Source organism: Rhinatrema bivittatum, chromosome 12 (genome assembly GCF_901001135.1).
Source record: "Rhinatrema bivittatum chromosome 12, aRhiBiv1.1, whole genome shotgun sequence".
NCBI classification, from domain to species: domain Eukaryota; kingdom Metazoa; phylum Chordata; class Amphibia; order Gymnophiona; family Rhinatrematidae; genus Rhinatrema; species Rhinatrema bivittatum.
In genome coordinates this window covers 1,043,816-1,115,904 of record NC_042626.1, presented here as the reverse complement: position 1 = coordinate 1,115,904, position 72,089 = coordinate 1,043,816, and the positions used below count along the sequence as shown (strand labels likewise).

At 46.2% G+C, this 72,089-nt stretch overlaps 1 protein-coding gene across 2 annotated transcripts; it reads left to right on the top strand.

Moving 5' to 3' along the window:
* Positions 1-16,391: 16,391 nt before the first annotated feature.
* Positions 16,392-62,755, top strand: GPR61 (G protein-coupled receptor 61). 2 transcript variants are annotated; one of them, XM_029573421.1, is made up of 3 exons: positions 16,392-16,471; positions 17,546-17,705; positions 59,760-62,755. In XM_029573421.1, the coding sequence occupies exon 3, from the start codon at positions 60,100-60,102 to the stop codon at positions 61,450-61,452; it is 1,353 nt and encodes a 450-aa protein (XP_029429281.1). In that variant the 5' UTR covers positions 16,392-16,471; positions 17,546-17,705; positions 59,760-60,099; the 3' UTR covers positions 61,453-62,755. The 2 variants fall into 2 exon arrangements, with proteins under 2 accessions (XP_029429281.1, XP_029429280.1); XM_029573420.1 differs by lacking the exon at positions 17,546-17,705.
* The last annotated feature ends 9,334 nt before the right edge of the window (positions 62,756-72,089 follow it).

Genomic DNA, 72,089 nt, shown 5'->3' with positions numbered 1-72,089 from the left:
GATATGCGTGAAGTAGCGGTCTTTCTCCCCTGCCGTTGAAGCAGAGAGCTATGCTGGATATGTCTTCCTCCCCTTCCCTTACCCAATACAGAAATAAGGGACAAAACCAAAATAGAAATCTCTACAGAAAAGCTATACACTAGCAGCAATACTGCCCCTCAGTCACACACAGGCAGAACACAGACCGACCCTTACCTAATACTGAATAAGAGACTACAAATTAGAAACAGAAACATGCAAAGAAAACAAAATTAGCCTGAGAAACCAGACTCTGAACAGTGGCATATTGAAGAAAGAACAAAATACAAATATGTAATGCACATTCCCAAAGATAACATGCCAATCACTAAAATTTCAAAATTTATTTATTTATTTATTTAGAAACTTTTATATACCGGTATTAGTGGGGACATCATACCGGTTCACATATTAACAAAAGATTTAGAAGTACATTTCAACAGGGGAGGCGAACTGGGCAGGGGGTTAACCTAGAGCAGTAGGGAAAATAGATTAAACAACAAGAAATCAACAAGAGGTCATAACAAGAAGACGACAATGTACATTGTGATTAGATTCCTTAATATAAGGAAAAGGGCGGTCACCTAGGGGGTATGAGCAATAGAGGGAAGGGAGGGTCTATTCTGTGTAGGCTTGGTTGAACAGGAATGTTTTTAGTTTCTTTTTGAATTTGATGGCGCAGGGTTCAAGGCGCAAGTGGACGGGTAGGGAGTTCCAGAGGGCGGGGCCGGCAATGGATATGGAGCGGTCACGGGTGGATGAGAGATGAGCTGCCTTCAAGGACGGTACATGTAGATTACCTTTGTTGGCAGATCTGGTGGCTCGGGAGGACAGGGGCGCAGTGAAAGGGAGGTCAAGCCAGTTGGAGTGTGTGTGTGTGGATAGATTTGTGTACTATGGTCAGGGTCTTGTAGTGTATACGGAAAGGATGGGAAGCCAATGTAGATCCTTGAGGACAGGGGTAATATGTTCGTGTATGCGTGTGTGTTGGTAATGAGGCCTTGCAGTGGCGTTTTGCAAAAGTTTGAAGGGGTTTTATTGAAGATAAGGGGAGCCCTAGGAGGAGGGCATTACAATAGTCCAGTTTGGAGGTAAGGGTGGTTTGGATCACTGTGCGGAGATCTTGGGTGTACAGCAGGGGTCGGAGTTTCTTAAGAACGTTGAGTTTGAAGAAGCCTGCTTTGAGGATAGATTTGATTTGTGGTTTCATGCTAAGGTTGGGATCAAGGAGAACTCCGAGGTCCCTAACAGCTGGTTGACCTGAGAGGAGGTTAAGTTTAGGGTCATTAGGTATGAGGTCAGGCGGTTGCGAGGAGATGTGGAGGAGTTCCGTTTTGTTTGCGTTGAGGGCAAGCTGGAGGTTGGTGAGGAGGGAGTTGATGGCTGCAAGGCAATTTTCCCAGTGCTCCAGGGCGTCAGATATAGAGCTATGAATGGGAATGATGATCTGAACATCATCAGCATAGAGATAGAATTTGAGTTTAAGGTCAGTGAGGAGCTGGCAGAGGGGGGTGATATAAATATTGAAGAGGGTTGAGGAAAGAGATGAGCCTTGCGGGACTCCTTGTTGTAAAGGGTGTGAAGCAGAGAGGTTGTTTCCAATTTTGACAGAGAACTTTCTGTTTGAAAGATAGGATTTGAACCAGGCGAGAGCTATTCCTGAGATGCCGATGCTTTCTAGCCGTTTCAGGAGGCGGTAGTGGCTGATGGTATCAAAAGCCGCCGAAATGTCAAGGAGGGCAAGGAGGTAGCTGTGGCCTTGGCCCAGACCTCTGAGGAGGTAGTCTGCTAGGGAGAGGAGTAGGGATTCGGTATTAAAATGTTTTCTGAAGCCAAATTGGGAAACATGGAGGATAGCGTGATGTTCAAGGTAATCCATGAGTTGCGAATTAACAACTTTTTCCATTAGCTTGGAAATAAGAGGGAGGTTGGAGATGGGGCGGAAATTGGAAGGGTCTTTAGGGTCTAGGGAGGGTTTTTTAAGAAGGGGTTTGACGACAGCGTGCTTAAGTGAGTCTGGGACCATCCCATGGGTGAGGGAGCAGTTGATAATGTCTGCTATGGCTCTAGCTATGCTGTTTGGGATGGCTATTAGCGCTTTGGTGGGGATGGTGTCGCTAGGGTGAGAAGCTGGCTTAAGTTTACGAAGGAGGCTAATGATTTCCTTAGAGGAAGTGAAGTCAAGAATGGCCATTGTGGGTTGGGATGAGGCGGGGATAGGAGTAAGGGTGGTGGGGGCACAGAGATTGGAGAACGGAAATCTGGAGAGGAGGTTGGCGATTTTACTCTGGAAGTAGATGGCCAGTTCCTCACATTTGGCGGCTGCCTCAGAGTCTGGTATGGTAGGAGGGATGGGGGTGGTGAGGCTGGCGACATAGGAGAAAAGCACTTTGGGGTTGAATTTATAGTCATGGATTTTTTTTGAGTAGAAGTCACGTTTGTGTTTGAGTGTAGATAGTCTGTATTCGTGTAATGCTGTTTTGTAGCTAGAGGAGTGTTGCGGGGTAGGGTCCTTGCGCCATATTCTCTCTTTCTGTCTGAGATTATTTTTTAGGATTTTTAGCTCTTGGGTGTACCAGGGCTTGGAGGGTTTCGCAGAGGTGTTTATGACTCGTTTAGAGAGGGGGCATAGTTTATTGGCTATGTCTTCTGTAAGGCTATTCCAGGACGCTAAGGCTGTGTCGGGGTCAGAGCAGATTAGGTTTGGTAAGGACGAGGCTAATGCATCTGTAAGTTTGTCACTGGGGCAAGTTTTTCTGGAAATTATGGTAGTGTGATGTGTATGGTTACTAGGAAGAGGTCTCATGGCAGAGAGTCGGCTTTCAATGAGGCAGTGGTCGGACCAGGGCACTGGGGTGCAGGTGGGTGTGGTGGTGGTTTGGAAGCTAGAGTTGATAAACATCAGGTCTAGCGTATGGCCAGCTTTGTGGATTGGGGTTACTATGATTTGTCGGAAGCCTATGGCAAGGAGGGATTGAATGAAGGTGTCGCAGGATGCAGTGGGGGGGAGAGAGTCAAATATATATATTTTTACCTTTGTTTGACCTTATTTTTCTAATCAGTCAGTTCCAGGCTTTTTTCCCCATATTCCCTTTCTTGGTCTTTTCCCAATTTCTTTTACAGGATCTTGTTTTGTTTTGTTTTTTCTCTTTCTACCTGTCATCTTCCCTTCCTTCCTCAACCACACACTCAGGCTCTCATTCTCATACGCTGTCTCTCTCTCACACACATACATGCGCTCTCTCAATTCTCTCACATGCACACAGGCTCTCACTTTCACATGCTGTCTCACACACACACACACACACACACACACACACACCCACAACTCCCAGGCAAGTTCCAATTCACACACACACAACTTCCAGACAGGCTCCCATTCACCCCCGCCCACACAAATACCAGGCAGACTGTATGGGCCTTCTACTTCTTCTGCTGCTGGTGAAATAGGGTCCACCACTGGCCACACAGGCCTCTCTGTGCTCCTGATGCTGCTACCCCAGATGTGCCACACTGTGCAAGTGCACGGTTTGCACACCTGATGGCACCAGCCCTGCTTCAGGCCATAGTGGGATGAGCTCCACCAAAGCCCTGCTGGTCTTGTTCTGCTGTGTGGGGGGTGGGGTGGCCGTGTAGGTGCACAGCTTACAGGGAACAGTGGATGGAACTTCTCTCCTATGATGAGGATATGCAGCTTAGGGCTCTTCAGCCTGGACAAGAGAGAGCTGAGAGGGGTCATGAGAGAAGTTTATAAAATTATGATTAGGGCGGAACAGGTAACTAAAGGATGGTTATTTATCCTTTCAAATATTACTAAAACAAGGGGGCACTCCATGAAACTAACAACCAGCAAATTCAAAACAGATCGTAGAAAGAACTTTTTCAAGCAGTGCACAATGAAGCTGTGGAATCTGTTGCCAGAGGATGTGGTGAAGGTGACGAGCACAGTGGAGTTTAAAAGAGTTTTAGACAAGTTCCTGAAGGAAAAGTCCATAACAAATTATTAGCCAGACAGACTAAAGAAAGCCACTGCTATTTTTAGGGGTGAGTAACAGGAATTAGATCTACTTTATGGGACCTGCTGGGTACATGCGACCTGGATTGGCCACTGTTGGAGACAGGACGCTGGGCTCGATTGAGCTTCCTTGACCCAGCATGGAAATTCTTATGTTCTTCTGAGCTGGTGGTGGAGGAGAAAACTAAAGAAGAAAGAACAACTTGCTTGATGAATGGGCAGTTCAAAAGAGAGAAGATGTAGGGCGAAAAGAGAAGACAGTTAATGAGGAGCTGAAGAGTGAATGCATTTGTAGGTGACAAGAAGCTTGAATTGTATGCGGAAGGCAGGCAATATAGTGATGAGAAGAGGGTTTATGTGGTCCTATCAATGAAAGACAGTTACCTTTGAAAATATACCCAGCGTATTGAATCTTCCTGTAGCTGTGCTACAGGAGGCCTCTCACCTCTTTCCTGGAGGCCGCTCCGAAGCCGGGGTCTCACCTACAAACTATCCAGGATTTCCTCCAGGGCCTGGGAGGCCTTCGATGTCCTTGAGTTGTCCCTGAGGCTTGCTTGGGTCTGCATGGACTTCCTGGTTTAGGCCACGCCCTTCTCCCTAGGGGCTGGCCCGCAGCACTTCTCCTCAGTTATAGGGCCAGCTAGGTGTGGCCTGTCCAAACTCCTCCCAGGGAGTTGCCTGCCTTCAGACCTATAAAAGGACTTCAACTTCCAGTCAGCTTTTGCCTTCGCAATGAGCCAGTCATCTGAGGAGCTTCTCCTTCCCCTCGGATTCCATGTTCCTGCTCTTGCTTGGTGTTCCAGTATACCAAGGGATCCCTCTTTGTTTCGTCTCTGCTCTTCCTGATCCCGGTCTCTGATGTCCTGATGTTCCTGATGTCCTTTGTCTCTGTCCTCCTGATGTTCTTGAAGGCCTGACATCCTCGATGGCTAGAGGTCCTTATCTTCCTGATGTCTGTTCCTGCAATGTTCCAGCTCCCAGAGTCCTCCAGATGGCCACCCCGAGGGTAAATCCGTTCCGTCTGGTTCCTGTTTCCAGTCATTGGAGCCTCTGTCAGTTGGATTCCTTTCCTGAGCCTGCCCCGCTCCCGCGTGGTCCGTGACCAGCCTCCTTAGGCTGTGTAGGGTGCGTAGAGGACAGGGTGGTCCGTGACCAGCCCATTGGGTCCGCCCTGAGTAGTGGGCTGTGTCGAGTGCCCTGAGGAACAGTGCCCACTTGTCTTTGCCTAAGTCTTCCAAGTCCTTTTCATCTCGTCTGGATTTCCCAAGGTCCGTAAGAGTTATCCTTGACTCGGACGTTCCTGATGCACTGAGCCTCCATCTACTCTAGTTCCAGATGCCTTCCATGGGAGAGCTTCCACCCGCTTGCCCTTACAGAGGTCTTTCGTTCCTGTTCTTGATGCCTTGTGTTCTAGTCCTGAAGCCTTCGTCTCAGCCTTCAAGCTTCAGCCCTTGTCCGCCCTCATCTCTTGTCTGGCCTGCCGCCTGTGCTGCTCCCTGCAGCAGGTCCGAAAGGGCTGGGAGTAGTCTGAGGACCACTCAGAGACCAACCTTGCATGGTTGGCCTCATTCAGGCGTGCAGGTCGGCAGGGGCCTGGTCACTTCCAACCCTAGATGAGGTTCATCTTACAGCAAGGGGCACACATCTCACCCCTAGCGCTCCCAGCCATCGGAGTGCAACACCCAGGGTGCACAATGAAGGTGCAAGACCGCAGGTAGCTTATTTACTTCTCAGTTGTTAATTTCCAGTATCCTCCATTCTTTGGTCCAAAATATTTTACAAATTCAAGTCTCTTAAGTTTAAAAAAGATCCAGTATTCCGGGATCCAAAGCACATTTACGCGGCAAAAGATGATTTATCAAAGATTTAGAAAAACCACAAGACAGGGGAAGGACCGATTTTACATTTTGCAGGGATTTCAGCTGCGTGAGGGGACAGGGACAGGGGAGGGAGAGACACAGGTTCTGCAGGGAGCTCAGCTGTGTGAGGGGACAGGGACAGGGGAGGGAAAGACACAGGTTCTGCAGGGAGCTCAGCTGTGTGAGGGGACAGGGACAGGGGAGGGAGAGACACAGGTTCTGCAGGGATTGAGTTGCATGATGAGCTGGAGGCAGACATAAATTTTTATGTTTTATGTGAGCATGAAGCTCAGTGGATTTTGCTGCACTTTCAGAGCTCATCAGGGGGGAGGGCTTCAGATTTTCTGTTCCTGCTGGAACTTCCTACTTGTGCAGCTGAGCCCTCTAGGGGTAAGAGAGGGAATGAGATGTGGCAGAGTAAACCTGTGCCCTGGAAGTGACTTATATTGTGATGTTCAGGGTTACCTATCCAGCACTGACTGCCTGAAAGATGCTCTCCAGCTTTGACTTTAGTTTTCAGCTCTGAGAGAAGAAAGTAGATGCTGTTAAAGACCAATTGACACATCCAGCCCATCTATTTATTCCTGTCCACACTGCCAAAGATTGATTTATTTAAAACATTTCTAGCCCACCTACCTAAAATTGTAGGCTGGGAACAATTTAACATACATATACAATCAACATAAAGTTATTTCTCCCATTACTAACAGAACAAATAACTTCTAATGAATAAAACGTGCTAAGAACACACTCATGGAAATGAGGATTAAAATAATAAACAATTTGCATTATGCTAATCTATCACTTATCCGACTATGTCTTACACAATTAGCCCTCAAACGCCTGTGTCATAGAAACATGGAAGTGACGGCAGAAGAAGACCAAACGGCCCATCCAGTCTGCCCAGTAAGCTTTGCACTTTTTATTTTTTTTTCTCATACTTATCTGTTACTCTTGGCTCTTAGTAACCTTTTGGTTCTATTTCCCTTCCACCACCACCATTAATGTAGAGAGCAGTGTTGGAACTGCATCTAAGTGAATATCTAGCTTAATTAGTTAGGGGTAGTTACCGCCACAATAAGCAAGCTACACCCATTCTTATTTGTTTACCCAGACTATGTAATTCAGTCCTTGTTGGTTGTTGTCTATATATAGATCCACTTTTCTTCATTCCCCCTGCCGTTGAAGCAGAGAGCTATGCTGGGTATGCATGAAGTATCGGTCTTTCTCCCCTGCCGTTGAAGCTTAGAGCAATGTTGGAGTCACATTAACTGTGTGTATGTTTATTGAATAAGGTTATTATCTCTAGGCAGTAACCGCCATTCCCGCGAGCCACCCACTCTTCATTCACATCCTCTAGACTTTATGGATCCACAGTGTTTATCCCACGCTCCTTTGAAGTCCTTCACAGTTCTGGTCTTCACCACTTCCTCCGGAAGGGCGTTCCAGGCATCCACCACCATCTCCGTGAAGAAATACTTCCTGACGTTGGTTCTGAGTCGTCCTCCCTGGAGTTTCAAATCGTGACCCCTGGTTCTGCTGATTTTTTTCCTACGGAAAATGATTGTCATTGTCTTTGGATCATTAAAACCTTTCAAGTATCTGAAAGTCTGTATCATGTCAACCTCTGCTTCTCATGAAGTGGGGTAGTGAGCTTTTAGGCCCCAGTTAAGTTTATGCAACTGACCAGCCTCCTCCCCCTTGGGCTGATTCCACATGTTTTGTGGCCAGCAGGGCTTTCCAGGCCAGGTGCAAGGAAAGTAGCAGTACACAAGGTCTGTGGCCAGGCTGAAGTCAGGTGAGGCAGAGAGCGAAGCAGAGTCAAGGTCCAGGCTGATGTCAAGGTAATGAGAAATCAGGCCAGGGGGGAAACATGGCAAGGCTTGAACAAAGCAAGGCAGGAAAACACAGAAACAAAACCAGGAACAAGGCAGGAAAACACAGGAACATAACCAGGAACAAGGCAGGAAAACACAGGAACATAACCAGGAACAAGGCAGGAAAACACAGGAACATAACCAGGAACAAGGCAGGAAAACACAGGAACAAAACCAGGAACAAGGCAGGAAAACACAGGAACATAACCAGGAACAAGGCAGGAAAACACAGGAACAAGGAAGGAACAAGGCAGGAAAACACAGGAACAAAACCAGGAACAAGGAAGGAACAAGGCAGGAAAACACAGGAACAAAACCAGGAACAAGGCAGGAAAACACAGGAACAAGGCAGGAAAACATAGGAACAAGGAAGGAACAAGGCAGGAAAACATAGGAACATAACCAGGAACAAGGAAGGAACACGCTTAGCAACTAGGACAGCAGAAGAAACAGGACACCTGTGCAAAGGCACCGGATGGTGGCTCTGAGCTTCTCTTGATGTCACCTGTACATGTCACAGGAAGTCCAGCCAGCAGGCCCTATAAAAGGGGCACAGGAACTGCAGGAATTTTATCCATATTCCTGGGATGCAGCACTTTGCCGGAGGTGAGGGGCGTTACAGCCTACTGAAATAAGAAGCTGTTAACTCTTTTACTGAGAGTTTTTATTCATCTTTCAGACTGAAGAATTTCAGAGCACTGGACTCACAACAGTGAACATTCACTCTCCAGTTTCACACAGATGCAAATGATTGAAAGATGTTTTTTCTAAAAGATTCGTGTCCTAAGTCTGGACCAAACAGTAAGATTTTTAAAGCTGCTTTGATAGAAGAAGGAACTATGCCATGGACTACCTTAATTAGTAGTAAAAATTTAATATGCAGATAACAGGAAGCCGATGGAAAGATTTCAGAATTGGTGTCCCATGCTGATATCCTGAGGCTCCAAGTGTAACATGTGCAGCTGCATAGACCCTGGAAGGCCCGAACACACAGTTACAGTAATCCATGCTACTAACCCCCCAAGGCTAATAATGGTCACAGTCTTCGCAATATGCATAATTTATATAATTTGAATTCTATTGATTGCATGAGGTTGCAAAGAGAGCAGTGATTTCCTGCCCTGGAATTCAATGATCTTGGGCATGTTGTCTGATAGGACCCAAGTTAACAGCAGTACTTTAGTTTTGCTGCTATTCATAGATACTCTGTTTGCTTGGGACCACTGCATGATTTCAGTAATGACATATTTTAGTCTAAGAATAGCTCTCTCCATTGATGACCCAATAGGAAATGCAAACTGAATCTCATCAGCATAAATGTTATAATTGAGAGATTGAGTTTAAATAAATATTGAACAAAGTGGCTGATAATGCTGAGCCCTGGAGCACTCCAGTTGTCATGAGAGCAACCATGAGAAGCTACTGCCCTTCAAGGTAACGCAGTAGAAACATTCCTTCAAATAAGCCCGCAACCAGTTACTGATAGTACCTTGTATCCCCATTCAAATACTGTTGAGAGCTAAATTTCATGCTTCCGAGTATCAAATGGTGACAAAATATCCAGAAAATTTTGAAGCCCCTGCAAACTTTATCCATATTGGATAGCAGTATGGTTTCTGTATTATGTCCTGTATAAAACCCAAACTGAAATTGAATCAGTAACTCATGATCATTTAAATAATCTTGTAGCTAATTTAGAACAGATACTTTTGACTTTTAGTATAGAGTGGGTCTCTATAGTAGGATTATTTATTTATTTTTTAATTTTTATATACCGATGTTCCTGTATAATATACATATCACACCGGTTTACAAGGAAATAAAACCGTCGCCTCAGGGGCGGAATACATTGGAACAAAATAACTTGTGATATACTTTGTATATCACAAAGTAACCTTTGTGATATACAACTCCCCCATGTGGGCTGCTGAAATGAGTGTTCTTGCTTTTTGAAAACCAGGGCACCATTTTGTATTGTGGATTTTTAAATTCACCTTTGAGGAGGCAGGATGGAGTTTTATTATCATTCAGGGAGAGGTATTCTTGGGCCTTTGGGAATGAGGTGTGGCTCAGATGAAAGAAAGGGTAACTCATTGTCTCTTTGAGAAACTGCTTTTATTTCTTTCTGAATTTTGGACTTTGAAGGAAATCTTTTATCCACCCTTCCTTCATTTTGTTTTTGGAAGCCTGAGGTTTTTATATTTGTCCAGCAACTAAATTCTCCAAGTCCTAGGGAATTTAGTCACTGCCATAAAGAAATTAGTTTTGCAGGAGTGATCCAAGGTCAACATGAGGAGTAGATTCACATTCATTCCTGGGAGGGGACGAGAAATAGGAGTAAAGGAGAACTGTGGCATTTATTTGGTGCAAACTACTGAAGTATCATCAGGATAAACGGAAGGAGGCTGAATGCTAAAAGGGCACCATTAAAAAATGGAAAGCAGACCCAAATGAGGAAAACAAGGACAATCATAAGCACTGACAAATAAGATGTAAAAAAAAAAAAAAAAGTAATTAAGCAGGCTAAGAGAATTTGAAAAGAAACTAGCTAAAGAGGTAAAACAAGTAATACAAAGTTTCTCAATAATATTTGAAGCAAAAAGCCTGTCAGTTGAGGTACTTGATGCCAAGGGGTAAAAAAGGTACTTGATGCCAAGGGGTCAAAAAGTTATACAATATGTTACTCAAAAAAGTTCTTTGTTATATGTAATTGCCCACAAGCAAGCTTATTCAACTGTTCTCTGTAAACCGATTTGATTTACATATAATGTAAGAAGATCGGTATATAAAAACCATAAATAAATAAAATAAATAAAAGGGATGGCCAGGGAGGACAAGGATATAGCAGAAAATGAATTCTATGCCTCTGTCTTTTTAATAAGGAGGATATTGGGGGTCATACCCTTACTAGAAAATTTTTGTTGGTGATGACTCTGAGCGACTAGATAGAATCACTGTGAAACTAGAGGATATAATTATTCAGATTGACAGACTAAAGAATAACAAATCACCAGGACCAGATGGACCCTAGCATTCCATAGGAACTTAAAATGAAACTGCAGACCTGTTTCTGTTGATTACAACTTATAATTTTTTTTAACTTTGCTTCTTTCTGATTTATTTTATATGCATATTGATATACTTCCTCAATAAATTTTAACATGGAAGGCCTTTAAGAGCCTCTTGAAAGCCTTAAAACAAACTTCTTATGGAGAGCTAGTGGCAGCTGAATCTACCAGGAAGGGCTATCTCTAGATTCATCAATACCTAAGCAATGGCTAGCTATGTTGAGAAGGTACTGACTTGCTGACTTTAAATCTCTGGAGGGTGATGGAACTTGAAGAGTATAGTGATGGGAGTATCCTACCGTCCACCTAGCCAAAATGATGAGAGGGACTATGAAATGAAAAGAGAAATTAAGGAAGCTAACCAAATTTGTAATGAGTAATAATGGGAGATTTCAATTATCCTAATAATGACGGAGTCAATGTAACATTAAGACATGATAGAGAGAGAAAGTTCCTGAATGGAATAAATGATAGCTTTATGGAGCAATTGGTTCAGGAATCAATGAGAGAGGGAGCAATTTTAGATCTAATTCTTAGTGGAGAGCAGGATTTGGTGAGAGAGGTAACAGTGGTGGGGCAATAGTGATCATAATATGATCAAACTTAAATTAATGACTGGAAGGGGGACAGTAAGTGAGGTAGGATGCAGTGTAGTGTCCTTGAGATCACTGCATCCTATACCATACCAGCTCCCTGCCCCCCCAATAACCTACACCCCCTCACTTACCTCAACACATCACCACACAGTAGCTCCCCTCACGGAGAATACTAAACCTCACCTTACCCAAGTTTATCCCTCCGAAAACGGCCCAGTCCTCTCACCCAATTATATTATGACATTAATTATAATAGTCAAATTTAGATATTTATGTACATTACTGTATTTAGCAATCCCTATTTGACACATTATAAACCTGCTACCTCTGCTCTAAACAAATATAATCTGTTTAGCTGTTTCTGTTAAACTGTTAGTTACTCTGTAAAAGCTGTTAATTTGGTTACACTGTAAAGCTTTTTTGCTGAATCCTTTTTGCTTGTAAACCGATATGATGTCCAACAACGAATGTCGGTATAGAAAAACCTTAAGTAAATAAGTAAATCCATGGCTGTAGCACTAAACTTTCAAAAGGTCTACTTTGATAAAATGAGAAAAATAGAAAAAAACTGAAAGGTGCAGCTATGAAGGTGTTAAGAGTGTACAACAAGCGTGGACATTGTTAAAAAAATACCATCTTAGAAGCATAGTCCAGATGGTAAGAAAGGTGGAAGGAAGGCCAAACGATTGCCGCATGGTTAAAAGGCTAGGGGGAAATAGGATATTTCAGCCAAAAGATCTTCATTCAAACAATGGAGGAAATCTCCATCTGAAGAAAATAGGTTAAAGCATAAGCATTGGCAAGTTAAATGTAAGACATTGATAAGACAGGATAAGAGGGAATTTGAAAAGAAGTTGGCTGTAGAGGCAAAAACTCATAAAGTTTTAAAAAATATATCCAAAGCAGGAAGCCTGTGAGGGAGCTGGTTGGAACGTTAGATGATTGAAAGATTAAAGGGGCTCTTAGGGAAGATAAGGCCATCACAGAAAGGCTAAATGAATTCTTTGCTTTGGTGTTTACTGAGGAGGATGTTGGGGAGATAACCATATCTGGAATGGGTTTCAAGAGTGATGATTCAGACAAACTGACCTAAATCATGGTGAATCTGGAAGATGTGGTAGGCCAGATTGACAGACTGAACAGTAGCAAATCACCTGGACCAGATGTTATACATCCCAGGGTTCTGAAAGAACTAAAAAATGAAATTTCAGATCTATTACAAGTAATTTGTGACCTATCATTAAAATCTTCCATTGTACCTGAAGACTTTCTTCTTCTTATGACTGGAGGGTGGCCAGTGTAAGCCCGATATATAAAAAGAGATCCAGATGTGATCCGGGAAACTGTAAACCAGTGAGTCTGACTTCACTGCTGGAAAAAATCATGGAAACTATTATAAAGAATAAAATCACAGAACATATAGATAGACATGAATTTACCCAAGGGAAGTCTTGCCTCACAAATCTCCTACATTTTTTGAAGGGGTTAATAAACATGTGGATAAAGGTGAACCTGTAGGTGTGGTGTATTTGGATTTTCAGAAGGCATTTGACAAAATCCCTCATGAGAGGCTTCTAAGAAAACTAAAAAGTCATGGAATAGGAGGAAATGTCCTTTTGTGGATTATAAACTGGTTAAAAGACAGAAACCAGAGAGTAGGATAAATGGTCAGTTTTCACAGTGGAAAAGGGTAAACAGTGGAGTGCCTCAGGGATCTGTACTTGGACCAGTGCTTTTTAATGTATTCATAAATGATCTGGAAAGGAATACGACGAGTGAGGTGATCAAATTTGCAGATGGCAAAAAATAATTCAGTGTAGTTAACTCATAAGCGGATTGTGATAAATTGCAGGAGGACCTTGCGAGACTGGAAGATTGGGCATCCAAATGGCAGATGAAATTTAATGTGGATAAGTGCAAGGTGATGCATATAGGGAAAAATAATCCATGCTATAGTTACACAATGTTAGGTTCCATATTAGGAGTTACCACCCAGGAAAAAGATCTAGGCATCATAGTGGATAATACTTTAAAATCGTCGGCTCAGTGTGCTGCTGCAGTCAAAAAAGCAAACAGAATGCTAGGAATTATTATAAAGGGAATGGTGAATAAAACAGAAAATGTCATAATGCCTCTATTGCTCCATGGTGAGACCGCACCTTGAATACTGTGTGCATTTCTGTCGCTGCTTCTTAAAAAAAGATATAATTGCGATGGAGAAGGTACAGAGAAGGGCAACCAAAATGATAAAGGGCATTGAATGGCTCCCCTATGAGGAAAGACTAAAGATGTTAGGGCTGTTCAGCTTGGAGAAGAGACGGCTGAGGGGGGATATGATAGAGGTGTTTAAGATCATGAGAGGTCTACAAAATCATGAAAGGATTTGATCCATTAAATGTGAAATGGTTATTTACTCCTTCGGATAATACACTCCATGAAGTTAGCATGGGGCACATTTAAAACAAATTGGAGAATATTCTTTTATACTCTATGCACAATTAAGCTCTGGAATTTGTTGCCAGAGGATGTGGTTAAGGCAGTTAGTGTGGCTGGGTTTGAAAAGGTTTGGGTAAATTCCTGGAGGAGAAGTCCATAAACTGCTATTAATCAGTAGGGAACAGCCACTGCTTATTGCCAGCATCAGTAGCATGGGATCTATTTAATGTTTGGGTACGTGCTAGTCACTTGTGACTTGGATTGGCCACTGTTGGAGTCAGGATACTGGGCTTGATGGACGCTTGGTCTGACCCAGTGTGGCAAATCTTATGTTTTTATGTTCTTGTGAACATGGCACTGATGTTTGCAGGTCTATCCTTACTTACGACTTTGAATTGATTCCTCCATTCCACCAGCAGCCAGTGCAGAGAATACAAAACGGGAAAGATGTGATCAAGTCTTGATGAACCAATAAGCACCTTGGCTGCTGAATTCTGGGAAACCTGTAAAGCGTTTATCATGGAATGGGGTCGCCCGAGAGAAACTGAATTGCAATAGTCCAATTTAGATATTATTAGAGATTGCAAAACCATTCTAAAGTCATCCGGTTCCAAATATGGCTTCCGTTTATATCAAATTCTTAGTTCAGCAACTGTTATAGAAACTATTTTTCATAATATGAGATTTGATGAGATGTCAGGATTGAAAATAATCCCAAGGTTCCTGACTTAAAAGGGATATTACAGCCTTGGAATGTAAAGGATGGAGGATAAGTGACTTTTGGAAATCTTAAAATAATGATCTCAGTTTTAGAGAGATTACATGATAATCTATTGCACCTCAACCAGCTTTTAATAGCAGACATGTAAATACAAATTAAGAAGTAAAATTTAAGACCCGTGCATGTGCACGCGATTGCCGGCGCACACATGGATGCGCTGATTTTATAACATATGCACGTATGTGCGCATATATGTGTGTGTTATAAAATCGACTAATCGCACAAATAGGCATGCACCATTTTATATTGAAGCACATATGTGTGCGAATGCTGTCTTGAGCGTGTAAGCGGAGGGAATTTAGTAGGTATGCATAACGATGGAATTGGCCTTTTTCCCAGTTTGCACCAGTAAAGGAGAGGACTTCCTAAATCCCCTAGCTGACTTGCTTCCCTTTGACCCTATTACCCCCGACCCTTTAAACCGCACTACCTAGCGATTTTTTTGTTACACAACTTACACGCCGCCCATAGCAGAAGTAAAGTTATGTGATAGGGCAGCCCGGCGCGCGCTTGTGCGCTGGACCCGGCCCTCCCATGTGCTGTCCACACCCCGCCCCTGGGAGATATGCGCGTGGCTGAGGGCCTTTTAAAATCCACGCAACCTGTGCACGTCTGAGTCGTGCGTGCATAGGGCTTGTAATTAAACTTCACCTGTAAATGAAGAGTAGATATAACCTCAGCTGCAGCAGAGCAGAATATTATCTCATTGGTACAGAGACTATAATATAGTCCTAATCCGGAGAGTAGTTTACAGATTGGCCTCAGATGTGAGCCTTGTGGCATCCCATTAGGAAACTTGTGAGCCATCGTTCACTTGCTGGGAGCATCTTGATATATAGTTTGAAAAGTAATCTAAAACAGTACCAGCAATTCCTATTTGTAAATAAGGGTAGCAGACTTAATATTTCACATTATAATGAGATCGGTACATTCACAAACCTATTCCTTGTGCTCCACTTCCCAAAGCAACTTTGTCTCAAAGCTAAGTGCCAGAGAACTATCAGCCACGTGCTGCTGAAGTTTGTAAATATGAGGCTTGTGATGCTTTCTTTTTCTCACTTATATATTTTAACAAAATGTAGAAATTTCTACGCCAGTAAAGATGTTTTAAATCTGGATCTGCATTGAAAGAGAAGTGGAGAGGGAGGATGGAAGAGAATACAGGAAGGATGGTGAGAAAGGAGAGAGCAGATGGTTGTGGTGTGAGAAAATGCAATGACCGATCATCTCGGGGGAGCGTGAGCTGCTGAACTGAAGAGAACATCTGATTCTCGGGATGACATTTCCAATTCTGAGGCTTGTAATTTATCAAACACCAGCTGCTGGCAGAAAATTGCAGCTTCTATAGAACTGAAGCGGTTTCAGAGCCAAGCTGCTACTGACAGATTATCTCATAAAGGAAGAGCCCCTCCCTCACGCTTTTGGGGGGAATATGCGTATATAAAACAACCTGATATTTTGGGGAAAACAAGATTTTCATGTTTCTGTGAGGGTTCACATTTGACAATTGTATTGCAATCTGCTGAACTTGTTATATAATCTGTTACATTTAATAAAGATGTTGAAAGATAAAACAACCTGATTTCTAAACAGAGTAGGCACATGAGTTGAGTTTGCGTATTATGGTGATGTGATGCAAGCAGGTGGCATACTGCTCACAGGTTTAATGTCTGCACCTATACATCCGTAAGAATGTCCTCTCAGGCCATTTATTTATTCATTGTGTGCTTTTTTATACCAGCATTCATGATGCAATCGTATCACGTCGGTTTATGTCTTCTTAACACTGAGAACTTCCCAGCAACCCAAGTAATAAGAACTGTAAGTAACCTTTCCAAGAAGTCTGAATTATTTGTGGTGAGGGGGCCGAGCTGGGATTTACTGATCCTTTATTGGTGTGGGTTACTGCTCTTGTTGGTTTAAGTCTCCTTCAGCCATTATGCATCTTGGTTAGTTAAACCAAAAGGGGAAAAGCCCCTTTCCTAGTTACTGTAACTGCAGTTGGAAGCCTGGCTAATGCAAGTAATCCCATTCCCTTAGATCTTAAGGGTCTCTGCAGCTCATCTTATTGTAATTTATTAGTCCACAGAAGGATATATTCAAATGCTTGAATTCCATCTACAGACAAAAGTGTCTTAATGCAGAGAGCAATTTTATTCATGTTAATTCATTTAGCAGGCAGTGTTATCTGTGTGGCGATTAAAGGAATATAACTCAATCAGAATAACAGCAGTGTCGGTCCCCCGACATGGGCATCGGGAGGGACAGAGAATGACTGCGCACATCACTTCAGCTCTAAGATTTATTGCACTACTGGTTTGAAGATCCTTGTGGTCTCAATCTCTGTGAAACACGGCCCTTGTCTGGGGACCGACACTGAGTCATATTCCTTTAATCGCCACACAGATAACACTGCCTGCTAAATGAATTAACATGAATAAAATTGCTGTCTGCATTAAGACACTTTTGTCTGTAGATGGAATTCAAGCATTTGAATATATCCTTCTTCTGTTGATTGATCTTGTGTTTATGCCCTCCACAGTGTGTTGATTGTAACTTATTATCCAAAATGGATTTATTCTCCGAGTGGAGCCGTTTATGAAAAGGGATCACTGGGAGCCATTGCGGCTCCTTCAGCCCTGGGGTTATGTGCTCAGATCTGCCCTTGCCACTATGACCTTGGCAGCCACTTTTGAACCATCTGCAAGACTCTAATAACCTTATCAGGAAGCCCACAAGGAGGGCATTATATCACTCAAAGCAAGGGCGTGCACCACTGAACTGGCAACAGTGCTCTTAATGCTTTTCCCATCCTAGCTTTATAAAATCCAGTTTTCCAAATAAAGAATCCTTGAATGCTACCATAGAAGAGCTCTGACTCATTTCTGTTTCAAGGTAAGTGATTCTTCTGACAAATACCCATCAGATTATGGGCCCAGAGAATGCTATGAACTTAGAGAAAAAGGTTTGAATCCAGGCTGATCCAGTGAAAGACAGAACCCATAAAGCTTGAAGCAACCTGAAAACATCAGGCACCCTACTGTGACCACAAACAGTGAGTAGAACAAAATAAAGCAACGACTCAGAGCATGGCATCCAGCACAGATCTCAGAATTGCTGTCGCTAAGTTAAATGCAAGCAATGATCAGATATGGAAATGCTGCAGAATAAGGATAAATTATGGGATGTGATTTAAGACAGACCTACTGAAAATGCAGAACTTTGGGACCAGAAGGAAATTAAAACAAAATGTTTTTTGTCTTCTTGTTGAAGATAATTAATTAATATGCATTCTTGGCTATGCCTCCACAAGACAGATGTGTAAAGTTCAAAAAGATCAGATGAAATATGTAATTTAAAAGAAAACTGTTTCTGCTCTGCACATTATTTATTTATATTAAAGATTTTATATACCGACAACCGTTTGCACATCATATCGGTTTACAGATAACTTAGAACAATAAATATAAAATATTTATTGATATTATACAAAAAAATTATATTAAAAAAAACAATTATACAGTTTAAGGCTGAAAGACTCCCAAGAAATGGTTACCAAGCTAGAAATAGCAATGAAATTGAAATGCATAGGGGATGATTAGAAAATGGTCATATGATTGCAATATTATTCTGTAGCTTGTTGGATATATATGATGTACTTATAAATGCATTGGAGATTAAAGCAGAATCAGGCAGATACAAAAAGAGTGCGGGAAAATGGATGCTTAGTCTGAGCGCCTGCTCTCCCAACGAGCGCCCAGCCACCTCTCCTGTATTTAAATGAAGGGTCGCGCTAAAAAGGAGGCATAAGGGACAATGGCGTGTTCCTAGCACCTCCTTATTAGCAGAAACCCAGGACCGATGACTGTCAGTGGGTTCAGGAAACCGACACTCAATTTTACGAGCATCAGTTTTCTGAACCTGCTGACAGCCATGGGATAGGAATATGGACACCAATAAAATTGAGCATCTGTTTTCCTTACCTGACCAGCTGGCATATTTTTTTGGGCAGGCATTAATTTCTGAGCATAAAATGTGTGGCTTGGCCGCACATTTTTTTTTTCAGTATCCCGGGTTCACAACTAATAGCCTCATTAACATGCATTTGCATGTGATGAGCGCTGTTAGTTTTTTTTTTTGGGGGGGGGGGGGGGATTGGACATGTGTTTTTGATGTGAAACATAGAAATGACGGCAGAAGAAGACCAAACGGCCCATCCAGTCTGCCCAGCAAGCTTCACACGTTTTTTCTCTCATACTTATCTGTTTCTCTTAGCTAACCGCTTACAGTATAAGGGGTAGTGGACGCACATTAAATGCGCGTCCAACCGCGTGCTAAACAGTATGATCGGCTGAGCGCACTTTACAGGATCGGCCTGAATGTGAACTAAGACTGAATTATGTGAAAAGCAGACTCATAGATGAGTTTGTTTGCAGAAATGAAAAACTAAAGGTGACAAATGCAAGCATCACAAGCACATGAGGTAGCCCTGCATGGAGGAGGATCTTCAATCTGCAGGGGATGGGCTACACAAGCAGCCCAGAAGAGCAAACATTCTTTGCATATTAGGAAGTAAAGCCCCTTGGCAAGCACAGCCCAGGAATGGCAGAGATAGCTACACAGAGGGGAGAGGAGGAAATTGCAGCCCAAATAACATTATTACTGCAAAGAGATGGCTACTTCTGCAGGAAATGTCCGGCCTGAAAACCTGATAGCAATCAGTCATCAGCTAAGGCAACCGATGCAGCTAGGAGTGCAAGCAGCCATGGAAGTGCTGAATTGCTTTGGAGCTGTAGCTTCAAATTCCCTGAGGGAAGGGTGATTCCAAGATGACTGAACTAGCAGGACTTGCTTGAGTTTGCTCCCTTGTATCCTTGAAGTTACCTGATTTACCATGCCTCACTCTGGCGGAAATGAAGAGCCAGAGAGCAGGAGGCACAGTTTGTTTCTCCATCGACAGTTGTGTTGGGTCCGATAGACGCTCACATAAGTCGGTGAGGCTTTGTTCTGGGAGCTGGCTTGCTGGAGGATGGCCGGGAAGAAGTTGGATTCGGCCCCCTCCCTAAGCTTTCAATCTCTTTATTCCCAGAAGAACAGAGTGGAGGTGCGAGCGCTGGACCCGCTACAGGGATTGACGCCGGCAAAAGACAGTAACTTCATTGTGTGTCCCCTGGTACTTTTTGAAAACGTAAACGATTAGCATTTTCTCATTCCATTCCACTCATTATTTTATAGACCTCTATCATATCCCCCCTCAGCTGTCTCTTCTCCAAGCTGTCAACATATAACAGTGCATGACTGCAAGTATAACGCTATTAAAATAGTCCCTGAGGAAGCCTCAAGATAACAGAGGCGAAACGAAGATATCTTTTGTCGGACCTATTACAGATGAATTCTAAACTTGTTGAATTATGATACATGTGATTTTTGCATATTTGTATTTAAAATATTGAATGTATAATTACACAAACATGAAAGAAACATTTATGCATTAATTTTTCAAACTTCATGCAATGTTTTTATTGTGTTGTATGTGGATGAATGTGCTAGCTTAGTTTTAAGTTGTCTATGTAGGGTGTTAAAAAACGGGGGGTTTTTCTATATTAATAAAACATTAAATTGATGCTAAATGTCTCTCTATTTTTGTTATATGTTGACACAGTGATATAGGGAGTTGTACTTTAAATTGTCCTTAGTATTGTTATACCTAGTTTGTTCTTCTCCAAGCTGAACAGCCCTAACCTCTTCAGCCTTTCCTCATAGGGGAGCTGTTCCATCCCCTTTATCATCTTGGTCGCCCTTCTCTGTACCTTTTCTAATTCTGTTATATCTTTTCTGAGATGTGGTGACCAGAACTGCACACCATCCCTGAATGAAAAAATGCTTATTATGCATGCCTAAATTATTACAAAAAACAAATCAACTTTAATAAAAAGTCATTCTTTGCAAAATAAATATCAGCTGCTAATGGTAATAGTAATATACTGTTTAACATCGTGAAGTCACTGACCACAATAAAAAATGACCATCCAGCTCTTCTGTCTGATTCTGTTTGTAATGACATTGCAAACTACTTCAAAGATAAAATCCAAAATCTATCAACAAAATGTAACCATCTGCCTATCCCAAATAATAACCAAATCCTTCCTACCTAAGATAAAAATCTCTAATAGTCCCTTCAACCCTTGCTCTGGTAAACTCCTACGAGACATCCGTGAATCAATTTCTCCTTCTTTAACCCATTTAGTCAACTCATCCTTGACATCTGGTATCTTTCCAACATCTCTTAAAAAAAAAACTTCAATTCTGCCTATCCCCGAAAAAAAAAAACCCAGTAGATGCCGCTTTACTAAGTAACTATCGTCCCATGGCATCACTAACCACTCCAGCCAAAATAATTGAATCTGTCATCCTACATCAATTAAACGAATACATTGAGGACAATAATATTTGACACCCAAACAAACACAGTTTCCGTAAAGGTCACAGTACGAAAACTCTTCTCTCATTCTTTGATTCCATGATTTGCGGCTTCGATTCTAACACAGATTATATTCTCATCCTCCTTGATATCTCTGCTGCTTTCGACATCCTCTGTACCAACCAATGGCAAGGTTCAGATCTTTTTTGCACCACCGCCCACAACCGATTAAACTAAATAAATATTCAAGATGAGGTCGAAACATGCGGCAATGCAGAGGCATTATGACATTCTCTGTTTATTTCTCCATACAGGGGCATTATGATATTTTCTTGTAGATAAGCAGCATGAATTAGCCTTGCTGTCTGGGACGTCCTCCGTGCCACTAAGTGGAGGAGTGAGGCGCACCTGCTTGCATGATCTCGCGCTGCCTCAAGTCTCCTCAGTCTGTTTTTTTCCTGCGTGACTGAGTGCGCGGAGCTCTCTCTTTCTCCTCACGTTTTTCTGTTTAAAATACAAATAAAAGAAAAAAGAAGAAAAACAGAACAGATTCTTCGGACATAGAAGTATTAGCTGCCCTTAGGAGAACTGAATAAATCTTCTCTGGGCACCCCCCCCCCTCAGGGGCCTTCATATCGAGCCTCCTCAGTGAACCTTCCGGTTAGCCCGGGCCAGCGCCAAAAAGAGCTCCAGGGGTGGAGCAGCGTCTCGAGTCAGTGGACCCACCGACGCATGGGCATGTCAATGCGCCGACACATTCTTCAGATCGATGCAGCGTGGCGAGGCACCGATGCATTCACCGGTACAGATCTCTGAGCCACCGATGCATGCACCAAGGCATCGACGCATGTACTGGCAAGCCAGGGCACTGATGCATGCGCCGGCACACCAAGGCTCCAAAGCGGGCGCCCTGAACCACTGACACATGCGCATGGGTGTCAAAGCACTGAAGCAGGCACGTCGAAGCACCGACTCATGCACGGGGGCGCCAAGGCTCTGGCGCAGATGCACGCACCACGAAGCACCGACGTGGGTGCCAAAGCCCTGAAATGGGCACAGGCGCACCGAAGCCCCAACGCATGCATGGAGCACCGAGACACCAACCCCTCCGCCGGCGAGCTGAGGCACGATCTCGTCCGCAAGTTTGCCAGCACGTTCGCAGCGGCACAGACATGTCCGCAGACAATAGGATGTGTCCACCAGCCCGCCAGCACTCTGCCGGGTCCGCCGCCTACCTGGACAATCGGCGGCACACTGATGCAGAACTGCCCAGTGTCAACCGGTCAGCCCTACATTGCGATGCCAGCGTGCGTGCCGTTGGGCAACCGAGCGGCTCGCTGACGTTAAAGCATCGTGTGCGATGGCTCTGGACCGCCCAGGGATAATGGGTCAGGGCATGGGCGCACGCAAATCCTTCTTCCAGTGGGTTGGTAAAAAAAAAAAAAAGAGAGAAGGTTCTTTCTTCTTCTTCGGACACCGGCGAGGTTCAAGGCTCAAGGACCCTTCCATGAGGACTTGCATGGCCTTCGGGACACATCCTGAGCTAGAATACTACACAGCAACTTTCAGCTGGCATCATTGCACCCAATGGACACTGCAGCGCAGCCACAGTGTTACATTCAGCAGACAGGATCCCTCAAGATGTTTCCAACTACCAGGGCTCTTGCAGCTTGTAACGATTGTAGAGCGCCAACTTCAATAGCCACCTGACGGGACTTGATCAACCTGCGGTTGCCATCTGACAGCCTTCTGCGGCTGCTGGCTCCCCTTCACCTTCTTCCTATATAGGAATCTTCTCCGGGCACTCCTATCCATAGGGCTAGTTTTCCACAGTGTGTTTCTCACACCCTGCTGCACTGCGGTGTGACAGATTTCTCCTTTGATGGATCCGTCTCATCAACTTGCAGAAAAGAGAAGGACACAGCCTCAATGTGGGAACTCGTAGAGTCCGTGACCCGCACAGCAGATGTTTGGAATCCTACAGAGTATTCCCGACACCCGGGTGTTGCCTACTATAAGAACCAAGCCGGGAGCGTTGTGACATTCCCTGTTTTATTCTCCATTTGGGGAGGCATTGTGACATTCTCTGTTATATTCTCCATTTGGGGGAGGCATTGTGACATTCTCTGTTTTATTCTCCATTTGGGGGAGGCATTGTGACATTCTCTGTTTTATTCTCCATTTGGGGGAGGCATTGTGACATTCTCTGTTTTATTCTCCATTTGGGGGAGGCATTGTGACATTCTCTGTTTTATTCTCCATTTGGGGGAGGCATTGTGACATTCTCTGTTTTATTCTCCATTTGGGGGAGGCATTATGACATTCTCTGTTTTATTCTCCATTTGGGGGAGGCATAGTGATTCCTGTCTAAACTCTGTGGAATGGGTAGAATTTCTGGGTAATGTTACTGCAGTATTTTCTCCCTGCTTTTTATCTAAGGTAAGGTAGACTGGCTGTTTATGTTGCTGGCAATGCTGCCCCCTGTGGCTACACATAAGCACCTTCAGCCTGGATCTGCTGTGTCACTGCCTGATGCTAAGATCCAGACCAGCAGCACCTCACCGCTCTGGAATGTGCGGCTCCTCCTTTCTGAGCACATCTTATTCGTGTGTGCTTCTCCTTCCTGTAGCAGGAGCCCCAGAGTGCAGGGATTAAAGGGCAACATGCAGAGCCCAGAGAGCCCGGCGCACAGCTCCTCCTCCTTATTCCCAGGCTGAGTGAGATGGGTAGAGCATGCAGTGAGCACTGGTGTGATCAGGTGTTGGTAGCAGCAGCAGTGGAGGAGCTCTAGCACACTTGTCAGTCTGCTACATTTACCAGTTTCTTTACTGCCTTTCAAACCTTCATATTTTTTTCTTTCATGCCCTCTGAGAACAGGCTGGTACTTTGTCTCTGACACTGTGCTCTCGCCTGTCCTGATCAGGGACAGGCTGGTACTCTCTCTCTCTCTGACACTGTGCTCTCGCCTGTCCTGATCAGGGACAGGCTGGTACTCTCTCTCTCTCATGCTGAGCTCCTACTTGTCCTGTCTGGGAACAGGATACTCCGTAGGGGTGAGGAAACCTTTTGTTATTCTTCAGTGTTCCGTTGACAAGATCCTTTCACTTGTCCATATGCAATGCAGTGCCTTAGCATAAGATTTTGTATGCATATGCCTTGTATGGAAGTTGAAATAAGTAGATATTAAGTGGTGATATAGACACAAACATGTCACTGCAGGTGCTGCTACTAAATTTAGTCTTAGATTTTAGATATCATTACTCACCTTTTCCAAATCTGATCTCAAGATAAGTTACAAATGTAGGTACAGTTGCCAGAATGACATCACTAGAGGTGGCACTATAATTAATTGTTGCAACAGTCACTTGCGACGCATCGACTTTAGGAAGTTATGTGAGTCAGTCTCGTCATTTGAAAGTGTAAAGCATACACAGGTATTTCATAACATATAAGAAGCATTTCTCTGGGGTGTTTAGGTTTGGGGAGAAAACTATACACATATAATTGATTTTTCAAATGTATGTGTGTAATTTCATGTACAGAACTGGCACTAGGAATGCACTAGGGCCCATCTCACTATTAGTAATATTCAGATTTCCACGCTCACACTCTCCAGGACTCTGCTGCTGAGATTCTGGCCTGCCCCCCGTGCACGAGGATGCACTAGGGTCCATCTCACTATTAGTAATATTCAGATTTCCACGCTCACACTCTCCAGGACTCTGCTGCTGAGATTCTGGCCTGCCCCCCGTGCACGAGGATGCACTAGGGTCCATCTCACTATTAGTAATATTCAGATTTCCACGCTCACACTCTCCAGGACTCTGCTGCTGAGGTTCTGGCCTGCCCCCCGTGCACGAGGATGCACTAGGGTCCATCTCACTATTAGTAATATTCAGATTTCCACGCTCACACTCTCCAGGACTCTGCTGCTGAGATTCTGGCCTGCCCTCTGTGCACGGGGATGCACTAGTGCCCATCTCACCTTCTCACTATTAGTAATATTCAGATTTCCACGCTCACACTCTCCAGGACTCTGCTGCTGAGGTTCTGGCCTGCCCCCTGTGCACGGGGATGCACTAGGGCCCATCTCACCATTAGTAATATTCAGATTTCCACGCTCACACTCTCCAGGACTCTGCTGCTGAGATTCTGGCCTGCCCTCTGTGCACGGGGATGCACTAGTGCCCATCTCACCTTCTCACTATTAGTAATATTCAGATTTCCACGCTCACACTCTCCAGGACTCTGCTGCTGAGGTTCTGGCCTGCCCCCTGTGCACGAGGATACACTAGGGCCCATCTCACCATTAGTAATATTCAGATTTCCACGCTCACACTCTCCAGGACTCTGCTGCTGAGGTTCTGGCCTGCCCCCTGTGCACGGGGATGCACTAGGGCCCATCTCACCATTAGTAATATTCAGATTTCCACGCTCACACTCTCCAGGACTCTGCTGCTGAGATTCTGGCCTGCCCCCTGTGCACGGGGATGCACTAGGGCCCATCTCACCATTAGTAATATTCAGATTTCCACGCTCACACTCTCCAGGACTCTGCTGCTGAGGTTCTGGCCTGCCCCCCCGTGCACGAGGATGCACTAGGGCCCATCTCACCATTAGTAATATTCAGATTTCCACGCTCACACTCTCCAGGACTCTGCTGCTGAGATTCTGGCCTGCCCCCTGTGCACGGGGATGCACTAGGGCCCATCTCACCTTCTCACTATTAGTAATATTCAGATTTCCACGCTCACACTCTCATTACTATTAGTAATATTCAGATTTCCACGCTCACACTCTCCAGGACTCTGCTGCTGAGATTCTGGCCTGCCCCCTGTGCACAGGGATGCACTAGTGCCCATCTCACCTTCTCACCATTAGTAATATTCAGATTTCCACGCTCACACTCTCCAGGACTCTGCTGCTGAGGTTCTGGCCTGCCCCCCGTGCACGAGGATACACTAGGGCCCATCTCACCATTAGTAATATTCAGATTTCCACGCTCACACTCTCCAGGACTCTGCTGCTGAGGTTCTGGCCTGCCCCCCGTGCACGAGGATACACTAGGGCCCATCTCACCATTAGTAATATTCAGATTTCCACGCTCACACTCTCCAGGACTCTGCTGCTGAGATTCTGGCCTGCCCCCTGTGCACGGGGATGCACTAGGGCCCATCTCACCTTCTCACTATTAGTAATATTCAGATTTCCACGCTCACACTCTCATTACTATTAGTAATATTCAGATTTCCACGCTCACACTCTCCAGGACTCTGCTGCTGAGATTCTGGCCTGCCCCCGTGCACGGGGATGCACTAGGGCCCATCTCACCTTCTCACTATTAGTAATATTCAGATTTCCACGCTCACACTCTCCAGGACTCTGCTGCTGAGATTCTGGCCTTCCCCCTGTGCACGGGGATGCACTAGGGCCCATCTCTCCATTAGTAATATTCAGATTTCCACGCTCACACTCTCCAGGACTCTGCTGCTGAGGTTCTGGCCTGCCCCCCGTGCACGAGGATACACTAGGGCCCATCTCACCATTAGTAATATTCAGATTTCCACGCTCACACTCTCCAGGACTCTGCTGCTGAGATTCTGGCCTGCCCCCTGTGCACGGGGATGCACTAGGGCCCATCTCACCTTCTCACTATTAGTAATATTCAGATTTCCACGCTCACACTCTCATTACTATTAGTAATATTCAGATTTCCACGCTCACACTCTCCAGGACTCTGCTGCTGAGATTCTGGCCTGCCCCCGTGCACGGGGATGCACTAGGGCCCATCTCACCTTCTCACTATTAGTAATATTCAGATTTCCACGCTCACACTCTCCAGGACTCTGCTGCTGAGATTCTGGCCTGCCCCCTGTGCACGGGGATGCACTAGGGCCCATCTCTCCATTAGTAATATTCAGATTTCCACGCTCACACTCTCCAGGACTCTGCTGCTGAGGTTCTGGCCTGCCCCCCGTGCACGAGGATGCACTAGGGCCCATCTCACTATTAGTAATATTCAGATTTCCACGCTCACACTCTCCAGGACTCTGCTGCTGAGGTTCTGGCCTGCCCCCCGTGCACGAGGATGCACTAGGGCCCATCTCACTATTAGTAATATTCAGATTTCCACGCTCACACTCTCCAGGACTCTGCTGCTGAGGTTCTGGCCTGCCCCCTGTGCACGAGGATACACTAGGGCCCATCTCACCATTAGTAATATTCAGATTTCCACGCTCACACTCTCCAGGACTCTGCTGCTGAGATTCTGGCCTGCCCCCTGTGCACAGGGATGCACTAGTGCCCATCTCACCTTCTCACCATTAGTAATATTCAGATTTCCACGCTCACACTCTCCAGGACTCTGCTGCTGAGATTCTGGCCTGCCCCCTGTGCACGGGGATGCACTAGTGCCCATCTCACCTTCTCACCATTAGTAATATTCAGATTTCCACACTCACACTCTCCAGGACTCTGCTGCTGAGGTTCTGGCCTGCCCCCTGTGCACGGGGATGCACTAGGGCCCATCTCACCATTAGTAATATTCAGATTTCCACGCTCACACTCTCCAGGACTCTGCTGCTGAGATTCTGGCCTGCCCCCTGTGCACGGGGATGCACTAGTGCCCATCTCACCTTCTCACCATTAGTAATATTCAGATTTCCACACTCACACTCTCCAGGACTCTGCTGCTGAGGTTCTGGCCTGCCCCCTGTGCACGGGGATGCACTAGGGCCCATCTCACCATTAGTAATATTCAGATTTCCACGCTCACACTCTCCAGGACTCTGCTGCTGAGATTCTGGCCTGCCCCCTGTGCACAGGGATGCACTAGGGCCCATCTCACCTTCTCACTATTAGTAATATTCAGATTTCCACGCTCACACTCTCCAGGACTCTGCTGCTGAGATTCTGGCCTGCCCTCTGTGCACGGGGATGCACTAGTGCCCATCTCACCTTCTCACCATTAGTAATATTCAGATTTCCACGCTCACACTCTCCAGGACTCTGCTGCTGAGATTCTGGCCTGCCCCCTGTGCACGAGGATACACTAGGGCCCATCTCACCATTAGTAATATTCAGATTTCCACGCTCACACTCTCCAGGACTCTGCTGCTGAGATTCTGGCCTGCCCCCTGTGCACGAGGATACACTAGGGCCCATCTCACCATTAGTAATATTCAGATTTCCACGCTCACACTCTCCAGGACTCTGCTGCTGAGGTTCTGGCCTGCCCCCTGTGCACGGGGATGCACTAGGGCCCATCTCACCATTAGTAATATTCAGATTTCCACGCTCACACTCTCCAGGACTCTGCTGCTGAGATTCTGGCCTGCCCCCTGTGCACAGGGATGCACTAGTGCCCATCTCACCTTCTCACCATTAGTAATATTCAGATTTCCACGCTCACACTCTCCAGGACTCTGCTGCTGAGGTTCTGGCCTGCCCCCTGTGCACGAGGATGCACTAGGGCCCATCTCACCATTAGTAATATTCAGATTTCCACGCTCACACTCTCCAGGACTCTGCTGCTGAGGTTCTGGCCTGCCCCCTGTGCACGGGGATGCACTAGGGCCCATCTCACCATTAGTAATATTCAGATTTCCACGCTCACACTCTCCAGGACTCTGCTGCTGAGGTTCTGGCCTGCCCCCTGTGCACGGGGATGCACTAGGGCCCATCTCACCATTAGTAATATTCAGATTTCCACGCTCACACTCTCCAGGACTCTGCTGCTGAGATTCTGGCCTGCCCCCTGTGCACGAGGATGCACTAGTGCCCATCTCACCTTCTCACCATTGGTAATATTCAGATTTCCACGCTCACACTCTCCAGGACTCTGCTGCTGAGATTCTGGTTCATACAAGGTCTTTCATTTCTACTACACTTTTCATGGATTTATTTTTAGATTCTGTAGCCTAGCAACAGGATCACATGACCAGTGCTATCTCCAGCATGAATATGCATAACCTTTTCCTGCCAAACACTTAGAAATATCACAGAATGCAAAAGGATTGTGGGATATTTCTATCTCTTGCACCAGTGAGGCTTTGCGAAGCTCTGGCTGCAGGAGTTCTAGTTGGCATTTGACCTGTGACTGCTGTGAGGATATTCACGTGGGCGGGGCCCTGGCTGGTGCTGACCCTGCTGAAGGTTACTGCTTTCGGTCAGCTCACACTGCCAGGGTCCTAGCTGCCACTGATGTCAGAAAGATCACACAGCTGGGGCACTGTTGTGAAGGTGCTTACACTAACAAAGATGACCTGCTGCTACTGCACTCACCTTGCTGCAGAGAAGGTCGTACAGCTGGGGTATTTGACGTAGTTTGAGGGATACCTGCATCTGTATGTCTCCAGATTTCATACTTTAAAAATCACCATTTGATTCATTTTTCTTAAACTTAAAAGGATTCATAGAAAACTTGATTGTTAGTGGTTAGCAGAATATCTGTTGCTAGTAGTTGCTAATTTCCCACAGAGAAAGTATGAAAGAGCATTTTTCTGTTGTGAAAGAGTCATGACCTGGTCTCGCAGGCAGGAATGTCTGTGTGTGTACTTGTGGCAGTCACAGTCTGTTTGCAGGACTAGCCTTACATAGGGGTAACTTGCTGGCACGGCAGTTCCTACCCTTAACCAAGAAGCCTTCATACTGTTGCCGCAACACATCAGTGTGTCACTAAGCACATGCAGGTGTCGCCCCCTGCCCCAGTGAGATACGAACTCTTCCTCCCGCCAGGCGGAACACGGCAAGAGAGCTGGAGTCGGCGTCACTAGCAGCGTGCTCTCTTCTTCCCAACACCACGGCCCGGAACAGGATGTGGTAGGCGTGCGGGAAGAAGAGACCATGCTAAGGTGTAGTGCGGCCTGCAGCAATGTCAGCCCCCGCGTCGATGGGATTCCATTCTCGATGCCACAAGGGTTGTAAGAAGAGGAGGCTGCTGCTGTCACTAGTTGCTCTTCGGTGGGGGGAGAGAGAGAGTGTGTGATTGAGACCCTTTGTGTGTGTGTGTGTGTGTGTGTGTGTGTGTGAGATGCAACATGTATGTAAGTGTGTGAAAGAGAGCTTGTGTGTATGAGAGAGACAGCTCATGTGTGTATGTTTCTGATTGTGTGAGAGAGAGCGAGCACATGTGTGTAACTGTGTGATTGAGAACTAGTTTATTTGAAAGAGAGCATGTGTGTGTGTGTGTGATTGTGTTGCGCACATGGATCCTTGGACCGAGGAGGAGTTGACACTACCTGTTGGATGGAGCCCCACAGGTCCCCCCCATCAGTAGTCAAGGCTGGAGACGGGCAGAGACCCCTCTGGATCTTCACCAATACCAGCCCACGTTCCCCTTAGGTTGAGCCCTCGGGTACCGGGGTCGGCTGGACTTAGGGGTCTCTGATGATGGAGGTAGGCAACGTATCTCGTGGTTGGATTCCAGGCAAGGGTCAGAAGCAGGTAGCGTATCTCATGGTCAGTGTCCAGTCCGGGGTCAAAACCAAGGAGATCCAAGAATCAAGGAACAAGACAAGGAACTCAGGAACCCAGGAAGCAACCCACAGCTCACCAGAAGAGAGGAGACCTGTTGCCAAGGCGTCTGCTAGCAGCAGGGTGCAGCCTTATATAAGGCTGAGAGGCTGATGTCATCGAGGAAAGCCGGCAGCGTTTTCCCACTGGAGGCTCGTGCCTAGGGGGAAGTCCTCTGTGAGAGGAAGTTGGTGGCATCCCGGCCACAGATGAGGCAGGGGAGACACTTGGAGCACCGGAACAGAGAGGCTTGTGTCGACAGTGGCTCCCTGCTCCTGCTGCAGTGGGGTGGCAAACGGTGAGCGAAGCTGTTAGCAGGATGTAACAGTGATGCTTCTCTTTTTCCTTTGTTGCACTGCATACAGAGACTCTGGCTTGTTGTGGTTTCCAGTTCACTTTTGGTCTGCATGTTTCTATTTGTGCTTTATGGTCTCTTTATTCTTTGGTAGGTGAAGGTCTAGCACATGTGACTGAGGTGAGCTATTTCTGCTGGCGTGTAGTTTATCTGTTGGGCTGTATAGCAGCCTGGCTTGTTCCGTTTTCCTAATAGGAGGTGTATTGGTGTCTTAAGGCCTGGTATAATATTTTCACTGTTGCCTTTTCTTAGATAAGGTGGTCACTGTTGAGTGCTGGAAGCTGGTGCTATTCTGCTTTGGGAGGTTTACTATTTATGTAATTTCTATTCTTTCCCTTGTGTCATTCTTAACAATAAAACATAATAAGTTGCCATACTGGCTCAGACCAAGGGTCCATCAAGCCCAGCATCCTGTTTCCAACACTGGCCAAACCAGGCCACAAGTACCTGGCAAGTACCATAAATTAAATACATCTTAAGCTACTATTCCTTATTAATTAATGGCAATTTATGGATTTTTCCTCTAGGAACTTATCCAAACCTTTTTTAAACCCAGTTACACTAACTGCTGTAATCACATCCTCTGGCAGTGAATTCCAGAGCTTAACTATGCACTGAGTGAAAAAGAATGTTCTTCGATTTGTTTTAAATGAGCTACTTGCTAACTTCATGGAGTGCCCCCTTCCTTCTATTATCTGAGAGAGTAAATAACCAATTTACATTAACTTGTTCAAGTCCTTTCATGATTTTGTAGACCTCTATCATATCCCCCCTCAGCCGTCTCTTCTCCAAGCTGAACAGCCCTAACCTCTTTAGTCTTTCCTCATAGGGGAGCTGTTCCATCCCCTTTATCATTTTGGTCGCCCTTCTCTGTACCTTCTCCATCGCAATTATATCTTTTTTGAGATGCGGCGACCAGAATTGTACACAGTATTCCAGGTGCGGTCTCACCATGGAGCGATACAGAGGCATTATGACATTATATGGGGCCCCATGGATTGTAATGAGCAGTGTGATACACATGTGAATGTTGTCCATCAGGTGCGTCACCATGGGGGGAAAGGTTGAGAACCACTGGCCTGCAGGTTAGAGCAACAGACCATGAACAAGAGAAGCCTGGGTTCAAATCCTACTAATGCTTCTTGTTACCTTGGGCAAATGGCTTCACCCTGCATTGTTTCAGATATAAACAGTAGAGATGTGAATCAGAACCAGAATCGGTTCGGATTTCAGTTCCGATTCACATCTCTAATAAACAGAGCCAGTGCTACTAAGGCTTTTCTCCCATTCTAGTTTTACGGGGAAAGGAGCTTCATAAATCAGGCTTTAAGATTGTAAACCCTTTGGGGACTAGAAAATACTAGGGGTGTGCATTCGTTTTGAACTTATAGGAAAAAACGCAACTTTTTTTTTTTTTTAACTTAAAAAAGTGATGAGGCGAAAACGATCGGATTTCCAACTTATTCAACATAGCTATGTTGAATAAGTTGGAAATCGCGATTGTTGATCCTAAATAAAAATTTAAACCCCTCACCCTCCTTAATCCCCCCCCAAGACTTACCAAAACTCCCTGGTGGTCTAGCGGGGAGTCAGGACGCCATTTCTGAACTCCTTTGCGAGGAGCACGTGACGTCGGCGTCACGTCTGAGTGATGCAGCGTCACATGATTCCCCGCGGGTCAGGAGGCCCCCCAAGCTGGCCAAAAGTTCCTTTTGGGTCCAACGAGGGTCCCGGAGCGAACCCGCGGGGAATCACGTGACGCGGACGTCACGTGCTCCTCGCAAAGGAATAGAGGAATGGCTTCCTGACTCCCCGCTGGACCACCAGGGAGTTTTGGTAAGTCTTGGGGGGGGATTAAGGAGGGTGAGGGGTTTAAATTTTTATTTAGGGAACCGGTGCACGTATGGACATAGACTCAACTTATAGAATTCTACATATGTCCATATTGACCGAAATTGACCCCCCCTTTCGACTTATGGACTTATGAACTTAAACATTTGCTCTGCACATCCCTAGAAAATACCTACTGTACCTAAGCTACCATTGAAAAGTGTAAAAAAAATACCTTTTAAATATTAGTAAACAAGTGATAATCAGTAATCAAGCCCTCACTTTGTGGCTTTCCACGCTATGCAAATTCTGCAATGACAACTAGAACACATTTGTTTTTAACTTGGAGCCGAATTTTAAATCACCCCCGCCCGGGACGTGTGTAAGTCCCAGGGTTGGTGAAAGGGGCGGTCCGGGGGTGGGGCCATATGCCGCTGTGCCGGGGGGGGTGGGGGATCGTGTGCCGGCAGGTGCAGTGCAAAAGGTAGGTTAAGGATTTTGGGGGGATTTAGGATAGGGGAAGGGAGGTCAGGTTAGGGGGTTGGGAAGTTCACTCCCAGTCCTCTCCTTAATTGGAGTGGACTGGGAGGGAAGTGGGGAAGGCCCGACGTGTCGCCGCCCATAAATGCAAATATCTTCCCCCTTTGCGTGTGCTGACCTGGCAATTTATAACAAGTGCATGCCAGCGCACACGTGTTATACTCCCGCGTCCATGTCTGCGCAGGCGCAATGTTTTAAAATCTACCCCTTAATTTTTATGACCATAAATACAAGACATTCACAATTCTGCTTGACTTGTTATTTACAATCCAGGTCAAAATTCAATACACTATAAGGGAATTAGAAAGGAATTGTATTTCACTTACTCTCTTCAGGCTCCTTTTGATAATATATCTCCCATGATGTGTTTTAGGCCAGGAGCCCAGCATCACCAGCACCTCACAGAATTGTAGTCAGGCTTCAGGCTCTATGAACATAAACTAGGAGAAAACCTTTATAACATATGTGGCCCTATACATCAGAGGGAAGAACACTATGGAGATAATTTTAAAATGAGCTACAAATGTAAATGTAACATACTAATAGAACATAAGAACAAAGGAAATTGCCATACTGGGTCAGACCAAGGGTCCATCAAGCCCAGCATCCTGATTCCAACAGTGGCCAATCCAGGCCATAAGAACCTGGCAATTACCCAAACAGTAAGAAGATCCCATGCTACTGATGCCAGTGATAGCAGTGGCTATTCCCTAAGTAAACTTGATTAATAGTACTTATGACTATCCTGTGCATAATTCAATGGCATATATTGCAGCACTTTTCAAAAGCCCACTTACATGGATAAGATGCACTTACACACGTAAAGGAAGTCCTTTTCATATTTGCACCCTTAGTACATAGGCCCCTAAAGAAAGAAAGAAGGTTTCCAGATTTTCCTAACTTATGGGTAGGATGATGCCATTAGCCCGTAGGAGGTGTTCATAACTTATGGGTGGGATGATGCCATTAGCCCGTAGGAGGTGTTCATAACTTATGGGTGGGATGATGCCATTAGCCCGTAGGAGGTGTTCATAACTTATGGGTGGGATGATGCCATTAGCCCGTAGGAGGTGTTCATAACTTATGGGTGGGATGATGCCATTAGCCCGTAGGAGGTGTTCATAACTTATGGGTGGGATGATGCCATTAGCCCGTAGGAGGTGTTCATAACTTATGGGTGGGATGATGCCATTAGCCCGTAGGAGGTGTTCATAACTTATGGGTGGGATGATGCCATTAGCCCGTAGGAGATGTTCATAACTTATGGGTAGGATGATGCCATTAGCCCGTAGGCCTCTTCCAGATAGACACGGATAGGATTCCTCCATTTCCCTGTTCTGATACCTAACTGCTAGCACTAGAAATGTCATTCACTTATCTTTACACCTTTTAATGAGAATCCTGACAAAAAATATTTCAAGTAATCGAGGTATATCTTTAGATGTATTTCATTTAATTATGTTTTCTATTTACAATACTTACACCCTGCATCTGGAAGCACCCGGCTCTTGTAAACAATAAAATTTTAACTAAATATGATCAAACAGAGCATTCATTAATAAAATAAACAAATAACTCACATTAAGCAAAAGCCGGTTGAAAAAAGTGATATTGTAACTTCTTGAGAAAGGTCTTATAGTCTGAGGTCCTGCGAGTAGTGGTGAAGTATTGCACAGCATTGGGCTGATTAATGAAAAGGCTTATTGACATGATTCTTCTAAAAGAGCCCAGGTGTACTGATCATCTACACAAAATATCCTTCAGATACTGTGGACCATCCCCATTAAGTGCCTTAAAAATTGTCAAATGCTTGAAGGAAATTCTGTATGATACAATCACTCAGTGCACTTCATCTAAAATAGGGAAAGCTGATCCTTAAAGGCAGAAGGAGCACTGAGCAGCAGCACTTTAAGTATGATAAAGAGGAAGACCTTGATACAGTGAATTACAATAATCATCTGAAGATTTAACAACTGCCTGGACTATAGAACAGGAATCTTGTATGGGCAAAATGTATTTTAGCCTTCTCACTAATCAGATCTCAGGACCATATTGAGTTGTGGTTTAGAGTAAAGCTGTCATCAAAAAAACTCCCAGATTATGAACCACATGTCAGAATTTAAGTGAAATTCCCTCTAAGAACAAATTCAGGAGCATGGAAGTAGGAATCAGAAATAAAACTTCGGTTTTGGCTAAATTCAGAGGCAGCTTATTCTGCTTTACACAGAAAATTCCCAGCAGCAGTAACACAAACCTGCCAACGGCACAGATACCAATCCTGTTCTGCTTTACACAGAAAATTCCCAGCAGCAGTAACACAAACCTGCCAACGGCACAGATACCAATCCTGTTCTGCTTTAGCACAGAAAATTCCCAGCAGCAGTAACACAAACCTGCCAACGGCACAGATACCAATCCTGTTCTGCTTTAGCACAGAAAATTCCCAGCAGCAGTAACACAAACCTGCCAACGGCACAGATACCAATCCTGTTCTGCTTTAGCACAGAAAATTCCCAGCAGCAGTAACACAAACCTGCCAAAGGCACAGATACCAATCCTGTTCTGCTTTAGCACAGAAAATTCCCAGCAGCAGTAACACAAACCTGCCAACGGCACAGATACCAATCCTGTTCTGCTTTAGCACAGAAAATTCCCAGCAGCAGTAACACAAACCTGCCAACGGCACAGATACCAATCCTGTTCTGCTTTAGCACAGAAAATTCCCAGCAGCAGTAACACAAACCTGCCAACGGCACAGATACCAATCCTGTTCTGCTTTAGCACAGAAAATTCCCAGCAGCAGTAACACAAACCTGCCAACGGCACAGATACCAATCCCGTTCTGCTTTATACAGAAAATTCCCAGCAGCAGTAACACAAACCTGCCAACGGCACAGATACCAATCCCGTTCTGCTTTAGCACAGAAAATTCCCAGCAGCAGTAACACAAACCTGCCAACGGCACAGATACCAATCCTGTTCTGCTTTACACAGAAAATTCCCAGCAGCAGTAACACAAACCTGCCAACGGCACAGATACCAAACCTGTTCTGCTTTACACAGAAAATTCCCAGCAGCAGTAACACAAACCTGCCAAAGGCACAGATACCAATCCCGTTCTGCTTTAGCACAGAAAATTCCCAGCAGCAGTAACACAAACCTGCCAAAGGCACAGATACCAATCCCGTTCTGCTTTAGCACAGAAAATTCCCAGCAGCAGTAACACAAACCTGCCAACGGCACAGATACCAATCCCGTTCTGCTTTAGCACAGAAAATTCCCAGCAGCAGTAACACAAACCTGCCAACGGCACAGATACCAATCCCGTTCTGCTTTACACAGAAAATTCCCAGCAGCAGTAACACAAACCTGCCAACTGCACAGATACCAAACCTGTTCTGCTTTACACAGAAAATTCCCAGCAGCAGTAACACAAACCTGCCAACGGCACAGATACCAAACCTGTTCTGCTTTACACAGAAAATTCCCAGCAGCAGTAACACAAACCTGCCAACGGCACAGATACCAATCCTGTTCTGGTTTACACAGAAAATTCCCAGCAGCAGTAACACAAACCTGCCAACGGCACAGATACCAATCCTGTTCTGGTTTACACAGAAAATTCCCAGCAGCAGTAACACAAACCTGCCAAAGGCACAGATACCAATCCTGTTCTGGTTTACACAGAAAATTCCCAGCAGCAGTAACACAAACCTGCCAACGGCACAGATACCAATCCTGTTCTGCTTTAGCACAGAAAATTCCCAGCAGCAGTAACACAAACCTGCCAACGGCACAGATACCAATCCCGTTCTGCTTTAGCACAGAAAATTCCCAGCAGCAGTAACACAAACCTGCCAACGGCACAGATACCAATCCTGTTCTGGTTTACACAGAAAATTCCCAGCAGCAGTAACACAAACCTGCCAACGGCACAGATACCAATCCTGTTCTGCTTTACACCGAAAATTCCCAGCAGCAGTAACACAAACCTGCCAAAGGCACAGATACCAATCCTGTTCTGCTTTAGCACAGAAAATTCCCAGCAGCAGTAACACAAACCTGCCAACGGCACAGATACCAATCCTGTTCTACTTTACACAGAAAATTCCCAGCAGCAGCAGTAACACAAACCTGCCAACGGCACAGATACCAATCCTGTTCTGCTTTAGCACAGATACCTGTTACGGTTAGTAACTGCTGCTCTGTGCAGGTTGCACACATGTGCAGGTTGCACACACCCCCTTTCCCAGGTCCTTCCTCTGAAGAAAACCTTTTACCCCTTTGAATACCACCTACTTCAACTTTTCCATAATCCTACCTAGTTAAGCGATTCCATGTACATTAGCCATCTGTACATGGTATCCCTCTTTTCTGCCTTTCTCTCCCCTCATTTCTTCAAACAAGCCTTTCTCCCCCTCCCTTCCTTTTCCCACTTTCTCTCCCCTTTTTTTCCTCAATCTATACCTTTCTTTTCCCTTACTTATCCCCCTTTTCCTACCCTTCCTACCTTCTACCCCTTACCCTCTCCCCCCCCTCGCCCTACCCCCCCTGCCTACCCTTCTTTCAAACCTACACTCCTCGTTTTCCTTTAACATTATTTATTTTGTTGTATTTTGCTTTTGGTTTTTCTGTTTGTTGCTTCTCGTTTTAGTAACATCCTATTGTTTCAATGTTATACTGTTATATTGTTATATTGTTATACTGTATTTTCCCAATTGAGTTCTATGTAAACCGGCATGATGTGTTTCACGAATGTCGGTAAATAAAAGTTAATAAATAAATAAATAAATAAATAAATGTCTATTGTTAGGGTTAGTGACTGCCGTTTCGTGCAGGTTACTTTGTGCTTTCTATTAAAGGTGATAGTGACTACTGCTCCGTGCAGGTTACCCCAATGTGCTTTCTATTAAAGGTGGTAGTGACTACTGCTCCGTGCAGGTTACCCCACTGTGCTTTCTATTAAAGGTGGTAGTGACTGCCGCTCCGTGCAGGTTACCCCAATGTGCTTTCTATTAAAGGTGATAGTGACTACTGCTCCGTGCAGGTTACCCCAATGTGCTTTCTATTAAAGGTGGTAGTAACTGCCGCTCCGTGCAGGTTACCCCAATGTGCTTTCTATTAAAGGTGGTAGTGACTGCCGCTCCGTGCAGGTTACTCCAATGTGCTTTCTATTAAAGGTGATAGTGACTACTGCTCCGTGCAGTTACCCCACTGTGCTTTCTATTATAGAAACATAGAAATGACAGCAGAAGAAGACCAAACGGCCCATCCAGTCTGCCCAGCAAGTTTTGCACTTTTTTTTTCTCATACTTATCTGTTACTCTTGGCTCTTAAGAACATAAGAACATAAGAACATAAGAAAATGCCATACTGGGTCAGACCAAGGGTCCATCAAGCCCAGCATCCTGTTTCCAACAGTGGCCAATCCAGGCCATAAGAACCTGGCAAGTACCCAAAAACTAAGTCTATTCCATGTAACCATTGCTAATGGCAGTGGCTATTCTCTAAGTGAACTTAATAGCAGGTAATGGACTTCTCCTCCAAGAACTTATCCAATCCTTTTTTAAACACAGCTATACTAACTGCACGAACCACATTCTCTGGCAACAAATTCCAGAGTTTAATTGTGCGTTGAGTAAAAAAGAACTTTCTCCGATTAGTTTTAAATGTGCCCCATGCTAACTTCATGGAGTGTCCCCTAGTCCTTCTACTATCCGAAAGAGTAAATAACCGATTCACATCTACCCGTTCTAGACCTCTCATGATTTTAAACACCTCTATCATATCCCCCCTCAGTCGTCTCTTCTCCAAGCTGAAAAGTCCTAACCTCTTTAGTCTTTCCTCATAGGGGAGTTGTTCCATTCCCCTTATCATTTTGGTAGCCCTTCTCTGTACCTTCTCCATCGCAATTATATCTTTTTTGAGATGTGGCGACCAGAATTGGCGACCAGATGTGGCGACCAGAATTGGTTCTATTTCCCTTCTACCCCCACCATTAATGTAGAGAGCAGTGTTGGAACTGCATCTAAGTGAAATATCTAGCTTAATTAGTTAGGGGTAGTAACCGCCGCAATAAGCAAGCTACACCCATCCTTATTTGTTTACCCAGCCTATGTAATTCAGTCCTTGTTGGTTGTTGTCTGTATATAGATCCACTTTTCTTCATTCCCCCTGCCGTTGAAGCAGAGAGCTATGCTGGATATGCATTGAAAGTGAAGTATCAGGCTTATTTGGTTTGGGGTAGTAACTGCCGTAACAAGCAAGCTACTCCCCTCTTTTTTGTGAATGCAAATCCTTTTTCCCACATTTCCTCTTGCCGTTGAAGCATAGAGCAATGTTGGAGTTGCATTAACCGTGTGTATGCCTTTTGAATAAGGGTATTATCTCCAGGTAGTTGCCGTCATTCCCTGAGCCACCTACTTTTCATTCACGTCCTCTAGACTTTATGGATCCACAGTGTTTATCCCACGCCCCTTTGAAGTCCTTCACAGTTCTGGTTTTCACCCTCCGGAAGGGCATTCCAGGCATCCACCACCCTCTCCGTGAAGAAATACTTCCTGACATTGGTTCTGAATCTTCCTTCCTGGAGCTTCAAATTGTGACCCCTGATTCTGTTGATTTTTTTCCGACGGAAAAAATTTGTCGTTGTCTTTGGATCATTAAAACCTTTCAAGTATCTGAAAGTCTGTATCATATCACCTCTGCTCCTCCTTTCCTCCAGGGTGTACATATTTAGATTCTTCAATCTCTCCTCATATGTCATTCGATGAAGACCCTCCACCTTTTTGGTCGCCCTTCTCTGGACCGCCTCCATCTTGTCTCTGTCTCTTTGGAGATATGGTCTCCAGAACTGAACAGAGTACTCCAGGTGAGGCCTCACTAAGGACCTGTACAAGGGGATAATCACTTCCCTTTTCTTATTCGATATTCCTCTCTCTATGCAGCCCAGCATTCTTCTGGCTTTAGCTATCGCCTTGTCACATTGTTTCTCCGACTTCAGATCATTAGACACTATCACCCCAAGGTCTCTCTCCTGCTCCGTGCACATCAGCCCTTCACCCCCCATCAAATACAGTTCTTCCGGATTTCCACACCCCATATGCATGACTCTGCTCTTCTTGGCATTGAATCTCAGCTGCCATATCTTCGACCATTCTTCCAGCTTCCTTAAATCCCGTCTCGTTCTCTCCACTCCTTCCGGCGTGTCCACTCTGTTGCAGATCTTAGTGTCATCCGCAAAAAGACAAACCTTACCTTCTATCCCGTCCGCAATGTCACTCACAAATATATTGAACAGGACCGGTCCCAACACCGATCCTTGCGGCACTCCGCTCAATACCGCTCTCTCTTCAGAGAGAGTTCCATTTGCCATCACACATTGTCTTCTGTCCGTCAATCAGTTTGCAATCCAGGCCACCATCTCAGCACTCACTCCTAAGCTTCTCATTTTATTCACCAGTCTCCTGTGCAGGACTGTATCAAAAGCTTTGCTGAAATCCAAGTAGACTTAGTTTTTGGGTACTTGCCAGGTTCTTATGGCCTGGATTGGCCACTGTTGGAAACAGGATGCTGTTGGAAACAGGATGCTGGGCTTGATGGACCCTTGGTCTGACCCAGTATGGCATTTTCTTATGTTCTTATGTTCTTAGATGACATTGAGTGCTCTTCCTTGATCCAGTTCCTTGGTTACCCAGTCAAAAAAGTCAATCAGATTTGGCTGACAGGATCTTCCAATGGTGAATCCAAGCTGCCTCTGGTCCATCAATTCTCCCGACTGTAGATAGTTCACTATTCTCTCTTTCAACAGTGACTCCATTACTTTTCCCACCACCGAAGTGAGGCTAACCAGTCTGTAGTTGCCAGCCTCCTCTCTGTTCCCACTCTTGTGAAGCAGGACCACCACCGCTCTTCTCCAATCACTCGGCACCACTCCCGTTTCTAGGGATCTATTGAACAGGTCACACAGCGGGCCTGCCAGCTCATCTTTGAGCCCCCTCAGTATCCTGGGATGAACCTCATCAGGCCCCATGGCTTTGTCTACTTTCAGTTTCCCCAGCTCTTCCCATACATTCTCTACTGTAAACGGAGTTACATCTACTCCATTCCCCTCCAGTTTCTTGTTAACTAGCGACTGTCCTTCTCCAGAGTCCTCTTTAGTGAACACAGAAGGTGTTAGTGATATTAAAGGTGATAGTGACTACTGCTCCATGCAGGTTACCCTCATGTTTTCTGTTAAAGGTAGAACTGCTACTCTATGCAGATTCCCCCTGTGCCATCTATTTAAGATGGTAGGGACGTCACTCCGTGCAGGTTACTCCCATGCCTACTATTAAAAATGGTAGTGACTGCCACTCTGTGCAGATTACCCCCATGTCTTCTGTTTAAGGTGGTAGTGAGTGCCGCTCCGTGCAGGTTATTTCCCATGTCTTCTGTTTAAGGTGTTAGTAACAGCTGCTCCATTAAATGCTCCCATATTCTCTGATTGCTCACAAACTTTACGCCCATTACTCTATCTTCAAACTCCCAGCTTGGAATGTAGTGGTGTAGCTGTCCTTCATACTCAGGATATGTTCCAGTTCCCAGCATGCCCCCCATGCTTTTACGGTTCTGTCCTTCATACCCAGGATGTGCTCCATAATGTTAGGGGTGCTGTGCTGATGGATGGTTTTTTCCTTCAAAGCCTGGAAACTCTCCATATCCCAGCACACTCCCCCCATCATGGTGGTAGGAGTACTGTGCTGCTCGTGGTTTTTTCCTTCATACGCAGGACACGCTTCCTCTCCCAGCACCCTCCATGATGGTAGGAGCACTATGCTGTCCTTCAAAACTAGAGCATGCTCCATATGCAGCACATTTCATGGTGATAAGAGTGCTGACCTTCTGGATGTTTTGTTCTTCATATGCGTTCTCTGTAAACCGATACGATGTGCATACGGTTGTCAGTATATAAAAACACGTAAATATGCAGGACATGCTCTGAGCTTGTATTCCAGTTGCTGTGATGCTCTGTGCATTTTCTATACAAGACACTAAGAGATAAATGAGCTATTTGCAGGTCTTAAGCCTTTCTCTGGAGTAGATTTTCTGTCGGAAATAATATGTGTAATGTTGATTATAGAAACCTACATGTGGTGTTCCATCCTTCAACCTCTTCCTGCCCCCTGAACCATTTTTTTAGCAATGCGGGCAAAATCACTCAAAGAGAACAATGCGGGTGATTTTCCCGCATTCAGGAAGAGCAGAAATCTAAGCTCCTATTTTTGCCGCTTGAAATGGCTTTCACTATTACCCTGTACAGGTGGAGCGAACAGGCTGATCCAGTCCAGGTTTTGCCCTGTTGTACTTGTGATTCTCCCACTGATATCTCTTAGAGCATGAGTTCTACATCTCCTTGCATGCAATGGGAGAAAAGCAGGACTGAATCGGCCGAGCTGGTGACCCTGGGGTCAGGTGGTGTCCTGTAAGCATGACAGATGGCAGTAGCTGCAGCGCATGGCTTATGGAGGCTGCTGGAGGAAGCGGGTGGCGTTTAGGACCCTGCAGCCCGACGGCTCTCTCAGCTGCTGGCTGCCTCTCACCCTTCACTGCAGTGGCTTCCATTCAGCATCTTGTACAGTGGAGGACTGAGTGGTACCCAGCGCTCCCTTCTGAAAAGCTGCAGGGAAGAGGTAGGAATGAATTTTTGGGGAGGGCATCCCAGTTATCCCCTCCTAGGAACGGTGCTGGCATTCCCGGCTGCAAGGCTCTGTGTGCTGCTTCCATTCGCATTATGGTGGCATTGAGAGCTGGGGTAAAGGCCAGGATATGAGGGGACCAGAAACTCTGAGATAAGCAAATCTCGAAAGTCTTAAGGAAGGAGACAGGCTTTACTCACTCAATGCAGGAAATGTTTGTGTTTTGCGCAGAACCAGGGTTAGACAACACTTTACTGCTTCACATTTTCCTTTTAAAGAAATTGTCTTCTTTTTCAGCTTTCTTGGTTAGGGTGCACTGCATCTCGCTAGTGCGTCAGTGTGGATGGTGAGGTCCTGTGGCACACAGCAGGGAGATGGTCAGTGTGGGTGGTGAGGGCCTGTGGCACACAGCAGGGAGATGGTCAGTGTGGGTGGTGAGGGCCTGTGGCACACAGCAGGGAGATGGTCAGTGTGGATGGTGAGGTCCTGTGGCACACAGCAGGGAGATGGTCAGTGTGGGTGGTGAGGTCCTGTGGCACACAGCAGGGAACAGGTCAGTGTGGGTGGTGAGGTCCTGTGGCACACAGCAGGGAACAGGTCAGTGTGGGTGGTGAGGTCCTGTGGCACACAGCAGGGAGATGGTCAATGTGGGTGGTGAGGTCCTGTGGCACACAGCAGGGAACAGGTCAGTGTGGGTGGTGAGGGCCTGTGGCACACAGCAGGGAGATGGTCAGTGTGGATGGTGAGGGCCTGTGGCACACAGCAGGGAACAGGTCAGTGTGGATGGTGAGGTCCTGTGGCACACAGCAGGGAACAGGTCAGTGTGGTTGGTGAGGGCCTGTGGCACACAGCAGGGAGATGGTCAGTGTGGGTGGTGAGGGCCTGTGGCACACAGCAGGGAAATGGTCAGTGTGGATGGAGAGGGCCTGTGGCACACAGCAGGGAGATGGTCAGTGTGAGTGGTGAGGTCCTGTGGCACACAGCAGGGAGATGGTCAGTGTGGATGGTGAGGTCCTGTGGCACACAGCAGGGAAATGGTCAGTGTGGATGGTGAGGTCCTGTGGCACACAGCAGGGAAATGGTCAGTGTGGATGGTGAGGGCCTGTGGCACACAGCAGGGAGATGGTCAGTGTGGATGGTGAGGTCCTGTGGCACACAGCAGGGAGATGGTCAGTGTGGATGGTGAGGTCCTGTGGCACACAGCAGGGAAATGGTCAGTGTGGATGGTGAGGGCCTGTGGCACACAGCAGGGAGATGGTCAGTGTGGGTGGTGAGGTCCTGTGGCACACAGCAGGGAGATGGTCAGTGTGGGTGGTGAGGGCCTGTGGCACACAGCAGGGAGATGGTCAGTGTGGATGGTGAGGTCCTGTGGCACACAGCAGGGAACAGGTCAGTGTGGGTGGTGAGGTCCTGTGGCACACAGCAGGGAACAGGTCAGTGTGGATGGTGAGGTCCTGTGGCACACAGCAGGGAACAGGTCAGTGTGGGTGGTGAGGTCCTGTGGCACACAGCAGGGAACAGGTCAGTGTGGATGTTGAGGTCCTGTGGCACACAGCAGGGAACAGGTCAGTGTGGATGGTGAGGGCCTGTGGCACACAGCAGGGAGATGGTCAGTGTGGATGGTGAGGTCCTGTGGCACACAGCAGGGAACAGGTCAGTGTGGTTGGTGAGGGGCCTGTGGCACACAGCAGGGAGATGGTCAGTGTGGATGGTGAGGTCCTGTGGCACACAGCAGGGAACAGGTCAGTGTGGTTGGTGAGGGCCTGTGGCACACAGCAGGGAGATGGTCAGTGTGGGTGGTGAGGGCCTGTGGCACACAGCAGGGAAATGGTCAGTGTGGATGGTGAGGGCCTGTGGCACACAGCAGGGAGATGGTCAGTGTGGGTGGTGAGGTCCTGTGGCACACAGCAGGGAGATGGTCAGTGTGGGTGGTGAGGTCCTGTGGCACACAGCAGGGAGATGGTCAGTGTGGATGGTGAGGTCCTGTGGCACACAGCAGGGAAATGGTCAGTGTGGATGGTGAGGGCCTGTGGCACACAGCAGGGAGATGGTCAGTGTGGATGGTGAGGTCCTGTGGCACACAGCAGGGAGATGGTCAGTGTGGATGGTGAGGTCCTGTGGCACACAGCAGGGAAATGGTCAGTGTGGATGGTGAGGGCCTGTGGCACACAGCAGGGAGATGGTCAGTGTGGATGGTGAGGGCCTGTGGCACACAGCAGGGAGATGGTCAGTGTGGGTGGTGAGGTCCTGTGGCACACAGCAGGGAACAGGTCAGTGTGGGTGGTGAGGTCCTGTGGCACACAGCAGGGAGATGGTCAGTGTGGGTGGTGAGGGCCTGTGGCACACAGCAGGGAACAGGTCAGTGTGGATGGTGAGGTCCTGTGGCACACAGCAGGGAACAGGTCAGTGTGGGTGGTGAGGTCCTGTGGCACACAGCAGGGAACAGGTCAGTGTGGATGGTGAGGTCCTGTGGCACACAGCAGAGAACAGGTCAGTGTGGGTGGTGAGATCCTGTGGCACACAGCAGGGAACAGGTCAGTGTGGATGTTGAGGTCCTGTGGCACACAGCAGGGAACAGGTCAGTGTGGATGGTGAGGGCCTGTGGCACACAGCAGGGAGATGGTCAGTGTGGATGGTGAGGTCCTGTGGCACACAGCAGGGAACAGGTCAGTGTGGTTGGTGAGGGCCTGTGGCACACAGCAGGGAGATGGTCAGTGTGGATGGTGAGGTCCTGTGGCACACAGCAGGGAGATGGTCAGTGTGGATGGTGAGGTCCTGTGGCACACAGCAGGGAACAGGTCAGTGTGGGTGGTGAGGGCCTGTGGCACACAGCAGGGAACAGGTCAGTGAGGATGGTGAGGGCCTGTGGCACACAGCAGGGAGATGGTCAGTGTGGATGGTGAGGGCCTGTGGCACACAGCAGGGAGATGGTCAGTGTGGATGGTGAGGTCCTGTGGCACACAGCAGGGAGATGGTCAGTGTGGGTGGTGAGGTCCTGTGGCACACAGCAGGGAGATGGTCAGTGTGGGTGGTGAGGGCCTGTGGCACACAGCAGGGAACAGGTCAGTGTGGGTGGTGAGGTCCTGTGACACACAGCAGGGAACAGGTCAGTGTGAGTGGTGAGGGCCTGTGGCACACAGCAGGGAACAGGTTAGTGAGGATGGTGAGGTCCTGTGGCACACAGCAGGGAGATGGTCAGTGTGGGTGGTGAGGGCCTGTGGCACACAGCAGGGAACAGGTCAGTGTGGGTGGTGAGGTCCTGTGGCACACAGCAGGGAACAGGTCAGTGAGGATGGTGAGGTCCTGTGGCACACAGCAGGGAGATGGTCAGTGTGGGTGGTGAGGTCCTGTGGCACACAGCAGGGAACAGGTCAGTGTGGATGGTGAGGTCCAGTGGCACACAGCAGGGAACAGGTCAGTGAGGATGGTGAGGGCCTGTGGCACACAGCAGGGAGATGGTCAGTGTGGATGGTGAGGTCCTGTGGCACACAGCAGGGAACAGGTCAGTGTGGATGGTGAGGTCCTGTGGCACACAGCAGGGAACAGGTCAGTGAGGATGGTGAGGGCCTGTGGCACACAGCAGGGAACAGGTCAGTGTGGGTGGTGAGGGCCTGTGGCACACAGCAGGGAGATGGTCAGTGTGGGTGGTGAGGGCCTGTGCCAAACAGCAGGGAACAGGTCAGTGAGGATGGTGAGGTCCTGTGGCAAACAGCAGGGAACAGGTCAGTGAGGATGGTGAGGTCCTGTGGCACACAGCAGGGAGATGGTCAGTGTGGATGGTGAGGGCCTGTGGCACACAGCAGGGAGATGGTCAGTGTGGATGTTGAGGTCCTGTGGCACACAGCAGGGAACAGGTCAGTGAGGATGGTGAGGGCCTGTGGCACACAGCAGGGAGATGGTCAGTGTGGATGGTGAGGGCCTGTGGCACACAGCAGGGAGATGGTCAGTGTGGATGGTGAGGTCCTGTGGCACACAGCAGGGAACAGGTCAGTGAGGATGGTGAGGGCCTGTGGCACACAGCAGGGAGATGGTCAGTGTGGGTGGTGAGGGCCTGTGGCACACAGTAGGGAGATGGTCAGTGTGGATGGTGAGGTCCTGTGGCACACAGCAGGGAACAGGTCAGTGAGGATGGTGAGGGCCTGTGGCACACAGTAGGGAGATGGTCAGTGTGGATGGTGAGGTCCTGTGGCACACAGCAGGGAACAGGTCAGTGTGGGTGGTGAGGGCCTGTGGCACACAGCAGGGAACAGGTCAGTGAGGATGGTGAGGGCCTGTGGCACACAGCAGGGAGATGGTCAGTGTGGATGGTGAGGTCCTGTGGCACACAGCAGGGAACAGGTCAGTGAGGATGGTGAGGGCCTGTGGCACACAGCAGGGAGATGGTCAGTGTGGATGGTGAGGTCCTGTGGCACACAGTAGGGAGATGGTCAGTGTGGATGGTGAGGTCCTGTGGCACACAGCAGGGAACAGGTCAGTGAGGATGGTGAGGGCCTGTGGCACACAGTAGGGAGATGGTCAGTGTGGATGGTGAGGTCCTGTGGCACACAGCAGGGAACAGGTCAGTGTGGGTGGTGAGGGCCTGTGGCACACAGCAGGGAACAGGTCAGTGAGGATGGTGAGGGCCTGTGGCACACAGCAGGGAACAGGTCAGTGAGGATGGTGAGGGCCTGTGGCACACAGCAGGGAACAGGTCAGTGTGGGTGGTGAGGGCCTGTGGCACACAGCAGGGAACAGGTCAGTGAGGATGGTGAGGGCCTGTGGCACACAGCAGGGAACAGGTCAGTGTGGGTGGTGAGGGCCTGTGGTACGCAGCAAGGAACTGATCACTGTGGGTAGTCGGGTGCTGGACAGTGTGGTGGTGAGGACATTTATTTTATTTATTTATTCGTTTTTATATACCGTCATTCGGTTTAGCCATCACAACGGTTTACAGAATCAGAACAACAATCAGATAATTATACAAAGTTGCAAAAGAAGAAAACAATAACAATAGTGAAATGATAGGTAGAGGAGGATGGTGGGGTGAAAGAGGGGGAGAAGGGAAAGATATAAAAAGGAAAGTAACAAAATAGTATTAATTCATCTTAAAGGAGGGCTTCATATTAAATTTCTGAAATTGTAACACTTAAGGTTGATGCCAGTTGTAGTTACTGGTTTTTTTTCTTGTTTGCGTTTGAATGGTTGAATTGATTGTAGAAGGATTGTTGTTAAGGATGATCATTGATGTAGACTGTATGGAAGAGGAAAGTTTTTAGGTCCTTCTTGAACTTTTGATGTTAGATTGAGTTCTTAAATAAGGCGGTAGAGAGTTCCATTTTTTTGGGGAAGCAATGGAGAATGCTCTGTTTCTAGTAGTTGATAGTCGAGCATCTTTAATGGGAGGAATTTTTAGACAAGAAGTGTTGTTAGACTGAAGATTTGATCTGGTAATTTGTGGAGTGATTTTTAAACCAGTGTGTTTATGATGATCGGCATGTATTAATTTGTGAGTGATGATCAGGATCTTATAATCTACTCGAGATTTAATAGCAAGCCAATGAAGCGACATTAGTATTGGGGTGATGTGAACATATTTTTTTGTTCCTGTTAAAATTCTAGCTGCTGAATTCTGAAGAATCTGCAGAGGTTTGATGCTTGTTGATGGAAGGCCAATCAGAAGAGAATACAATAGTCTATTGTTGAGAAAATGATGAGTTGCAAGACGGTTCTGAAGTCCATTGAATTTAAAAAAGGTTTTAAACGTCTGAGAACTAGGAGCTTATGATATCCTTCTTTGATTTTAGTTGTTATGTGTATATTGTAGTATAGGTTCCTATCCATGATAATTCCAAGATTTCTGGCATGATCGACAGGGGAAATAAAGTTGATTTGATTGTTAGTGGTGAATTGAGGTGGTGGAATTAAGTTGGGTTTTTTGTTCATGATAATTAATTCAGTGTGGATGGTGAGGTCCTGTGGCACTCAGCAGGGAACTGGACTGAGTGGGTGGTGAGACCATGTGACAGGGAGCAGGAGACTGGTCAGTGTGGGTGGTGAGGTCCTGTGGCACACAGCAGGGTATTGGTCAGTGTGGATGTGAATTCCTGTTTCACATAAACAGCAAATCATTAGTAATGTGAACATGTCTGAGCGTACCCTGCTCTAGGTACGACAACAAAGTTTGTGTGATCCTTCAAAATGCACAGAATTTTGTTCATATTTAGAGGAGCCTTAGGATGGCCTGCCCTCGGTACGATTCATAAGAACATAAGAAATTGCCATGCTGGGTCAGACCAAGGGTCCATCAAGCCCAGCATCCTGTTTCCAACAGAGGCCAAAACCAGGCCACAAGAACCTGGCAATTACCCAAACACAAAGAAGATCCCATGCTACTGATGCAATTAATAGCAGTGGCTATTCCCTAAGTAAACTTGATTAATAGCTATTAATGGACTTCTCCTCCAAGAGCTTATCCAAACCTTTTTTAAACCCAAGTACACTAACTGCACTAACCACATCCTCTGGCAACAAATTCCAGAGCTTAATTGTGCGTTGAGTGAAAAAGAATTTTCTCCGATTAGTCTTAAATGTGCTACTTGCTAACTTCATGGAATGCCCCCTAGTCCTTCTATTATCCAAAAGTGTAAATAACCGATTCACATCTACCCGTTCTAGACCTCTCATGATTTTAAACACCTCTATCATATCCCCCTCAGCCGTCTCTTCTCCAAGCTGAACAGCCCTAATCTCTTCAGCCTTTCCTCATAGGGGAGCTGTTCCATCCCCTTATCATTTGGGTCGCCCTTCTCCATCGCAACTATATCTTTTTTGAGATGTGGCGACCAGAATTGTACACAGTATTCAAGGTGCGGTCTCACCATGGAGCGATACAGAGGCATTATGACATTTTCCGTTCTATTAACCATTCCCTTCCTAATAATTCCTAACATTCTGTTTGCTTTTTTGACTGCCGCAGCACACTGAGCCGACAATTTCAAAGTATTATCCACTATGATGGCTAGATCTCTTTCCTGGGTGGTAGCTCCTAATATGGAACCTAACATCATGTAACTACAGCAAGGGTTATTTTTCCCTATATGCAACACCTTGCACTTGTCCACATTAAATTTCATCTGCCATTTGGATGCCCAATCTTCCAGTCTTGCAAGGTCCTCCTGTAATGTATCACAATCCGCTTGTAATTTAACTACTCTGAATAATTTTGTATCATCCGCAAATTTGATATCCTCACTCGTCGTATTCCTTTCCAGATCATTTATATATATATTGAAAAGCACCGGTCCAAGTACAGATCCCTGAGGCACTCACTGTTTACCCTTTTCCACTGAGAGTTTCTGCATTGTTCCTTAATGCACAGAATTTTATTCATATTTAGGGTGAGTGTGAGCTCGGCCTGCCCTCGGTACGATTCGGAGTTTCTGCATTGTTCCTTAATGCACAGAATTTTATTCATATTTAGGGTAAGTGTGAGGATGGCCTGCCCTCGGTACGATTCAGAGTTTCTGCATTGTTCCTTAATGCAAAGAATTTTATTCATATTTAGGGTGAGTGTGAGCTCGGCCTGCCCTCGGTACGATTCAGAGTTTCTGCATTGTTCCTTAATGTACAGAATTTTGTTCATATTTAGGGTGAGTGTGAGCTCTGCCTGCCCTCAGTACGATTCAGAGTTTCTGCATTGTTCCTTAATGCACAGAATTTTATTCATATTTAGGGTGAGTGTGAGCTCGGCCTGCCCTTGGTACGATTCGGAGTTTCTGCATTGTTCCTTAATGTACAGAATTTTATTCCTATTTAGGGTGAGTGTGAGCTCGGCCTGCCCTCGGTACGATTCAGAGTTTCTGCATTGTTCCTTAATGCACAGAATTTTATTCATATTTAGGGTGAGTGTGAGCTCTGCCTGCCCTCAGTACGATTCAGAGTTTGTGCATTGTTCCTTAATGTACAGAATTTTATTCCTATTTAGGGTGAGTGTGAGCTTGGCCTGCCCTCAGTACGATTCAGAGTTTCTGCATTGTTCCTTAATGTACAGAATTTTGTTCATATTTAGGGTAAGTGTGAGCTCGGCCTGCCCTCGGTACGATTCAGAGTTTCTGCATTGTTCCTTAATGCAAAGAATTTTATTCATATTTAGGGTGAGTGTGAGCTCGGCCTGCCCTCGGTACGATTCAGAGTTTCTGCATTGTTCCTTAATGTACAGAATTTTGTTCATATTAGGGTGAGTGTGAGCTCTGCCTGCCCTCAGTACGATTCAGAGTTTCTGCATTGTTCCTTAATGCAAAGAATTTTATTCATATTTAGGGTGAGTGTGAGCTCGGCCTGCCCTCGGTACGATTCAGAGTTTCTGCATTGTTCCTTAATGTACAGAATTTTGTTCATATTTAGGGGAGTGTGAGGACGGCCTGCCCTCAGTACGATTCAGAGTTTCTGCATTATTCTTTAATGTACAGAATTTTATTCATATTTAGGGTGAGTGTGAGCTCGGCCTGCCCTCAGTACGATTCGGAGTTTCTGCATTGTTCCTTAATGTACAGAATTTTGTTCATATTTAGGGTGAGTGTGAGCTCTGCCTGCCCTCAGTACGATTCAGAGTTTCTGCATTGTTCCTTAATGTACAGAATTTTGTTCATATTTAGGGGAGTGTGAGGACGGCCTGCCCTCGGTACGATTCAGAGTTTCTGCATTATTCCTTAATGTACAGAATTTTGTTCATATTTAGGGGAGTGTGAGGACGGCCTGCCCTCAGTACGATTCAGAGTTTCTGCATTGTTCCTTAATGCACAGAATTTTATTCCTATTTAGGGTGAGTGTGAGCTCGGCCTGCCCTCGGTACGATTCGGAGTTTCTGCATTATTCCTTAATGTACAGAATTTTATTCCTATTTAGGGTGAGTGTGAGCTCGGCCTGCCCTCGGTACGATTCGGAGTTTCTGCATTATTCCTTAATGTACAGAATTTTGTTCATATTTAGGGTGAGTGTGAGCTCTGCCTGCCCTCAGTACGATTCAGAGTTTCTGCATTGTTCCTTAATGCACAGAATTTTATTCATATTTAGGGTGAGTGTGAACTCGGCCTGCCCTCGGTACGATTCGGAGTTTCTGCATTGTTCCTTAATGCACAGAATTTTATTCATATTTAGGGTGAGTGTGAGCTCGGCCTGCCCTCGGTACGATTCGGAGTTTCTGCATTGTTCCTTAATGTACAGAATTTTGTTCATATTTAGGGGAGTGTGAGGACGGCCTGCCCTCAGTACGATTCAGAGTTTGTGCATTGTTCCTTAATGTACAGAATTTTATTCATATTTAGGGTGAGTGTGAGCTCGGCCTGCCCTCGGTACGATTCGGAGTTTCTGCATTGTTCCTTAATGTACAGAATTTTATTCATATTTAGGGTGAGTGTGAGCTCGGCCTGCCCTCGGTACGATTCGGAGTTTCTGCATTGTTCCTTAATGTACAGAATTTTGTTCATATTTAGGGTGAGTGTGAGCTTGGCCTGCCCTCAGTACGATTCAGAGTTTCTGCATTGTTCCTTAATGTACAGAATTTTATTCATATTTAGGGTGAGTGTGAGCTCGGCCTGCCCTCGGTACGATTCGGAGTTTCTGCATTGTTCCTTAATGTACAGAATTTTATTCATATTTAGGGGAGTGTGAGCTCGGCCTGCCCTTGGTACGATTCGGAGTTTCTGCATTGTTCCTTAATGTACAGAATTTTATTCATATTTAGGGTGAGTGTGAGCTCTGCCTGCCCTCAGTACGATTCAGAGTTTCTGCATTGTTCCTTAATGTACAGAATTTTGTTCATATTTAGGGTGAGTGTGAGCTCTGCCTGCCCTCAGTACGATTCAGAGTTTGTGCATTGTTCCTTAATGTACAGAATTTTGTTCATATTTAGGGGAGTGTGAGGACGGCCTGCCCTCGGTACGATTCAGAGTTTCTGCATTGTTCCTTAATGCAAAGAATTTTATTCATATTTAGGGTGAGTGTGAGGACGGCCTGCCCTCGGTACGATTCGGAGTTTCTGCATTGTTCCTTAATGTACAGAATTTTGTTCATATTTAGGGGAGTGTGAGCTCGGCCTGCCCTTGGTACGATTCGGAGTTTCTGCATTGTTCCTTAATGTACAGAATTTTGTTCATATTTAGGGTAAGTGTGAGCTCTGCCTGCCCTCAGTACGATTCAGAGTTTGTGCATTGTTCCTTAATGCACAGAATTTTATTCATATTTAGGGTGAGTGTGAGCTCTGCCTGCCCTCAGTACGATTCAGAGTTTGTGCATTGTTCCTTAATGCACAGAATTTTATTCATATTTAGGGTGAGTGTGAGCTCGGCCTGCCCTCGGTACGATTCAGAGTTTCTGCATTGTTCCTTAATGTACAGAATTTTGTTCATATTTAGGGGAGTGTGAGGACGGCCTGCCCTCAGTACGATTCAGAGTTTCTGCATTATTCTTTAATGTACAGAATTTTATTCATATTTAGGGTGAGTGTGAGCTCGGCCTGCCCTCAGTACGATTCGGAGTTTCTGCATTGTTCCTTAATGTACAGAATTTTGTTCATATTTAGGGTGAGTGTGAGCTCTGCCTGCCCTCAGTACGATTCAGAGTTTCTGCATTGTTCCTTAATGCACAGAATTTTATTCATATTTAGGGTGAGTGTGAGCTCGGCCTGCCCTCGGTACGATTCAGAGTTTCTGCATTATTCCTTAATGTACAGAATTTTGTTCATATTTAGGGGAGTGTGAGGACGGCCTGCCCTCAGTACGATTCAGAGTTTCTGCATTGTTCCTTAATGCACAGAATTTTATTCCTATTTAGGGTGAGTGTGAGCTCGGCCTGCCCTCGGTACGATTCGGAGTTTCTACATTATTCCTTAATGTACAGAATTTTATTCCTATTTAGGGTGAGTGTGAGCTCGGCCTGCCCTCGGTACGATTCGGAGTTTCTGCATTATTCCTTAATGTACAGAATTTTGTTCATATTTAGGGTGAGTGTGAGCTCTGCCTGCCCTCAGTACGATTCAGAGTTTCTGCATTGTTCCTTAATGCACAGAATTTTATTCATATTTAGGGTGAGTGTGAACTCGGCCTGCCCTCGGTACGATTCGGAGTTTCTGCATTGTTCCTTAATGCACAGAATTTTATTCATATTTAGGGTGAGTGTGAGCTCGGCCTGCCCTCGGTACGATTCGGAGTTTCTGCATTGTTCCTTAATGTACAGAATTTTGTTCATATTTAGGGGAGTGTGAGGACGGCCTGCCCTCAGTACGATTCAGAGTTTGTGCATTGTTCCTTAATGTACAGAATTTTATTCATATTTAGGGTGAGTGTGAGCTCGGCCTGCCCTCGGTACGATTCGGAGTTTCTGCATTGTTCCTTAATGTACAGAATTTTATTCATATTTAGGGTGAGTGTGAGCTCGGCCTGCCCTCGGTACGATTCGGAGTTTCTGCATTGTTCCTTAATGTACAGAATTTTGTTCATATTTAGGGTGAGTGTGAGCTTGGCCTGCCCTCAGTACGATTCAGAGTTTCTGCATTGTTCCTTAATGTACAGAATTTTATTCATATTTAGGGTGAGTGTGAGCTCGGCCTGCCCTCGGTACGATTCGGAGTTTCTGCATTGTTCCTTAATGTACAGAATTTTATTCATATTTAGGGGAGTGTGAGCTCGGCCTGCCCTTGGTACGATTCGGAGTTTCTGCATTGTTCCTTAATGTACAGAATTTTATTCATATTTAGGGTGAGTGTGAGCTCTGCCTGCCCTCAGTACGATTCAGAGTTTCTGCATTGTTCCTTAATGTACAGAATTTTGTTCATATTTAGGGTGAGTGTGAGCTCTGCCTGCCCTCAGTACGATTCAGAGTTTGTGCATTGTTCCTTAATGTACAGAATTTTGTTCATATTTAGGGGAGTGTGAGGACGGCCTGCCCTCGGTACGATTCAGAGTTTCTGCATTGTTCCTTAATGTACAGAATTTTATTCATATTTAGGGTAAGTGTGAGCTCGGCCTGCCCTCGGTACGATTCAGAGTTTCTGCATTGTTCCTTAATGCAAAGAATTTTATTCATATTTAGGGTGAGTGTGAGCTCGGCCTGCCCTCGGTACGATTCAGAGTTTCTGCATTGTTCCTTAATGTACAGAATTTTATTCATATTTAGGGTGAGTGTGAGCTCGGCCTGCCCTCGGTACGATTCGGAGTTTCTGCATTGTTCCTTAATGCAAAGAATTTTATTCATATTTAGGGTGAGTGTGAGGACGGCCTGCCCTCGGTACGATTCGGAGTTTCTGCATTGTTCCTTAATGTACAGAATTTTGTTCATATTTAGGGGAGTGTGAGCTCGGCCTGCCCTTGGTACGATTCGGAGTTTCTGCATTGTTCCTTAATGTACAGAATTTTGTTCATATTTAGGGTAAGTGTGAGCTCTGCCTGCCCTCAGTACGATTCAGAGTTTGTGCATTGTTCCTTAATGCACAGAATTTTATTCATATTTAGGGTGAGTGTGAGCTCGGCCTGCCCTCAGTACGATTCAGAGTTTCTGCATTGTTCCTTAATGTACAGAATTTTGTTCATATTTAGGGTGAGTGTGAGCTCTGCCTGCCCTCAGTACGATTCAGAGTTTCTGCATTGTTCCTTAATGCACAGAATTTTATTCATATTTAGGGTGAGTGTGAGCTCGGCCTGCCCTCGGTACGATTCGGAGTTTCTGCATTGTTCCTTAATGTACAGAATTTTATTCATATTTAGGGTGAGTGTGAGCTCGGCCTGCCCTTGGTACGATTCGGAGTTTCTGCATTGTTCCTTAATGTACAGAATTTTGTTCATATTTAGGGTGAGTGTGAGCTCTGCCTGCCCTCAGTACGATTCAGAGTTTGTGCATTGTTCCTTAATGCACAGAATTTTATTCATATTTAGGGTGAGTGTGAGCTCGGCCTGCCCTCAGTACGATTCAGAGTTTCTGCATTGTTCCTTAATGTACAGAATTTTGTTCATATTTAGGGTGAGTGTGAGCTCTGCCTGCCCTCAGTACGATTCAGAGTTTCTGCATTGTTCCTTAATGCACAGAATTTTATTCATATTTAGGGTGAGTGTGAGCTCGGCCTGCCCTCGGTACGATTCGGAGTTTCTGCATTGTTCCTTAATGTACAGAATTTTATTCCTATTTAGGGTGAGTGTGAGCTTGGCCTGCCCTCGGTACGATTCGGAGTTTCTGCATTGTTCCTTAATGTACAGAATTTTGTTCATATTTAGGGTGAGTGTGAGCTCTGCCTGCCCTCAGTACGATTCAGAGTTTCTGCATTGTTCCTTAATGCACAGAATTTTATTCATATTTAGGGTGAGTGTGAACTCGGCCTGCCCTCGGTACGATTCGGAGTTTCTGCATTGTTCCTTAATGCACAGAATTTTATTCATATTTAGGGTGAGTGTGAGCTCGGCCTGCCCTCGGTACGATTCGGAGTTTCTGCATTGTTCCTTAATGTACAGAATTTTGTTCATATTTAGGGGAGTGTGAGGACGGCCTGCCCTCAGTACGATTCAGAGTTTGTGCATTGTTCCTTAATGTACAGAATTTTATTCATATTTAGGGTGAGTGTGAGCTCGGCCTGCCCTCGGTACGATTCGGAGTTTCTGCATTGTTCCTTAATGTACAGAATTTATTCATATTTAGGGTGAGTGTGAGCTCGGCCTGCCCTCGGTACGATTCGGAGTTTCTGCATTGTTCCTTAATGTACAGAATTTTGTTCATATTTAGGGTGAGTGTGAGCTTGGCCTGCCCTCAGTACGATTCAGAGTTTCTGCATTGTTCCTTAATGTACAGAATTTTATTCATATTTAGGGTGAGTGTGAGCTCGGCCTGCCCTCGGTACGATTCGGAGTTTCTGCATTGTTCCTTAATGTACAGAATTTTATTCATATTTAGGGGAGTGTGAGCTCGGCCTGCCCTTGGTACGATTCGGAGTTTCTGCATTGTTCCTTAATGTACAGAATTTTATTCATATTTAGGGTGAGTGTGAGCTCTGCCTGCCCTCAGTACGATTCAGAGTTTCTGCATTGTTCCTTAATGTACAGAATTTTGTTCATATTTAGGGTGAGTGTGAGCTCTGCCTGCCCTCAGTACGATTCAGAGTTTGTGCATTGTTCCTTAATGTACAGAATTTTGTTCATATTTAGGGGAGTGTGAGGACGGCCTGCCCTCGGTACGATTCAGAGTTTCTGCATTGTTCCTTAATGCAAAGAATTTTATTCATATTTAGGGTGAGTGTGAGGACGGCCTGCCCTCGGTACGATTCGGAGTTTCTGCATTGTTCCTTAATGTACAGAATTTTGTTCATATTTAGGGGAGTGTGAGCTCGGCCTGCCCTTGGTACGATTCGGAGTTTCTGCATTGTTCCTTAATGTACAGAATTTTGTTCATATTTAGGGTAAGTGTGAGCTCTGCCTGCCCTCAGTACGATTCAGAGTTTGTGCATTGTTCCTTAATGCACAGAATTTTATTCATATTTAGGGTGAGTGTGAGCTCGGCCTGCCCTCAGTACGATTCAGAGTTTCTGCATTGTTCCTTAATGTACAGAATTTTGTTCATATTTAGGGTGAGTGTGAGCTCTGCCTGCCCTCAGTACGATTCAGAGTTTCTGCATTGTTCCTTAATGCACAGAATTTTATTCATATTTAGGGTGAGTGTGAGCTCGGCCTGCCCTCGGTACGATTCGGAGTTTCTGCATTGTTCCTTAATGTACAGAATTTTATTCATATTTAGGGTGAGTGTGAGCTCGGCCTGCCCTTGGTACGATTCGGAGTTTCTGCATTGTTCCTTAATGTACAGAATTTTGTTCATATTTAGGGTGAGTGTGAGCTCTGCCTGCCCTCAGTACGATTCAGAGTTTGTGCATTGTTCCTAATGCACAGAATTTTATTCATATTTAGGGTGAGTGTGAGCTCGGCCTGCCCTCAGTACGATTCAGAGTTTCTGCATTGTTCCTTAATGTACAGAATTTTGTTCATATTTAGGGTGAGTGTGAGCTCTGCCTGCCCTCAGTACGATTCAGAGTTTCTGCATTGTTCCTTAATGCACAGAATTTTATTCATATTTAGGGTGAGTGTGAGCTCGGCCTGCCCTCGGTACGATTCGGAGTTTCTGCATTGTTCCTTAATGTACAGAATTTTATTCCTATTTAGGGTGAGTGTGAGCTTGGCCTGCCCTCGGTACGATTCGGAGTTTCTGCATTGTTCCTTAATGTACAGAATTTTGTTCATATTTAGGGGAGTGTGAGGACGGCCTGCCCTCAGTACGATTCAGAGTTTCTGCATTGTTCCTTAATGCACAGAATTTTATTCATATTTAGGGTGAGTGTGAGCTCTGCCTGCCCTCAGTACGATTCAGAGTTTGTGCATTGTTCCTTAATGTACAGAATTTTATTCCTATTTAGGGTGAGTGTGAGCTCGGCCTGCCCTCGGTACGATTCGGAGTTTCTGCATTGTTCCTTAATGTACAGAATTTTGTTCATATTTAGGGTGAGTGTGAGCTCTGCCTGCCCTCAGTACGATTCAGAGTTTCTGCATTGTTCCTTAATGCACAGAATTTTATTCATATTTAGGGTGAGTGTGAGCTCGGCCTGCCCTCGGTACGATTCGGAGTTTCTGCATTGTTCCTTAATGTACAGAATTTTGTTCATATTTAGGGGAGTGTGAGGACGGCCTGCCCTCAGTACGATTCAGAGTTTCTGCATTGTTCCTTAATGCACAGAATTTTGTTCATATTTAGGGGAGTGTGAGCTCGGCCTGCCCTCGGTACGATTCGGAGTTTCTGCATTGTTCCTTAATGCACAGAATTTTATTCATATTTAGGGTGAGTGTGAGCTCGGCCTGCCCTCGGTACGATTCGGAGTTTGTGCGTTCTTCCGCAATGCTCAGGTTTATTCATATTTAAGTGACTCATTGCTGGGGAGTGCAGAGATTGGAAGATAATGCACAGAGATTTGAAAGCAGAAAGAAAACGTGCATATACCCTTAGCAAATGTAATGTTTGTGGGCACTTTTGTACCCATGGCAAGATTCAGGAAAAAAGGACATGAAAATCAGTGCAAAGTCTCTGAGTAAAAACTATGCACAAACTTTGTGTCCCTGAATACAGACTGAAAATTGCTTTCTAGATGTGAACCTGGGTGTACTTTACACTCAGACTTTCCCAGGTGTGGGTTGAAATCAGGGGAGTCAACAATGCAAAACTGGTTAGAATGTTTCCCTTTGAAAATGAGTGCAAAACTGTAGATAAAGCAGCCTCAGAAATGTATTTATACACACTTGATTCCCCATCTTATCATTTTAAATTATAAGGTGGGTTACAATCAACAAACAAATTATAAAACAATAATTACAAATCAGTACCTTAATATTTCCGTAATAAATAGCTTTCAAGTCACATCTCATCCTGCAGTATCTGGAGCAGACCCTGTAGTCATTAATCTTACCTGTGCTGAGTCACTACATAAAGCATCCAACAAGTCCTCTTTGCACCAGGTAAAGTTACACACAGATAACAAGCTGCTATTCAAATGTCATTTCTCTAGGGAGCTTGTGTTTGAAAGTCGAGTTGACTGTGTTTGCAGTTGCACACAGAGTTTTGCAGTAGGCTCATTAATGACAAGATAGGAACTGGGTGTGTTCTTAGACATGAGGCAGTTGTCATGGAGAGGCAGAAGGAAAGAGCTGTGATGGTGATAACTTAGATGTCTCACTTGTAATTTTGGCAATGTAATTAATTTTGCTGTATTTCACATTTTAGGTTTGAAAGTAATCTGAAGACAAATTAAGATCTGATGATGCTACAAATAAAGCATGCAGCATTGTCTTTCCTGAGCACAGAGCCTTAATCACGTAAACACAACCCATGGGATTAGGATAATGAGAAAATCTGCCAAGAAGCCCCATGAAGGAAGAGGAACCTCAAGACAGAGTGGAAAATGCCTTGAGAAGCTTTTAGGAATGTAGCAGGAGAATAAATCCATCCAGGAGCCTTGGCTGCATCTCAGTTTCCTATTCTCTGCATAACTTCTTTTTGCTTTGGAATAGGATGGATTATGGGCCGGTAAAGAGACGCTCTGTGGGGTTCTCTTTGAATATCCATGGAGCCTTCACTTCCCACTCAAAGGACCTGGAATTCCTCCAGACCCGAAAGGTTCTATCAGACATCTGCAAGTTCTGTAAGGCCCACATCCACTGTGGCACCTAGGAGCAGAGATGTGGCCTCGGAGTCAGTGGGGCTGCTCTTCATGCTCCTGGTTGACCTGGCTGCCATTGCTGGAAATGTTGCCGTCATGGTAGTAATCATCAAGACGCCAGCACTGAGGAAGTTTCTCTTTGTTTTTCACCTCTGCTTAGTGGATCTCCTTGCAGCCTTGACTTTAATGCCATTAGCTATGCTATCCAGTTCTTCCCTTTTTGATGGAAGCATCTTTGGGGAAGCCATGTGCCGAGTCTATCTCTTCCTCAGTGTCTGTTTCATAAGTATGTCTATCCTCTCCATCTCTGCCATCAACATAGAACGCTACTACTATGTAGTCCACCCCATGAGGTATGAGGTGAAGATGACTATTAGCTTGGTTATATCCGTTTTGGTTGGTGTTTGGATCAAAGCAGTAATCATGTCTGTCATCCCAGTTCTGGGCTGGAGCTCCCAACAGCTCAGAAGTTCCCCTGGCCGTAGTAGTGACCATTGCTCTCTACAGTGGACCACTGGCTCCTACAAGAAGATTTTCTTTGTTAGCTTTGCAATCTTCTATTTTATGTTGCCTGTCTTGATCATATTTGTGGTCTACTGCAGCATGTTCAAAGTTGCTAGGGTAGCTGCCATGCACCACGGACCACTCCCCACATGGATGGACACACCACGTCGGAGATCAGAGTCTCTTAGTAGCAGGTCCACTATGGTCAGCAGTTCTGGGGCCCCAAGGAGCACCCCTCAGAGGATATTTGGAGGTGGTAAAGCTGCTGTTATCCTCATAGCTGTGGGAGGACAATTTCTCTTCTGCTGGCTGCCATATTTTTCCTTTCACCTTTACTGTGCGCTGAGTTCTCAGTCATTCCCTGGTGGGCAGGTAGAGAAGATAGTCACCTGGATTGCCTACTTTTGCTTCACTTCCAATCCTTTCTTTTATGGGTACCTGAATCGTCAGATTCGAGGGGAGCTCAGCAAACATCTCAGTTGCTTCTTCAAGCAGTCCCTGCAGGAGGAGATGAATCTGCCTAGCCGGGACGGCTCCATTGAAGAAAACTTCTTACAATTCCTTCAGGGCACTGAGCCAGGAACCATTCACCTCAGTTCTAGTCCCAAGCTGGAACAACCCAGCATTGATTTTCGGATCCCAGGACAGATAGCTGAGGAAACCTCTGAATTTCTGGACCAGCATTTCCACAGTGACATTACAGCATCTGACAATTACATAAGAACGATACAATTGCCAAAAAATGAGCCCTAGTAATCCTTGCACTTGACAATCTCATTAGACTGATGTGTGAAAGAATGCAGACTCCAGCAGACCTCATTCCTGCACAGAGTCTCCCGGTGACACTGCTCAGAATGCAGACTCCAGCACACCTCGTTCCTGCACAGAGGCTCCCGGTGACACTGCTCAGAATGCAGACTCCAGCACACCTCGTTCCTGCACAGAGGCTCCCGGTGACACTGCTCAGAATGCAGACTCCAGCACACCTCGTTCCTGCACAGAGGCTCCCGGTGACACTGCTCAGAATGCAGACTCCAGCACACCTCGTTCCTGCACAGAGGCTCCCGGTGACACTGCTCAGAATGCAGACTCCAGCACACCTCGTTCCTGCACAGAGGCTCCCGGTGACACTGCTCAGAATGCAGACTCCAGCACACCTCGTTCCTGCACAGAGGCTCCCGGTGACACTGCTCAGAATGCAGACTCCAGCACACCTCGTTCCTGCACAGAGGCTCCCGGTGACACTGCTGAAAGCATCTCTCTTGGACATAGAAGTAAAGATTCTCAGTTGCCTAAAATGGTTTTATTTTATTCATTTGTTTAATATTTCTCTTCTGTTTTGGTTTATGAGCTCCAGAAATGTTCACTAGATCTGGGAAAAAGGGAAAAATGTAGGCATCATTTGCTCAAATGTCTGCTTATTTCTGACTGTATTTTTCTTCATATTGTATGTCGAGATGGATGAGTGACAGTGGAGACTGAAGATGCAAGTCACAGAAACCCCCAGATGTTTTCTATGCCCTATCTCTGCTATCTCGCTGCTTGTTCTCTGATGATGATACCTCAGCCAATTACATTCTCTTTCTCACATCTCCTTGCAGACCCTCCTAATCTCTCTCTTGAATTGTTAGGTCCTGTACCTATTTCTGACAACAAATGAGGGAGATGTAACTAACCTGAACAAGTTCTGAAAATATCCTTAGAGAGCTCCTGTCAGATCTGTGTTCTCACTCCACCTATCCACCCCTTCCTCTGACCACTCACTCCACCTATCCACCCCTTCCTCTGTCCACTACAAATGTCCCTGTCACTCTCCCTCTATTGCTCTCTCCCCAGTGCCCCTGTCACTCTCCCTCTACTGCTCTCTCACCACTTCCTGTCACTCTCCCTCTATTGCTCTCTCCCCAGTGTCCCTATCACTCTCCCTCTATTGCTCTCTCTCCAGTGCTTCAGTGTTTACTGAAGAGGATGTTGGGGAGGTACCCGTAATGGAGAAGTTTTTCATGGGTAATGATTCAGTTGGACTGAATCAAATCACGGTGAACCTGGAAGATGTGGTAGGCCTGTTTGACAAACTGAAGAGTAGTAAATCACCTGGACCGGATGGTATACACCCCAGAGTTCTGAAGGAACTAAAAAATGAAATTTCAGACCTATTAGTAAAAATTTGTAACTTATCATTAAAATCATCCATTGTACCTGAAGACTGGAGGATAGCTAATGTAACCCCAATATTTAAAAAGGGCTCCAGGGGCGATCAGGGAAACTACAGACCGGTTAGCCTGACTTCAGTGCCAGGAAAAATAGTGGAAAGTGTTCTAAATATCAAAATCACAGAACATATAGAAAGACATGGTTTAATGGAACAAAGTCAGCATGGCTTTACCCAGGGCAAGTCTTGCCTCACAAATCTGCTTCACTTTTTTGAAGGAGTTAATAAACATGTGGATAAAGGTGAACCGGTAGATGTAGTATACTTGGATTTTCAGAAAGCATTTGACAAAGTTCCTCATGAGAGGCTTCTAGGAAAAGTAAAAAGTCATGGGATAGGTGGCGATGTACTTTCGTGGATTGCAAACTGGCTAAAAGACAGGAAACAGAGAGTAGGATTAAATGGACAATTTTCTCAGTGGAAGGGAGTGGACAGTGGAGTGCCTCAGGGATCTGTATTGGGACCTGTGCTTTTCAATATATTTATAAATGATCTGGAAAGAAATACGACAAGTGAGGTAATCAAATTTGCAGATGATACAAAATTGTTCAGAGTAGTTCAATCACAAGCAGATTGTGATAAATTGCAGGAAGATCTTGTGAGACTGGAAAATTGGGCATCGAAATGGCAGATGAAATTTAATATGGATAAGTGCAAGGTGATGCATATAGGGAAAAATAACCCATGCTATAGTTACACAATGTTAGGTTCCATATTAGGTGCTACAACCCAAGAAAGAGATCTAGGTGTCATAGTGGATAACACATTGAAATCGTCGGCTCAGTGTGCTGCGGCAGTCAAAAAAGCAAACAGAATGTTGGGAATTATTAGGAAGGGAATGGTTAATAAAACAGAAAATGTCATAATGCTTCTGTATCGCTCCATGGTGAGACCGCACCTTGAATACTGTGTACAATTCTGGTCGCCGCATCTCAAAAAAGATATAATTGCGATGGAGAAGGTACAGAGAAGGGCGACCAGAATGATAAAGGGATTGGAACAGCTCCCCTATGAGGAAAGACTAAAGAGGTTAGGACTTTTCAGCTTGGAGAAGAGACAGCTGAGGGGGGGGGGGGGGGGGGTATGATAGAGATGTTTAAAATCATGAGAGGTCTAGAACGGGTAGATGTGAATCGGTTATTTACTCTTTCGGATAATAGAAGGACTAGGGGGCACTCCATGAAGTTAACATGGGGCACATTTAAAACTAATCGGAGAAAGTTCTTTTTTACTCAACGCACAATTAAACTCTGGAATTTGTTGCCAGAGGATGTGGTTAGTGCAGTTAGTGTAGCTGTGTTTAAAAAAGGATTGGATAAGTTCTTGGAGGAGAAGTCCATTACTGCTATTAAGTTCACTTAGAGAATAGCCACTGCCATTAGCAATGGTAACATGGCAGTGTCCCTGTCACTCTCCCTCTACTGCTCTCCGCCCCAGTGTCCCTGTCACTCTCCCTCTACTGCTCTCCTCCCCAATGTTCCTGTCACTCTCCCTCTACTGCTCTCTCCCCTATTGTCCCTGTTACTCTCCCTCTACTGCTCTCTCCCCTATTGTCCCTGTTACTCTCCCTCTACTGCTCTCCTCCCCAGTGTCCCTGTTACTCTCCCTCTACTGCTCTCCTCACCAGTGTCCCTGTCACTCTCCCTCTACTGCTCTCCTCACCAGTGTCCTTGTCACTCTCCCTCTACTGCTCTCTCCCCTATTGTCCCTGTCACTCTCCCTCTACTGCTGTCCTCCCCAGTGTCCCTGTCACTCTCCCTCTACTGCTCTCCTCCCCAATGTCCCTGTCACTCTCCCTCTACTGCTCTCTCCCCTATTGTCCCTGTCACTCTCCCTCTACTGCTCTCCTCCCCAGTGTCCCTGTTACTCTCCCTCTACTGCTTTCTTCCCCAGTGTCCCTGTCACTCTCCCTCTACTGCTCTCCTCACCAGTGTCCCTGTCACTCTCCCTCTACTGCTTTCCTCCCCAGTGTCCCTGTCACTCTCCCTCTACTGCTCTCCTCCCCAATGTCCCTGTCACTCTCCCTCTACTGCTCTCTCCCCTATTGTCCCTGTCACTCTCCCTCTACTGCTTTCCTCCCCAGTGTCCCTGTTACTCTCCCTCTACTGCTCTCTCCCCTATTGTCCCTGTCACTCTCCCTCTACTGCTCTCTCCCCTATTGTCCCTGTCACTCTCCCTCTACTGCTTTCCTCCCCAGTGTCCCTGTTACTCTCCCTCTACTGCTCTCTCCCCTATTGTCCCTGTCACTCTCCCTCTACTTCTCTCTTCCCCAGTGTCCCTGTCACTCTCCCTCTACTGCTCTCCGCCCCAGTGTCCCTGTCACTCTCCCTCTACTGCTCTCCGCCCCAGTGTCCCTGTCACTCTCCCTCTACTGCTCTCCTCCCCAGTGTCTCTGTCATTCTCCCTCTACTGCTCTCTCCCCTATTGTTCCTGTCACTCTCCCTCTACTGCTCTCCGCCCCAGTGTCCCTGTCACTCTCCCTCTACTGCTCTCCGCCCCAGTGTCCCTGTCACTCTCCCTCTACTGCTCTCCGCCCCAGTGTCCCTGTCACTCTCCCTCTACTGCTCTCCGCCCCAGTGTCCCTGTCTCTCTCCCTCTACTGCTCTCCTCCCAGTGTCCCTGTCACTCTCCCTCTACTGCTCTCTCCCCAGTTCCTGTCACTCTCCCTCTACTGCTCTCCTCCCCAGTGTCCCTGTCACTCTCCCTCTACTGCTCTCCTCCCCAGTGTCTCTGTCACTCTCCCTCTACTACTCTTCTCCCAGTATCTCTGCCACTGACCTGTTCTCACCCAGGGTCCCCATCACTCTCCCTCTGCTGCTCTCTGCCCTCCCCACCAGTGTCCTAATCATGTTTCCTCTGCTGCTCCCCTGTCCCTCAGCTGATGCCTTTCTGCTCCCTCCTCCCTAGATGGGTCTGCCTTGGACCTACGTCTCCCACTTCAATACATACCAGGATTTCCTAAAAATGACCTATTTTGAGATCTGCACATTACTTGATATCACTTTGTTCCTCTTTGACTGCCATTCAAGAATGATTTTTCTTTCCTTCTGTATTGGTTATAACAGTTTCAATTGAAAGCACAATTCTAAGTAAAGCTCATGAATTCCTGAATTTATAAGGAATGGCCTTTCAGTCTAACCATGCATGCCCACGTTCCCATGGACCCGTTTCCAGTAAGCAGGCACCAAGGTCTAAAATCTCATGTGAGGCTCTCACTGCCAAAAAGGCTGACTTTGAGCAGGAGGCAATAAGTAATTCTCATCCCTCTATTTTTGTGGAATATTTATGTGTAGATGACTTCATATAATCCACCAAACCAAATTGATTCAGAGGAAAGAGCACCAGATTATATATTTTCCTGTCTGAAGCATTCAAATTTGCAGGAGAGGCAGGTTATAAAAATCTGTACAAATCAGAGGCAGATTTCCTGATTACTGTAAAGAACAGATTTCAGACTCTCAGCTGCAAAATGCTGTAAGGGACAGAATACAGGGACTCAGAACCTGACTGCTGTAAGGGACAGGTTACAGGGATTCAGATCCTGACTGCTGCAAGGGACAGGTTACAGGGGCCCTGATCCTGACTGCTGTAAGGGACAGGTTACAGGGATTCAGATCCTGACTGCTGCAAGGGACAGGTTACAGGGGCTCTGATCCTGACTGCTGTAAGGGACAGGTTACAGGGGCTCTGATCCTGACTGCTGTAAGGGACAAAATACAGGGACTCAGATCCTGACTGCTGTAAGGGACAAGTTACAGGGATTCAGATCCTGACTGCTGCAAGGGACAGGTTACAGGGGCTCTGATCCTGACTGCTGCAAGGGACAGGTTACAGGGGCTCTGATCCTGACTGCTGTAAGGGACAGGTTACAGGGGCCCTGATCCTGACTGCTGTAAGGGACAGAATACAGGGACTCAGAACCTGACTGCTGTAAGGGACAGGTTACAGGGATTCAGATCCTGACTGCTGCAAGGGACAGGTTACAGGGGCTCTGATCCTGACTGCTGTAAGGGACAAAATACAGGGACTCAGATCCTGACTGCTGTAAGGGACAAGTTACAGGGATTCAGATCCTGACTGCTGTAAGGGACAGGTTACAGGGGCTCTGATCCTGACTGCTGTAAGGGACAGGTTACAGGGGCTCTGATCCTGACTGCTGCAAGGGACAGGTTACAGGGGCTCTGATCCTGACTGCTGTAAGGGACAGGTTACAGGGGCTCTGATCCTGACTGCTGCAAGGGACAGGTTACAGGGACTCAGATCCTGACTGCTGTAAGGGACAGGTTACAGGGATTCAGATCCTGACTGCTGTAAGGGACAGGTTACAGGGGCTCTGATCCTGACTGCTGCAAGGGACAGGTTACAGGGGCTCTGATCCTGACTGCTGCAAGGGACAGGTTACAGGGGCTCTGATCCTGACTGCAGCAAGGGACAGGTTAAGGGGCTCTGATCCTGACTGCTGCAAGAGACAGGTTACAGGGGCTCTGATCCTGACTGCTGCAAGGGACAGGTTACAGGGGCTCTGATCCTGACTGCTGCAAGGGACAGGTTACAGGGATTCAGATCCTGACTGCTGCAAGGGACAGGTTACAGGGGCTCTGATCCTGACTGCTGTAAGGGACAGGTTACAGGGACTCTGATCCTGACTTCTGTAAGGGACAGGTTACAGGGACTCTGATCCTGACTTCTGTAAGGGACAGGTTACAGGGGCTCTGATCCTGACTGCTGTAAGGGACAGGTTACAGGGGCTCTGATCCTGACTGCTGTAAGGGACAGGTTACAGGGGCTCTGATCGGGACAGGTTACAGGGACTCTGATCCTGACTGCTGTAAGGGACAGGTTACAGGGGCTCTGATCCTGACTGCTGTAAGGGACAGGTTACAGGGGCTCTGATCCTGACTGCTGTAAGGGACAGGAAAAGAACTTGCAAATGTGAATGTCTCATATGCTGCTCCTCAACTACCACGCAAATAGCAGGTGCACAGTACATGGACGTTCTTATTGCATGGACTTTGGCAGGAGCACGGTACATGGACGTTCTTATTGCATGGACTTTGGCAGGAGCACGGTACATGGACGTTCTTATTGCATGGACTTTGGCAGGAGGACGGTACATGGACATTCTTATTGCATGGACTTTGGCAGGAGGACGGTACATGGACGTTCTTATTGCATGGACTTTGGCAGGAGGACGGTACGAGGACGTTCTTATTGCATGGACTTTGGCAGGAGGACGGTACGAGGACGTTCTTATTGCATGGACTTTGGCAGGAGCACGGTACGAGGACGTTCTTATTGCATGGACTTTGGCAGGAGGACGGTACGAGGACGTTCTTATTGCATGGACTTTGGCAGGAGGACGGTACATGGAAGTTCTTATTGCATGGACTTTGGCAGGAGCACGGTACATGGACGTTCTTATTGCATGGACTTTGGCAGGAGGACGGTACGAGGACGTTCTTATTGCATGGACTTTGGCAGGAGCACGGTACATGGACGTTCTTATTGCATGGACTTTGGCAGGAGCACGGTACATGGACGTTCTTATTGCATGGACTTTGGCAGGAGGACGGTACGAGGACGTTCTTATTGCATGGACTTTGGCAGGAGCACGGTACATGGACGTTCTTATTGCATGGACTTTGGCAGGAGCACGGTACATGGACGTTCTTATTGCATGGACTTTGGCAGGAGCACGGTACATGGACGTTCTTATTGCATGGACTTTGGCAGGTGCACGGTACGAGAACGTTCTTATTGCATGGACTTTGGCAGGAGCACGGTACATGGACGTTCTTATTGCATGGACTTTGGCAGGAGCACGGTACATGGACGTTCTTATTGCATGGACTTTGGCAGGAGCACGGTACATGGACGTTCTTATTGCATGGACTTTGGCAGGAGGACGGTACGAGGACGTTCTTATTGCATGGACTTTGGCAGGAGCATGGTACATGGACGTTCTTATTGCATGGACTTTGGCAGGAGGACGGTACATGGACGTTCTTATTGCATGGACTTTGGCAGGAGCACGGTACGAGGACGTTCTTATTGCATGGACTTTGGCAGGAGCACGGTACATGGACGTTCTTATTGCATGGACTTTGGCAGGAGCACGGTACATGGACGTTCTTATTGCATGGACTTTGGCAGGACCACGGTACATGGACGTTCTTATTGCATGGACTTTGGCAGGAGCACGGTACATGGACGTTCTTATTGCATGGACTTTGGCAGGAGCACGGTACGAGGACGTTCTTATTGCATGGACTTTGGCAGGAGCACGGTACGAGGACGTTCTTATTGCATGGACTTTGGCAGGAGGACGGTACATGGACGTTCTTATTGCATGGACTTTGGCAGGAGCACGGTACATGGACGTTCTTATTGCATGGACTTTGGCAGGAGGATGGTACATGGACGTTCTTATTGCATGGACTTTGGCAGGAGGACGGTACATGGACGTTCTTATTGCATGGACTTTGGCAGGAGCACGGTACATGGACGTTCTTATTGCATGGACTTTGGCAGGAGGACGGTACATGGACGTTCTTATTGCATGGACTTTGGCAGGAGCACGGTACATGGACGTTCTTATTGCATGGACTTTGGCAGGAGCACGGTACATGGACGTTCTTATTGCATGGACTTTGGCAGGAGGACGGTACATGGACGTTCTTATTGCACGGGCTTTGGCAGGAGGATGGTACATGGACGTTCTTATTGCATGGACTTTGGCAGGAGGATGGTACATGGACGTTCTTATTGCATGGACTTTGGCAGGAGCACGGTACATGGACGTTCTTATTGCACGGGCTTTGGCAGGAGGATGGTACATGGACGTTCTTATTGCATGGACTTTGGCAGGAGGACGGTACATGGACGTTCTTATTGCATGGACTTTGGCAGGAGCACGGTACATGGACGTTCTTATTGCATGGACTTTGGCAGGAGCACGGTACGAGGACGTTCTTATTGCATGGACTGTGGCAGGAGCACGGTACAAGGACGTTCTTATTGCATGGACTTTGGCAGGAGCACGGTACATGGACGTTCTTATTGCATGGACTTTGGCAGGAGGATGGTACATGACGTTCTTATTGCATGGACTGTGGCAGGAGCACGGTACGAGGACGTTCTTATTGCATGGACTTTGGCAGGAGGATGGTACATGACGTTCTTATTGCATGGACTTTGGCAGGAGCACGGTACGAGGACGTTCTTATTGCATGGACTTTGGCAGGAGCATGGTACATGGACGTTCTTATTGCATGGACTTTGGCAGGAGGATGGTACATGACGTTCTTATTGCATGGACTGTGGCAGGAGCACGGTACGAGGACGTTCTTATTGCATGGACTTTGGCAGGAGCACGGTACGAGGACGTTCTTATTGCATGGACTTTGGCAGGAGGATGGTACATGACGTTCTTATTGCATTGACTTTGGCAGGAGCACGGTATGAGGAAGTTCTTATTGCATGGACTTTGGCAGGAGCATGGTACATGGACGTTCTTATTGCACGGGCTTTGGCAGGAGGATGGTACATGGACGTTCTTATTGCATGGACTTTGGCAGGAGCATGGTACATGGACGTTCTTATTGCATGGACTTTGGCAGGAGCATGGTACGAGGACGTTCTTATTGCATGGACTTTGGCAGGAGCACGGTACATGGACGTTCTTATTGCATGGACTTTGGCAGGTGCACGGTACATGGACGTTCTTATTGCATGGACTTTGGCAGGAGCACGGTACGAGGACGTTCTTATTGAATGGACTTTGGCAGGAGCACGGTACGAGGACGTTCTTATTGCATGGACTTTGGCAGGAGGATGGTACATGACGTTCTTATTGCATGGACTTTGGCAGGAGCACGGTACGAGGACGTTCTTATTGCATGGACTTTGGCAGGAGCATGGTACATGACGTTCTTATTGCATGGACTGTGGCAGGAGCACGGTACGAGGACGTTCTTATTGCATGGACTTTGGCAGGAGCACGGTACGAGGACGTTCTTATTGCATGGACTTTGGCAGGAGGATGGTACATGACGTTCTTATTGCATTGACTTTGGCAGGAGCACGGTATGAGGAAGTTCTTATTGCATGGACTTTGGCAGGAGCATGGTACATGGACGTTCTTATTGCACGGGCTTTGGCAGGAGGATGGTACATGGACGTTCTTATTGCATGGACTTTGGCAGGAGCATGGTACATGGACGTTCTTATTGCATGGACTTTGGCAGGAGCATGGTACGAGGACGTTCTTATTGCATGGACTTTGGCAGGAGCATGGTACGAGGACGTTCTTATTGCATGGACTTTGGCAGAAGGATGGTACGAGGACGTTTTTATTGCACGGGCTTTGGCAGGAGGATGGTACGTGGACGATGTTATTGCATGGACTCCGACAGCTGCACAGAATGAGGATGTTTTCATTATATGGACTTTGCAATTGCTATTTCTCAAAGAGAAATAATATGGGTAGTTTCTCTTTGAAAAATTTGTGTAAAGCACATATGGTAAAATCTGTGGCAGAGGGCTGACCCAGTGACTTGTAAGCAGCATTGCACATGCATTACAACCAGCGGCAGAGAGCTGGCCTGGTCATTGTGAGGCAGCTGTGCACATGCAAATAGCTCCCAGTGTTATGTTCAAGTTGAATCTTACAAACCCTGGGTGAATAGGAGTTGTGCCTCATTGCCCCCAAAGTGGAGGGATTTTTCCTGGTGGCTGGATTTAGAGGTCCTGGAAGGAACCCTGATGCATGGATCTGGGAAAGAAGGCTCAAGGTAGCAGAATTCCAGCCCTGATTCTTATGGAGCTAGAATAAAAAGGAGAAAGTGCTGCTCATGTACCGAACCATTAATTCCTGGGAATTTAATTAACTGGAGATGAAAAATCTTTTCTTTGCTTTTCATTGATAAGTTTGTAAAATCATTTAAGCACTGCAAAAAGAAAGAGTTTGGTGACGTTCAGACTTCAGAGGGAGAGCAGGTTAGCTTTTTGCTCATTCTATGCCAGGGAGAATAGAAAACCCAGGAAGAAAAGTACCGGTATTTGCTAAGAGAATGGAAACTTTAGAATTTCATCAGGTGTCCAGATTCAAGTTTTGCTTTTCTCTTATGGCGTCTACTTTTAGCAGCTTTCTTAAAAAGCAATCTCAGGTCACACAGTG

Coding starts and splice junctions, on each gene's coding strand:
- GPR61 (XM_029573420.1), top strand. CDS start 60,100: ATGGAGCCTTCACTTCCCACTCAAAGGACCTGGAATTCCTCCAGACCC.